Genomic DNA, 72,089 nt, shown 5'->3' on the forward strand with positions numbered 1-72,089 from the left:
AGCTGTAGCATCCTTAAGCTTTTTTTGCAGTTCCTCGACACCAGCAGCTTTCGCCTTGGCTTCATCAGCTTCGGACTTGGCTTTGCTAGCAGCGAGGTCCGCTTTCTTGCGAGCCGCCTCACTTTGCTCAAGTTTTCGAGAAAGTGCGTCGGCGCGTTCGTTAGCCTCTGCAAGTTTCTCTGTCGAGATATGAAAAAAAGAGAGAAGAAAGATCAAAAATCGCGACAAGCAAATGTGGAGTAAAAAATCAAGGAAAAACAGCAAGTACAAAAGTCGTTACCTTCGGCTCTATTAGCATATTCACGGTACCCAATAAATTGGGAACCGATGCGGAGAAGATCCTTGATCATAGGCTGTTCAACATGAACACAGAAAGAAAAACATCGGCATGAAAAAGAGAAAAGGTGTGAAAAAACAAAATAAGGAAAATATAGATGTCGACAAGCTTACATCATCTAGGAGCAGAGTCGACGAACTGCCCAACTGAGGGGCAGGTTCAATAATCTTTTCAACCCTTGCCCTTTTTGGTGAAGGAGCAAGGGGGCTTGATGGCGGAGTAGTGGTGACGACGTTTTGTTGAGGAGGCGAGGTTTCTTCTCCTTCAACTAGCGTGTCTGAGGCAAGTACAGTACGTGACGTGCTTGTGAGAGGAGCCACGTCAGTAGTTGGAACTTCTTCCTCGTCATCACTATTAATCAAAAAATCGGCAGCATAAAAAGCAAGACAAGATAAATATTTCGAGTACAAAAATAGAGAGAAATAAAGACAACTTACGAGCTGACGAGGGATTCAACATAAGGATCGTAAGCTGCCTTCGGATGAGAAGGAACAACTTCTTCAGCCTTAGAGGTGCCAGAATCTTCAACATCAGTCCTTTTCCTTTTGTTCTTTGGAGAAACAGCAGGAGGAAGGGATTGCGTCGATTCACTGGCTTCAGACTCAACTTCTTTTTCATGAGAAGCCGCAGATTTGTGAGAACCCGCGACTTCACTTTCACGAATAGAAGAACCTTGAGTATCTTCGGCAACGATGGCCTGTTCTTCGACTTCTCCACCCTCCGGAAGAGGAGGAAGGGAAGTCATAGTAGGATGGTTCTGTAAAAAATAGTGACCAGAAGGAAAATTAAAAGAGATGACAATATAATGAGATGCAGAGAAAGTGCAAAACAAGGTAAAAACTCGGCAAGACAAAATACCTCGGGGAGTGGATTGGCGGCGCTGTACGGTTCCACGCGACAAGAGGAAGGAATTGGGTCTTTACCCAGGCGAGAAAGTCTTCGAATCAACTTCTCCAAGTCCTTGGTGGAAAGATCACCAGAGATTCTGTTGGCATCATTTTTACCAGAATACGTCCAAAGGGGATTCTTGCGAGCCTGAAGAGGCTGCACTCTAATCCTAAGGAAGTAGGCAGTGATTTGAACACCAGACAGCTCTTTGCCTCGAGTGTTTTGAAGCTGACGAATACGAGACATGAGCGCCTCTGTCGCCTTTTTCTCTTCCTCGGAAGCTTCGGCATCCCAGGAGCGGCGGCGCTGAATTTTGGCACTTCCGTCGAAAGGAACTATGTTGTGCTCAACGGAGTTGGCGCTTTCTTCGTGAATGTAGAGCCACTTTTTGCGCCATCCTTGGACAGAATCAGGAAATTTGACGTCGAAATAGTCGACATCAGTACGAACACAGATAACAACGCCACCTATGTTATAAGTGACGTTGTGGGAGCCATTGCGGCGGAGGCAGAAAATGCGTTTCCACAGAGCCCAATTGGGAGGGATTCCGAGGAAGCATTCGCAAAGTGTGATGAAAATAGAAATGTGAAGGATGGAATTGGGGGTCAATTGGTGCAATTGAATCCCATAAACAAAAAGAAGACCGCGGAGGAAATCGTGGATTGGGGTCGAGAGGCCGCGGATGAGATGATCAACAAAACTAACCCGATACTCCATTGGAGGCTTGGGGTAGCTCTCTTCGCTAGGAAAGCGGATGGCGTCCTCCTTCTTCATGAGGCCAAGCCTCTTCAGCATGTTGGTGTCTTGGTTGGAGATTTTGGATCTCTCCCACTCAAGATCCTCGGCGGCCATCTTGGATTCCGGAGTGCTGTGGCGAGTCAGACGCGCGCGCGGTGGCATCAACGGCAATGACAGAGCAATGTGTGTGAGTGCGGAAGATCAGAGAAAGATTGGGCGCAGGAGAAGTTTTGCGAAGAGGAACAGGTGAGCGGCGCAAGCGAGGGGATGAACGGAGGTTGAAGAAAGGTTTATATAAGAATCGGGTGAAGCAGTGTGCCGTTGGATGAAGAAATCGTGTGGTGAGAATAGATCTTCTAGATACAAGGGCAAAAAGGTATTTTTACTGAGATAGGCGTTACTGTACGTGCGCCAGAAAAAGCGGAGGACGTGTGTCCCCCACTTGCACGACGTGTCAACGTGGTGGAAGCAATGGACCCACAGGGCAGAAAAATCACGACTATTCGAGAAGGATGAAGTAAATTTGGTTAAGGGAAGCATGTCGACAAGAAAAGTTAAAGAAGATTGGCGACAGGAAGAATTATTCAATACTTCGGGAGCCTTTGATCAAAAACAAGTTTTTCCCCACATGCTCGGGGGCTACTTCGACAAAAAGTAAAATTTCGACTATGACAATATAGAAATTGCGGAGCCTACAACCAAGTACAAGTTCTTGGCTGTAGCCTCGGGGGCTACTCCCATCGGGAGCGCTGTTCGCGCACCCGAGAGATAAAAAAAAAGAGAAAAGAAGAAAAAGATCATATTGGGAAATAATGACAATATAGCGACAAGGTGGACTAAAATGTTGAGCCTACAACCAAGCACAAGTTCTTGGCTGTAGCCTCGGGGGCTACTCCCATCGGGAACGCTGTTCGCGTGCCCGATGAAATTAATAAAGGAAAAATAGAAAAGCAAGAGAGTATATTTCGAGTTATAGTTAACTCTACATATACTCCCATCGGGAGAGCAGTATAAGACATATTTGACTCGATAAAATGTGCCATTCCAACAGCCGGAAAAGCACTCGACAATATATTCTCAGAACGCCGAAGTTGCGATCAATTTCTGAATGCCGCAAATTTGCGAAGGTAAGACCCCAGATCCGTTCTGCTGGGCGTGGCATCGCCGAAGACTGCGCTATGCTACTTTTATCCGTATCAACAGATACGAAGAAAAATCCTAACGGACGCGTTAGGTACCCGATAAATTTGACTGGGACTCGACAGAATGGTAAGACCTTAAGCGGCACCTGTCGAAGTTTACACCAGTATCCCGAGATCATGTCCAGGGACGTGATTTTGAAGTAGGTTTTTGCGGATTGCCACTAGAGCAGTTAACTAGTACCTGATCCGTCAGATGAACTAGCCCCAACTACCAGTATCCCTGTACAATATAGAATTTTATGTGAAGAAATATAAAAAAGTTAAAGCTTTCGAGTAAACATAAACAGTGGAGATTTTCCCTGACTCTACGATTCAAGCAAAATCTCGGGGGCTACTGACATAGGCATCCCAAATGGGCCTGCCGAATATAGTACCCGGGGTTTATTGAAGGCCCACTACCCGAAGAATAAGAAGATTCGAGAGCCCAAGATGTATTTAAGGAAAAGATAGAGTTGTAATAGGAAGTGTTATTTGTAATCTAGCGGGATGAGTTAGAAACCGTCCCGGACTCTGTAAACTTGTATAGCACGAATCCCTCGGCTCCACCTCCTATATAAAGGGGGAGTCGAGGGACGAAGAATCAATCGAATCATTGTCTGCGAACCCTAGTTTTCATATTCGTCGAGTACTTTTCGGCTGAAACCTTCGAGATCTACTTACCCTCTACTTCCAACTAAACCCTAGCCTACAATCCATAGGCATTGACAAGTTGATACCTTGTCACGCGGTCATGTAAAGTTAGTCCGAGCCGCTTCATCCCACTATGCCACAAAGATGCAAAGTACTCAAACTAAAGACAACAAGAGCATCAACGCCCACAAAACCATTGTGTTCTACTCGTGCAACCATCTATGCATAGACACGGCTCTGATACCACTTTAGAGATTCATTGCATAGAAAACAAAAAAATTCCTACCGCGAGAACGCAATCCAAGCCAAGATGCAATCTAGAAGACGGTAGCAACGAGGGGATGATCGAGACTCACCCTTGAAAATTTCCAAAGCCTATAAGAGTAGGCTCTTATTGCTGCGGTAGACGATCACTTGCCGCTTGCAAAAGCGCGTAGAAGATCTTGATCACGGTGCCACAATCGGCCAGCACCTCCGTACTCGGTCACACGTTCGGTGTTGATGAAGATGATGTCCTTCTCCCCGTTCCAGCGGGCAGCGGAAGTAGTAGATCCTCCTCGGAATCCCGGCAGCACGACGGCGTGGTGGCGGTGGTGGTGGAGATCTCCGACAGAGCTTCGCCTAAGCTATGTGGGAGAGAGAAGTAGGAGGGAACCGCTAGGGTTTGGGAGAGGGGCGCCGGCTAGGGCAGCCTTGAGGGGTGCGGCCATGGTGGTGTTGTGGTGGCCGGCCAGCCCCTCTCCTGCCCTCTTTATATAGGTGGAAGCCCCAAGGTTTAGGTCAAAGTGTCCGAATAAGACCCCAACAAAAACCTTCCAAGTAACCAAACCTAGGGGGAGTGGGACTCCCCCCTTTCCTTGGTGGGGTGGCCGGCCACCATGGTGGGGAGTCCACTTGGGACTCCTCCTCCCTTAGGCTGGCCAGCCAAGGTGGGTGGAGTCCCTCTGGGACTCCACCTTCCATCCTTATTTCTTTCGGACTCTTCTAGAACCTTCTAGAACCTTCCAGAGAAAATACCGGATTATTTTCAAACCTAGAAAATGACTTCCTGTATATGAATCTTATTCTCCGGACCATTCCGGAACTCCTCGTGATGTCCTGGATCCCATCCGAGACTCCGAACAAAACTTCGAACTCCATTCCATATTCCATATCTACTTAAACGACATCAAACCTTAAGTGTGTCACCCTACGGTTCGCGAACTATGTAGACATGGTTGAGACTTCTCTCCGACCAATAACCAATAGCGGGATCTGGAGATCCATAATGGCTCCCACATATTCAACAATGACTTAGTGATCGAATGAACCATTCACATATGATACCAATTCCCTTTGTCACGCGATATTTTACTTGTCCGAGGTTTGATCATCGGTATCACTCTATACCTTGTTCAACCTCGTCTCCTGACAAGTACTCTTTACTCGTACCATGGTATGTGGTCTCTTATGAACTTATTCATATGCTTGCAAGACATTAGACGACATTCCACCGAGAGGGCCCAGAGTATATCTATCCGTCATCGGGATGGACAAATCCTTTGTTGATCCATATGCCTCAACTCATACTTTCCGGATACTTAATCCCACCTTTATAACCACCCATTTACGTAGTGGCGTTTGATGTAATCAAAGTACCTTTCCGGTATAAGTGATTTACATGATCTCATGGTCGAAAGGACTATGTAACTATGTATCGAAAGCTTATAGCAAGTAACTTAATGACGTGATCTTATGCTACATTTAATTGGGTGTGTCCATTACATCATTCATATAATGACATAACCTTGTTATTAATAACATCCAATGTTCATGATCACGAAACCATGATCATCTATTAATCAACAAGCTAGTTATACAAGAGGCTTACTAGGGACTCCTTGTTGTTCACATAACACACATGTATCAATGTTTCAGTTAATACAATTATAGCATGGTATGTAAACATTATCATAAACACAAAGATATATAATAACCATTTATTATTGCCTCTTGGGCATATCTCCAACAGTCTCAACATAGCCGGTCCCAAGCCCGGGTAAAGGAGGAGGGTTGTGATAGGCGAGGCGAGCCAACGTAAAAACCCAGCCACTCTTATGGAGATGAAACCCAAAGGAACCTCGTTGGGGCGTAACCCTCTTAGCGACGCGCCACATCGGAACCCGGGTGTGGTGTGAAATGGGCAAGGGCCAGGCCGTCACCCCCTTGGTGGCGCGCCGTATCTTGATCTGGATATGGTGATAAGTGAGCAAGGGTTGGGTCGCCGCATCCTTAGTGGCGCGCTGCACCGACGCCCCGGTGTAGTGAAAAATGAGCAAGGGTCTCCTCATTTGACTCGACGAGTGCGGAGGGTAAGGAAGTTAGCCGAGCCTAGGAGGATACGCTTAGGTAGCTGGAACGTAGGGTCCCTGATGGGTAAGTTACGGGAGTTATTTGATACAACGGTGAGGAGGCGTGTTGATGTCCTATGTGTCCAAGACACCAAATGGAAGGGACAGAAGGCGAAGGAGGTGGAGGATACCGGTTTCAAGTTGTGGTACACGGGGACAACTTCAAACAAAAATGGAATAGGCATCTTGGTCAATAAGAGCCTCAGGGATGGAGTTGTGGACGTCAAGAGGCAAGGGGACCGAATGATCCTTGTCAAGCTGGTTGTTGGGGACTTAGTCCTCAATGTTATCAGCGCGTATGCCCCACAAGTAGGCCACAATGAGAGCACCAAGAGGGAGTTCTGGGAAGGCCTGGAGGACTTGGTTAGGAGGGTACCTATTGGTGAGAAGCTCTTCATAGGAGGAGACCTCAATGGCCATGTGGGTACATCTAACACATGTTTTGAAAGGGTGCATGGGGGCTTTGGCTATGGCATCAGGAACCAAGAAGGAGAAGATGTCCTGAGCTTCGCTCTAGCCTATGACATGGTCGTAGCTAACACCCTCTTTAGGAAGAGAGAATCCCATCTAGTGACGTTCAGTAGTGGTCTACACTCTAGCCAGATTGATTTTGTCCTCTCTAGAAGAGAAGACAGACGCGCCTGCATTGATTGTAAGGTGATACCTGGAGAGAGTGTTGTCCCTCAACATAAGCTGGTGGTTGCTGACTTTCGTTTTAGGATCCGTGTCCAGCGGGGTAAGCGCGCCAAAGTCGCTAGAACAAAGTGGTGGAAGCTCAAGGGTGAGGCATCCCAGGCTTTCAGGGAGAGGGTTATTAAGGAGGGCCCTTGGGAGGAAGGAGGCGATGTAAACATGATGTGGACGAGTATGGCGATATGCTTGCGGAAGGTCGCTGTAGAGGAGTTTGGGGTGAGTAAGGGAAGTAGAAGGGAAGCTAAGGATACCTGGTGGTGGAACGATGAGGTCCAGAAGGTTATTAGGGAGAAAAAGGACTGTTTCAGATGCCTATATCTGGACAGGAGTGCAGCTAACATGGAGAAGTAGAAGGTGGCGAAGAAGGCTGCAAAGCGGGCGGTGAGTGAAGCAAGGGGTCGGGCGTATGAGGACCTCTACCAACGTTTAAACACGAAGGAAGGCGAAAGGGACATCTATAAGATGGCCAAGTTTAGGGAGAGGAAGACGAGGGATGTCAACGAAGTCAAATGCATCAAGGACGGAGATGATCAGCTTCTTGTGAAGGATGAGGCGATCAAGCGTAGATGGCGGGAGTACTTTGACAACCTTTACAATGGAGAGGCTGAGAGCTCTACCATTGAGCTAGACGACTCCTTTGATGATACCAGCATGTGCTTTGTGCGACGTATCCAGGAGTCTGAGGTTAAGGAGGCATTAAGGAGGATGAAAGGCGGCAAGGCGATGGGTCCTGATGGTATCCCCATCGAGGCGTGGAGAGGCCTTGGAGACGTAGCGATAGTATGGCTAACTAAGCTTTTCAATCTCATTTTTCGGTCAAACAAGATGCCCGAAGAATGGAGGCGGAGTATTTTAGTACCAATCTTCAAGAACAAGGGGGATGTTCAAAGTTGTACTAATTACCGTGGAATCAAGCTGATGAGCCATAATATGAAGCTATGAGAGAGAGAGTCATTGAGCACTGCATAAGAAGGTTGACAAGCGTGACCAAAAACCAATTTGGTTTCATGCCTGGGAGGTCTACCATGGAAGCCATCTTCTTGGTACGACAGCTGATGGAGAGATACAGGGAGCAAAAGAAGGACCTTCATATAGTGTTCATTGGTTTGGAGAAGGCCTATGATAAGATACCTCGGAATGTCATGTGGTGGGCCTTGGAGAAACACAAAGTCCCAATAAAGTACATTACCCTCATCAAGGATATGTATGATAATGTTGTGACAAGTGTTCGAACAAGCGATGGCGACACTGATGACTTTCCAATTAGAATAGGGCTACACCAAGGGTCAGCTTTGAGCCCTTATCTTTTTGATTTGGTGATGGATGAGGTCACAAGGGATATACAAGGAGACATCCCATGGTGTATGCTCTTTGCGGATGATGTGGTGCTAGTCGATGATAGCCGAACGGGGGTTAATAGAAAGTTAGAGTTGTGGAGGCGAACTCCCGAATCGAAAGGTTTTAGGCTTAGTAGAACTAAAACTGAATACATGAGGTGCAGTTTCAGTTCTACTAGGCACGAGGAGGGAGAGGTTAGCCTTGATGGGCAGGTGGTATCGGAGAGACACACTTTTCGATATTTGGGGTCCATGTTGCAGAAGGATGGCGATATCGATGAAGATGTGGGCCACCGAATCAAGACTGGTTGGATGAAGTGGCGCCAAGCTTCTGGCGTACTCTGTGACAAGAGAGTGCAACAAAAGCTAAAAGGCAGGTTTTATAGGACAGCTATCCGACCTGCGATGTGGTATGGCGCTGAGTGTTGGCCAACGAAGAGACGACATATCCAACAGTTAAGTGTAGCAGAGATGCGCATGTTGAGATGGATATGTGGCCACACAAGAAAGGATCGGGTACGGAACGACGATATACGTGAGAGAGTTGGAGTAGCACCGATTGAAGAGAAGCTGGTCCAACATCGTCTCAGATGGTTTGGCATATCCAACGGAGGTCTCCGGAAGCGCCAGTGCATAGCGGACGGATAAAGCGTGATGAGAATGTTAAGAGGGGTCGTGATAGACCAAACTTGACGTGGGATGAGTCCGTTAAGAGAGACCTGAAGGTTTGGAATATCGACAAAGATTTAGCCATGGATAGGGGTGCGTGGAAGTTAGCTATCCACGTTCCGGAACCATGACTTGGCTTCGAGATCTTATGGGTTTCAACTCTAGCCTACCCCAACTTGTTTGGGACTGAAAGGCTTGGTTGTTGTTGTTTGTTGTTGTATCGATGCCTTTACATTCATGTGTTTACTCAGTTGGGTCTTCGAATGTAGCATAGATAAGTTAGCACGTTCAATTTCTGACATGGCATCATCTCCCCCCACATACGTACCCACCCGGGAAAATCACATATATTAGTTTTTGTTTGCCGCTCGTTTTTCCGTGTTGTTCCAAGTCATCATAAGCATCATGCATTTTTTGTTCGTAAAATTATTTTATTAAAACATTATTTTATCGCCCAACAATATTCTCTCCTTTTCATCCCAAAACTAAATATATATTTTTCTAGTATTTTTCTGGTATGAAAAGTATTCTAAACTGGTTTATTACTAAACAGGAAAAATAAGATAAAAGAAAACAGTTTTAAATAAAAAAAAGGGGAAACCAGCCAGCCAACCGGCCAGGCCATGTTACCCAGCCGGCGGCCCAACTTCCGGCCAAGGCCCACCCCGGCCAAAAACCCTAGGAGCCTCCCTGGCCATCTTCTATTCCCACCCCCCGCCGCCGCCCCTAGCCATTTTGCAAAAACCCCCTCTTCCCTTTTCTTTTTTTTCCTCAGGTCCTCCCACCATCTCTCACACACTCTCTCCTCCCGCACGCGTTCTGGCCCGACCCCGAGCCCCGCTCGCTTCCTCGCGCCCGAGCGCAGCCGCGCGCGACGCCATCGCCTCCACGAGCTCAAGCCGCAACGCCACCCCGGCCGCCTCTGCTCCTCTCCATCCTCCCGCACCGGCTGCCGCCACGAGCCCCGCGCTGCTGCTCTTCTGCATCGACCGCGCGTCCCCGCCTCGTGCTCTGCTTCCCGCGGCGGCTGCGCATCCACGCGCCCTCTTCCCGGCTCCGGCCGCCGCCCCGCAGTACAGCAACACCGACGCCGGCGCCCTCCTCTGCTTCTTCTCCAGCCGGAGGTGCCCCTGCTACCCCATCGTCCCGCACGACGCGGGCCACCGCGCGCACCTCGACCCCGCACCTCCTCCTCCACCGCGGAACGTGTTGCAGCCAACCCTGAGCTCGCGAACGCCTCCTGCTTCGCCTCCATCCTCTCCAAGTTCTGCCCCGGCCTCCATCCTCGTCGACCAGGGAAGCCGTCGCCAGTGTACCCTTGCAGCGCCTCGCCCTCACCTTGATGCTGCTTGTCATTGTTGGCCTCCACACGCGTGTGCACGCCAGTAGCAACTTTGTATGTGCTTGCCCGTCTGCTGTTCGACCATATGCCTGGCAGGACGTGGTCTCCTCGCTCCCATCTTTTTGCTGACCAACCAATATATTTTCTGCCCGTGTAGAGCCCTTGGCTCATCGCGCCGATGAACGACGGCAAACGACAAGATCTCCTTCACGGATACTAAGATTGACCCAGCTTCATCATCCTCCCCTTCTGTCAACACCCGGATTTTTAAGTCCAAATGCCTATTATACCGTACATCGCAATCATAGGAATAATGTTTTTGCGAGACATAATAGTAAGTAGCATAGAGTTATCATTTATTACAACACATATTGTCTTACAACCATAGATCACATGATCCAATATTACACGAATATATTGTTCAACAACACAAATAGTAGCGGAAGCGAAATAGTAGTGGACTATCTATTCCACAGGCAACGCTTGACGTTAGAAGACGATCCTAGTTATCGTAGACGTCCTGTTGTCCGTCATCCTGATACTGGTGCTTTCCTTCATAGTCTGACATTTGAATAGCCAGGGCAAAGCCATGAGTACTTTTAAAGTACTCGCAAACTAACTCTATGATAAATACTCATTAAGTGTAACAAGGGGTACTAAGCTCTAGGTTTATTTGCATAAAGCCAAGTTTTAGTTTGATAAACATTTAGTAAAGCCTTATCATGTGCTAGACTAACTCAAGTGGGAACATTAGTGTCATTCCCACAACTCATTATGGTTCACCATAATATCACCTTTCAATTCACCATTCATTTCTAGGATCAAAACATTTTAATGATAACGGAGATAGTATGGCCTTTCCAATCGTCCGTAACCGTGGACACGGCTATTCGAATAGGTTTAACACTCTGCAGAGGTTGTACTCTTGTGCCACAACTTTTGATTACATCCGTCGAGGATAACCCCGAATCATCGTAACACAGTACGCGGATCATCAATCGAAACCTTTCACTTATATATGCTATTATGAGCACCTCTCCCCATGAGCTTGGCCTCCCGGTGGAAACCGCAGTTAACCCCGGGAACTGCACAGGGCTTGGGCCGTACATTCACCTCATTTCAACATCATTCCACACTTAACGGAGGCAGCCGCAGCGTAACCCATATGATGTTTGTTCAGAGGGAACCCATACTAAAATACACAAGTTTCTAGTTAAGCCCTACCCATAATCAGGTATTGTGGGGGTACTTGTATAATTGGAAGGGTATCGCATTCAAACCCAATTATCAATTTTATCAAAAATCACCATCTTCTCTTGTTCAAATCCACCTCCACTTTAATTTCTTTCAAAGTCATTTCACTTCACCATGTTCCCATCTAGAGTAGTCAATTTTAATTGATTAGCACTAGCAACTAAATGAGGGGTGCTATCTAGCTTTGAGTTGTGCTAATCTAACTTCAAGTATTGTTCTACTCTAGACCAAGTGAATCATAAATCAACAAGTACTTTGAAATAAATAAGCAAAAGTAAATGTAGGTAAAAACATGGGATAGGTAATACATAAAAGTAAAGTGTGATGGTGCCTTTGCTCTTATAGAGCTAAGCACTTGTGTTTAGCAAGGGTTAGCTTGCCTTGAGCTGGGTAGTTATCGAAGTTCTCTTCTTCTTCCTGAGAGTAGGCCTCCTCCTCTTGGTATTCTTCGTTACTAGCGTCTATATACGAATACGAGGTATAAATACTAAACCAAGCTCACATACCAAACTAGAAACACTCAAAAGAGTTCACACACTAATCCTATCATCAATCAAACATGGCATGGTGGATTATTGGATTAGTCTTTATTTAAAGAAAATAGTTTCCTCTCATTATTCCTATTTCTTAAATTTGGTATGTAGATCCTTAGGGGAATTCATTTCTTCTCATTACATCTTATTAAGATTTAATCTCTTCATATAATAATAAGGTATGAAATATAGGTTGACCCAAAGTCAACATTTCATATCTATTATATGTGAGTATAATTTAATTGAAGTGCTACACTTCACATAGTTTTAATACTTAACATTTAAATGAATTAAAATCTCTAAGTAATAATTCTCAAGGGTTCATTAGCCTAAGTCATTCCCCCTGGTTATATTACTTAGGATCAAGATTTAAATGAGAGGTAGCTCTCATATTAGTTGTTGAGTTTGAATTCCAATTTCAATTGCTTTAGAATGGACTACATAGCCATTTTATTTGATCTAGTCCATGATCATACAAATAACATGTCTATATTATTGCATAATCAATTAGAGGACATCATTTGTGATTTATTAGAATTGGAATCAATTCAAAATCTATTCTGGTTAAATTTTAAATAAAGTTTGAATGTTCAAAAGTCCCTGTCTTGTCTTTTTTATCAAATTAAATCTACTATGAATTTGGAGGTGGGGCCAGTGGCATTTGTTAGATAATTTCATGGGCTTTCCAACGGTATAAAGTTTGCTAAATTTGGTTTGGCAGATTTCAAAATATTCAAATTTTACTAAACCATCAGCAGGACATTTTGAATAAAGATTAAATCCGAATTTGAATTGATGGGCTAGGCGGGAAAGCTAAACGGGCCGAAACAGATTTAAATCTCACTTCGCAGCCCAACTAGCAACTGGTGCGGGTGGGCTGCCCTGACGAGGTGGGGGCCACCTGTCAGCGGCTCTTTAAACGCCGAAGCGGTACGCGCGCGTTAGGCCGTAGGATTAGAACAGAAATCAACGGTGCTGGAGCATCGTCGTCTCCGACGAGCGACGGCTCACTGGCGGCGAGCCTAGGGGGTGGGAGAGCCTACCAGGCCGTTGCAGGAGTCTGGCAGTGTGCGCGGAGAAGTGGAAGTAGATGAGGAAGAGCTTGGGGCAGCGGCGGCGCTCGGGGAGGCTCCAATCGAAGCAGAGCTTCCGCGGGCTCCGGCGGCTTCGAGCTCTCGATTCGAGCAGCTCCGGCGAGGTGGTGTTAAATTGAGGTGGGGAGAGTGATCAGTGAGGAGAGGAGAGCAAGGTGTGTGAAGAGATGGAGGGCTGAGGTGCTCTATTTATAGCGGGAGGGAGTGGCCGTGAGGTGCTGCAAGGTCGTGTCGACGGCGTGGCCTCTCCGTCGATCGAAAGGGCAAGGCGAGGACAGCATCTTGTAGGCGTCGTCCTGGCGATGCTCGAGGAGTAGCTGGCGCAGCGAAAGGGTGAAAGGATGGCTCGGGCGCGTGCGATGAGTGCGGCAGTACCCGCGGTACTTCGCCGGCGAGGACTGATGACCCACAAGTATAGGGGGTGTATCGTAGTATTTTTGATAAGTAAGAATGTCGATCCCAACGAGGAGCAGAAGGTGTTGACAAGCAGTTTCGATGAAGGATTCACTGTAAATGCTCACAGACAAGTATTCAGGGGGTTTTGATGTAACAGTTGAATAAAGTACGAGTAAGTAAAGTGCGAGAGTAACAATTGCAGCGAGTGGCCCAATCCTTTTTAACACAAAGGACAAGCCGGTTTGTTTACTTATAATGACCAAACGTTCTCGAGGACACACGGGATTTTAGTCTAGTGCTTTCGCTACATACGGCTAAATAATCTTCATTGTTATGATAAGTGTTGTGTGGGTGAACCTATGCTAATGTACCGCCCTTCCTAGGACTAATACATACTTGTGATTATACCCCTTGCAAGCATCCGCAACTACAAGAAAGTAATTAAGAATAAATCTAACCACAGCCTTAAACTCTGAGATCCTGCGATCCCTCCTGCATCGATATACCAACGGGGGTTTAGGTTTCTGTCACTCCGGCAACCCCGCAATTAGCAAACGAATACAAGATGCATTCCCCTAGGCCCATAAATGGTGAAGTGTCATGTAGTCGACGTTCACATGACACCACTAGAAGAATAACACCACAACTTAAATATCACACCATTGAATATTACTCAACCATAGTTCACTACTAACATTTAGACTTCACCCATGTCCTCAAGAACTAAACGAACTACTCACGAGACATCACACGGAACATGATCAGAGGTGATATGATGATGAATAACAATCTGAACATAAACTTGGTTCAATGGTTTCACTCAATAGCATCAACAACAAGTAGAAATCGACACGGAGAGTTTCCCCTATCAAACAATCAAGATCAAACCCAAATTGCTACGGCGGTGACGGTGTCCAGCGGTGATGACGGCGGTGATGATGGTGGAGATGATGATGATGGTGATGGCGATGATGTCCAGCTCGATGACGGTGACGATGGCGTCGATTTCCCCATCCCGGAGGGAATTTCCCCGGCGGATTCCTGCCCGCCGGAGAGCTCTTTTCTCCCTGGTGTTCTCCGCCCCGCAGAGGCGGCTGTAACTCTTCGCGAGGTACCCTCTGTGGCTTAGGTTTTCGGGACGAAGGATTTCGCGAAGAAAAGGAGGCGAAAGGGGTCGTGGGCCCCCCAAACCACATGGCGGCGCGGCCAGGGCATGGGCCGCGCCGCCCTAGGGTGTGGGCCCACCCTGGGTCCTCCTGGCCCCTCCTTCTGGCTTCCTTCGTCATCTTGAAAAATAGGATTTTTGGTATAATTTCCTTCCACAGTTGATCTTCCGAAATATTGCGTTCTGACGGTGCTGACGGTGCTTGATCCTCCAATAATGATGAAACATGCAAAATAGATGAAATAACATAAGTATTGTGTCCCAATATGAAATATATCAATGAATAACAGCAAATTATGATATAAAATAGTGATGCAAATTGGACGTATCAACTCCCCCAAGCTTAGACTTCGCTTGTCCCCAAGCGAAACTGAACTCGATAGACAGGACCACATGTTTATGGAGTGAAGAGTCGATAAATAAAATACGGACAAGAAGCATCATATCCATTCACACAGGACATTATAGTAAACAACCTCTCATAACTCAACTTGAAACAAGTATAAGGTAATCACAAGTAAAGGTGCATAAGAAATCATAATTGGTGATGGCAAACTTCGTTCTTGGTCAGAGAACAATTAACAGATTATATTTATCTCATTGAGCAGCGCTCTCATGTTAAAGTTTATAAGGCACAACTTGCATACTCAATCATAATGGTCTCTTCATGATCATTGATAACTTGCAAAGGTATATTCATTCAGATAAAACTTGTACTAAACAAGGAAGAATAAAAGACATGATGAAGCAAATCACAATATAATGGTTTGATCACAACTACTCAAATGCTTGCTTGAGATGGAGGGAAATAGGTTTACTGACTCAACATAAAGTAAAAGACAGGCCCTTCGCAGAGGGAAGCAGGGATTAAATCATGTGCTAGGGCTTTTTCAGTTTTGCAATCATATAAAGAGAATAAAAGTAACATTTTGAGAGGTGTTTGTTGTTGTCAACGACTGGTAGCGGGTACTCTAACCCCCTTGCCAAACAACCTCCAAAGAGCGGCTCCCATATTATTTTCATTTTGTGTGGCACTCCTTCCAACCTTTCTTTCACAAACCATGGCTAACCGAATCCTCGGGTGCCTGCCAACAATCTCATACCATGAAGGAGTGCCTTTTTATTTTAGCTTTATGATGATGATGACACTCCCCCCAACCTTTGCTTACACAAGCCATGGCTAACCGAATCCTTCGGGTGCCGTCCATCAATCACATACCATGGAGGAGTGTCTATTTAGTTTAATTAATTTGGGACTGGGAATCCCATTGCCAGCTCTTTTTGCAAAATTATTGGATAAGCGGATGAAGCCACTAGTCCATTGGTGGAAGTTGCCCAACAAGATTGAAAGATAAAACACCACATACTTCCTCATGAGCTATGAAACATTGACACAAATAAGAGATACTAAGTTTTGAATTGTTTAAAGGTAGCACATGAAGTATTTACTTGGAATGGCAGAAATTACCATGTAGTAGGTAGGTATGGTGGACACAAATGGCATAGGTTTGGGTTAAGGTTTGGACGCACGAGAAGTATTCCCTCTCAGTACAGGTCTTTGGCTAGCAAGGTTAATTAGCAAGCATAAGAGTCGAGGGAAACAAACAAATATACATGTGATAGAAACAATCATGCATCTTCCTTGTAAGCACAAACAATCTTAACTTCAGAATAATAAGCTATGAGCTAACAAGAAAGACAATGAAACATCTACATGTATTTCTCTTTTCTACTTAAACCTCAAAGTGTTGTTGCTATTGACCAATGCTAAGTTTGCCAAAACCAAATAGATTTATTTAATGCTCCCAAAGTGATACCAATACTAACAACAAGGTAAATCATATAGTAGAGATTGCAAACTAAAATAAGATGTGCAATATGTAAATGATAAGACTTCTCATTAATATTCCATAACGATAACTCACACCAAGGGATACATAGATAACCAACTAAAGAGAGATACTTCCAACTGCAACCCATCTTATATGATAACTTCCCTACTCATGATATGACACTACTTGATAAATAAAAGTAAAAGGTAGTGATAATGTGATACCGCGGCACTCCCCCAAGCTTGGAACAAACCAAGGGGATGCCAATACCGATGATGAATTACTCCTTTGGTGATGGTGGTGATGAATTCCTGACAAGCTTCTCAATAAGCTCCTGAAGCTCGTCAATCCTGTATATGAGATTGCGAATCATCTCTGAATTGTGCTCGACGCGGTTAAAGAGTCTGTCTGACGGCGAGTCCCAGCTCTTGGAGTTATTTCCCCACTCTTCAGCCTCAGGCTCCTTCTCTCCTGCAGTGTTAGAGCGATCTATATCCCACTGGCTAGGCAATGCTGCCTTGGGAGTCCCTTCAATTTGATTATTGAAAATTAGATTGTGGAAGGGGTGATGAGTGCCTGATGGAGATGTTTTCGGAGCTAGGTAATGACGTGGAACCCCTCCTCCAGTGCGAATTCTTGCGCTCTTGTTTGCACTAAAAGGGTTGTCCACCACCTTGATTCTTGCGATAGTAGCACGCGGGTGTGCGCGCGAATCTTCCTCCACCTCTTCTTCATCCTCTTCCTTGACGTCCTTGTCTTCCTCTTTCCACCCAAGATCTCGATCTTCTTCATCCGGAAACTCCTTGCCCTTGTTCTTGGAGACCATGGTGCTTCTAAACTAAAAACAGATCCTGGCAGAAACAGCTCGAAACAAAACACGTCGAGAAAACGATATACGGACCTCCAGGGGTCCGGGGGATTATATAGCAAAATTTTTCGCGACACAAGGAAAGTACCAGATCGAACCAGAGTCGGAAAGGGGCGACGGGGCGGCCAAACCATAGGTCGGCGCGGGCCCAGGCTTGGCCGCGCCGGCCTATGGTGGCGCCCCCTCGTGCGTCCTTTCCACTCCGTTTCGAACTCGTAATTTTTCATATTTTCCAAAAACAGCAAAAATATTGTTCAGAAAGTAAATTGCGTACTTTTCATTACCAGTACTGTTACCTATTCAAAGTCGAGTTCTGGCGGACTGTCAATTTGCCCTTTGATGAAAGCTTCCGGTGTTTCCACTTGAATAATATCAACATCAACATTATAGGAATCACCTGAGATATGATGCTTGAGTCTTTGTCCATTCACCACTTGCGTGGCATTGCCTTGGAGAGAGCTAATTTTGATTGCTCCTGAACGATACACCTCCTCGACAACATACGGTCCTTCCCATTTCGAGAGTAATTTCCCTGCAAAGAATCTGAGACGAGACCGATACAATAGGACTTTATCCCCAATATTAAATTCTCTTTTGATAATCCTCCTATCATGCCATTTTTTAACTTTCTCTTTAAAGAGTTTAGCATTTTCATAAGCTTCACTTCTCCATTCATCTAGAGAACTTAATTGCAACAACCTCTTATCACCGGCAAGTTTTGGATCTTTATTTAATTCTCTAACAGCCCAATAAGCTTTGTGCTCTAGTTCTAAAGGTAAATGACAAGCTTTCCCATAAACCATTTTATAAGGTGACATTCCCATGGGATTTTTGTAAGCAGTTCTATAAGCCCATAGTGCATCCTTCAATTTACTAGCCCAATTCTTTCTAGTTTTATTAACGGTCTTTCCCAAAATAGATTTAATCTCTCTATTTGATAATTCTACTTGACCACTAGTTTGAGGATGATAAGCGGAAGCAATTCTATGATTAATACCATACTTAGCAAGAGTTTTTCTAAAACCTCCATGAATAAAATGAGAACCTCCATCAGTCATAATATATCTAGGTACTCCAAATCTAGGAAAAATAATATCTAAAAGCATTCTTAAAGAGGTCTCACCATCAGCACTTTTTGTAGGTATAGCTTCCACCCATTTAGTAACATAATCAACAGCAACAAGTATGTGAGTGTTACCTTCCGAAGACGGAAAAGGTCCCATGAAGTCAAATCCCCAACAATCAAACGGTTCAATAACAAGAGTATAATTCATAGGCATTTCATTGCGTCTGGAGATATTACCAACCCGTTGGCATTCATCGCAAGATAAAATAAACTTTCTCGCATCCTTGAAGAGAGTTGGCCAATAAAAACCTGATTGTAGAACCTTTTGCGCGGTTCTTTCTCCCAAGATGATGTCCTCCATAAGCACTACCATGACATTTACTCAATATCTCCTGTTGTTCATATTCGGGAACACATCTTCGCATAATACCATCCACTCCTTCTTTATATAAGTGTGGGTCATCCCAGAAATAATGCCTCAAGTCATAAAAGAATTTCCTCCTTTGCTGGGCTGAAAAGGTTGGAGGCAAGTACTTGGAAACAATAAAGTTAGCATAATCAGCATACCAAGGACTGTCTCGCGAGCTCACCTTTATTACAGCCAATTGTTCATTTGGAAAACTATCATTAACAGGAACAAGATCATAAGCAATGTTTTCCAATCTAGACAAATTATCAGCAACAGGATTATCAGCACCTTTCCTATCTACAATATGTAAATCAAATTCTTGCAAAAGAAGTACCCATCTAATAAGCCTCGGCTTAGCATCTTTCTTTGTCATTAGGTATCTAATTGCAGCATGATCAGTATGAATAGTAACTTTTGAATCAACAATATAAGATCTAAATTTATCACAAGCAAAGACTACAGCTAATAATTCCTTTTCAGTTGTAGCATAATTTCTTTGAGCAGCATCAAGAGTTTTACTAGCATAATGAATAACATTCAGTTTTTTATCTACTCGTCATTCAAGAACAAATACTACAAAGAAAATCACTAGCATCACACATAATCTCAAAGGGTAAGTTCCAATCAGGAGGTTCAACTATAGGAGCAGTTGTTAAGCCTTTCTTAAGAGTTTCAAAAGCTTCCTTACAATCATCATCAAAAACAAATGGTACATCTTTTTGAAGAAGATTAGTAAGAGGCTTTGAAATCTTGGAGAAATCTTTAATAAATCTCCTATAAAACCCAAAGATGACCAAGAACACTACGAATACCTTTAACGTCCCTTGGATAGGGCATCTTCTCAATTGCTTCAACTTTAGCTCTATCAACTTCAATACCTCTCTCAGAAATTTTATGTCCCAATACAATTCCTTCATTAACCATAAAGTGGCATTTCTCCCAATTAAGAACAAGGTTAGTTTCTTCACATCTCTGCAAAACTTTATCAAGGTTTCGCAAGCAACTATCAAAAGAATTCCCATAGACGGAAAAATCATCCATGAATACCTCTACAATACTTTCACAAAAACCATGAAAAATAGCAGACATGCATCTTTGAAAAGTAGCAGGAGCATTACATAAACCAAAAGGCATGCGTCTATAAGCATAAGTTCCATAGGGACAAGTAAAAGTGGTTTTCTCTTGATCTTTAGCTTTAACAGCAATTTGTGAGAACCCAGAATAACCATCAAGAAAGCAAAAATGAGTATTTTTAGACAATCTTTCTAGGATTTGATCAATAAATGGTAAAGGGTAATGATATTTCTTAGTAACTTTATTAACTTTTCAAAAATCAATGCACATTCTATACCCTACAACTACTCTTTGAGGGATGAGCTCATCATTATCATTAGGCACAACAGTCATTCCTCCTTTCTTGGGAACGCAATGCACAGGACTAACCCATCTACTATCAGCAATAGGATATATAATACCAGCTTCAAGAAGTTGTAATACCTCATTCCTTACCACTTCCTTCATCTTCGGAATTAGACGACGCTGATGTTCAACAACAGGCTTTGCATCATCTTCCATATTAATAGCATGTTGGCAAATAGAAGGAGAAATCCCTTTCAAATCATCAAGAGTGTAGCCAATAGCTCCTCGGTGCTTCTTCAATATTTCCAATAACCTTTCTTCCTCAATCTCTGAAAGCTTAGAACTAATAATAACAGGATATGTTTTCTTATCATCAATATGAGCATATTTAAGGTTATCAGGCAAAGGCTTTAAATCAAAAACAGGATCTTCCTTTGGTGGCGGTGTTGTACCCAGATCTTCCACCGGTAAATCATGCTTGAGAATAGGTTGGCGAAGAAAAATTTCCTCAAGCTCATCTCTTTCTTTCCTAAAAACTTCACTCTCGCTATCCTCCAAATGTTGCTGCAAAGGATTGTTAGGAACAAGAACGATAGATGCACACTGTTCCATTTTAAAATCATTACTAGGCAAATCAGCTTTATAAGGAGTTTTGGTAAATTTAGAGAAGTTAAACTCATAAGATTCACCAGCAAATTTAGTCAAAATTTTCTCTTTCTTGCAATCTATAATAGCTCCACAAGTATTTAGAAAAGGTCTACCAAAAATAATAGGACAATAATCACTAGCAATGAGAACCAAGTACCAAAAAGTCAGGATATTTAATCTTACCGCATAAAACTTCCACATCTCGAACAATACCAATTGGAGAAATAGTTTCTCTATTAGCCAGCTGAATAACCACATCAATATCTTCAAGTTCACAAGAATCAATTTCGTGCATAATCTCCGTGTAAAGCTCATAAGGAATAGCACTAACACTTGCACCAATATCACATAATCCATAATAGCAATGATCACCAATTCTAACAGATAGCATAGGAACACTAGCTTGTTTGGGTTTATTAGGATGTGAAACAATATTAGAAGCATCTTCACAGAAAATAATATGACCATCCTCCACATTTTCAGTCACAAGATCTTTAACTATTGCAACAAAGAGGTTCAACTTTTATTTGTTCTTCGTGTTCTACAGGTTTCTTTTCACTTTTATGAACCGCACTATTTATAACAGAGTACTCCTTCATTTTAGCAGGGAAAGGAGTTTTTTCAATATAAGCTTCAGGAATAACATGATCAGCAGTTTCAACTACAACGCATTTATTAATAGATGAATCAATTTTATCTTTATACGGTTCATGATACTTATCAAAATTCTTCTTTGGCAATTCATAATGAGAGGCAAAAGCTTTATAAAGATTTGCAGCAACTTGAGAATCAAGACCATATGTAGCACTCATATTACGAAATTTATCAAGATCCATAAAAGCTTCAATGCATTTATAATCATAAATTATACCTGATTCTCTATCCTTGTCGTTCTCCCAACCTTCGCATTTTCTTGGATCCGATCAAGAAGGTCCCTTTTAAACTCTTCTTTGTTGCGTGTAAATGATCCAGAACAAGAAGTATCCAGCAAGGTCTTGTCTTGAAAAGAAAGTCTTGCATAGAAATTATCAATAATAACATTACCAGGAAGCTCATGAATGGGGCATTTGAGCATTAAAGACTTCAATCTCCCCCAAGCTTGGGCAATACTCTCTCCATCATGAGGCCAAAAATTATATATGCGATTCCGATCCTTATGAATTTCACTTGGAGGATAGAACTTAGAATAAAACCGGGGCACAATATCATTCCATTCAAGAGAATCCCCATTATCCAGTAATTTATACCAATGCGCCGCTTTACCAGACAGCGATAAAGAGAATAGTTTCTTCCTCACTTCATCCATAGCAATACCTGCACATTTGAATAAACCGCATAATTCATGCAAAAACAGTAAATGATCACCGGGATGGACAGTTCCATCCCCTTCATAGCGGTTATCCATAACACGTTCAATAATTTTCATAGGTATTTTATATGGTATTACTTCCTCACCTGGCGCCTCATCCACTACCGTTGCAGTAGTAGTAGATTTCCCAAATAAAAATTGAAGAGAAGATCTCTCCATAATGACTTATAGCAAAGCAGTGAAATAAAATCAGCACAACAGGAAAGGTTTTCCTTACCAATTCCACTTACCAATAGCGCTTCACTCCCCGGCAACGGCGCCAGAAAATAGTCTTGATGACCCACAAGTATAGGGGGTGTATCGTAGTATTTTCGATAAGTAAGAATGTCGATCCCAACGAGGAGCAGAAGGTGTTGACAAGCAGTTTCGATGAAGGATTCACTGTAAATGCTCACAGACAAGTATTCAGGGGGTTTTGATGTAACAGTTGAATAAAGTACGAGTAAGTAAAGTGCGAGAGTAACAATTGCAGCGAGTGGCCCAATCCTTTTTAACACAAAGGACAAGCCAGTTTGTTTACTTATAATGACCAAACGTTCTCGAGGACACACGGGATTTTAGTCTAGTGCTTTCGCTACATACGGCTAAATAATCTTCATTGTTATGATAAGTGTTGTGTGGGTGAACCTATGCTAATGTACCGCCCTTCCTAGGACTAATACATACTTGTGATTATACCCCTTGCAAGCATCCGCAACTACAAGAAAGTAATTAAGAATAAATCTAACCACAGCCTTAAACTCTGAGATCCTGCGATCCTTCCTGCATCGATATACCAACGGGGGTTTAGGTTTCTGTCACTCCGGCAACCCCGCAATTAGAAAACGAATACAAGATGCATTCCCCTAGGCCCATAAATGGTGAAGTGTCATGTAGTCGACGTTCACATGACACCACTAGAAGAATAACACCACAACTTAAATATCACACCATTGAATATTACTCAACCATAGTTCACTACTAACATTTAGACTTCACCCATGTCCTCAAGAACTAAACGAACTACTCACGAGACATCATACGGAACATGATCAGAGGTGATATGATGATGAATAACAATCTGAACATAAACTTGGTTCAATGGTTTCACTCAATAGCATCAACAACAAGTAGAAATCGATACCGGGAGAGTTTCCCCTATCAAACAATCAAGATCAAACCCAAATTGCTACGGCGGTGACGGTGTCCAGCGGTGATGACGGCGGTGATGATGGTGGAGATGATGATGATGGTGATGGCGATGATGTCCAGCTCGATGACGGTGACGATGGCGTCGATTTCCCCCTCCCGGAGGGAATTTCCCCGGCGGATTCCTGCCCGCCGGAGAGCTCTTTTCTCCCTGGTGTTCTCCGCCCCGCAGAGGCGGCTGTAACTCTTCGCGAGGTACCCTCTGTGGCTTAGGTTTTCGGGACGAAGGATTTCGCGTAGAAAAGGAGGCGAAAGGGGTCGTGGGCCCCCCAAACCACATGGCAGCGCGGCCAGGGCATGGGCCACGCCGCCCTAGGGTGTGGGCCCACCCTGGGTCCTCCTGGCCCCTCCTTCTGGCTTCCTTCGTCATCTTGAAAAATAGGATTTTTGGTATAATTTCCTTCCACAGTTGATCTTCCGAAATATTGCGTTCTGACGGTGCTTTTTCCAGCAGAATCCTGGCTCCGGTGCTTGATCCTCCAATAATGATGAAACATGCAAAATAGATGAAATAACATAAGTATTGTGTCCCAATATGAAATATATCAATGAATAACAGCAAATTATGATATAAAATAGTGATGCAAATTGGACGTATCAAGGACGACGGTGACTAGGCGGCCGCAGTCGATCGATCATGTCCAGTGGCTAGAGGGCACAGAGGCGGTGCTCGACGCAGTGGTAGGCTTTGCAGGGGAGGCGTAGGCTGCTCGAGCGCGCGACGTACCGGCGTGTCCAAGGCGCGCTCACCGCGTCGACTGGCACGCTCTGGCACGGTTTGGACGCGTGTGTTCAGGCCAATGCCGAGCCTTGGCGAGCATGGGCTGTGTACCGTGATGTTCCTTATGTTGCAGAGATGCTCCAGGACAAGGTGGTGCTGAGAGAGAGAGGCTAGAGAGAGAGGTGCCAAAGGTGGCCGGCATGGCCATGGCATGCTTAGTTTAGGGTTTCTTTTCCCCCTTCTCTCACTTTAATCGACCAAGGCAGGTACTGGGATGATGCAGGGGATGTAGGAGAGTGTAATGATCACAGGTTAAAGGGGTTTAGGGAAGAAACCAGAGGGTAATAGAGTGTAACACCAATTTGGATTAATGCCTGCCAAGTGTTCGACACAATGGCCGCATGAACAAAACTTTTGAAATTTGAAATTCTTTTTGGTGGATCTTAAACATATTAATTATGGGTTAGAATGGTGGTGGTGGGGTTCAATTTGGAGTTGTTTTGCAAAATGGCAAAAGTGACATGATCTTCACTTTATTTCAGCATCCCTACTTGTCACCTTTATACTGGTCAACCTAGTCAACTCTAGCCATGGTGGTCAACATCAAAGTTACTCACCTTGACATGGTCTTGGATGACATGGCTTTGGTTGACCAAGTTTAGCTCAAGAAATGAGAAAACCAGAGGGGTAAAGTAGTGAAGAAATTATTTTGGTGACAAGTGACCATTATCATATGTATGTAAGAATTTTGATTTCCTTGTGTTTGATTCTTGATCCAATGATGCAATTGTGTTAGTTTATCATATTGAAGTATTTTACAAGCAAGGGAGCAAGCAATTATGGCCTAGGGTGAGGATTTGCAATTTGGCATATTGTGTATGTAAGGGAAATATGGGTTTTTCCCATTTTCTCCAATTCTCCTCAATTTAGGGTTTGATGATCTTTGTTAGGGTTCAATTAGTAATTGTTAATCATACTAACACTCATCATGGCAATTGCACAAAAGAAATTCACTCAAATGCATGAACCTATATGTGACACTATATGCATAGAAAAAGTTTTTGTTAATTGCAAAATTTTGACTTTGGGGAAATTGTCTTTCTTGTTTATTATGGTTGAAACTTGGGATGTTACACCTTCGAACCCGAGGACATTGGTGACTATGCCACTTCATTTCTTTCCGGAGATCTTCCTCAGATGTGCAATGTGAGACCCCGACCAAAACTAACCCTATTTTATAAATATGGAACCTATCTATCTCCTTATATCAAAATCACGTTGCATCGCACCACATATCTTGTGGGTTCGGGTAAATAGAGATTCACCTAAATAACTAATTATGGAATTGTGCGGAAATTATTTATTGTGTCCCGGTTCCATTTAAAATTGCGTAGCTCACCCATGCCATGTCTTTACGATGCTAATCAACATTTAATATGCGGGATAGATAAACAACTCAAACCTAATAATTGTTTGATCGGGGTTCCGATCCCGCTTAATATGGATAAGTTGCATCGCATCATGTTTGCCATGCCATGCATATCGTATCATGATCATGTCGATTCTTTTGCCGTAGTAGTAAGATGTACATCCGTTGGTTGTTGTAGCGATTTGCTTCTTTCCGGATAGGATCGCGAAGTGGTGTTGTGAGATACGACAAGTCCTCCGGATGTTCCTCGGTAATCTTTAACAGGCAAGCATTTCATAAACTCCTGTCTCTGCAGGAGTCGTTCCCCTATTTTATTTTGCCTTCTCCCTTATGCTAGCCTTGAGTTGTGTTCTTGTCATGTGTCCTATCCACTTGTTACCTCAAGCAGCCCATATTGCCACCACCACTCTCCTACAGCTGTTGTATGGTTATCGGGTCTGCCTTGCGAGTCGTAGTGCATGCTAGTGTTCTTTATATCTCGTTACCGTTATCGTTATCTTATCGTGTTATCTGTTGGAAAATCATGACACATGGTTTATGGATATACTGTTGGAGATACACATGCTTTACTTAATTGTTAACAACTAAAATTGTAAGCAGAGGCATCTGTGAGCCCCTTTGCGAAAGCATCGAAACTTTGACTCGCTAATGTCCTCTAAGACCCGAGTTCTTGTTATCTGTTTCGAGATTGAGCGCTCTACCCGTACGTGGGGGAGTGGGACCCCCATCACCCACTACCTTTCCTCGAGTCTGTTTATTGGGAGCCACAACCTTGGTTTTATTTGGCCATATGCACGATGCACGATTTACTTCCTGTTGCCTTCGGGTGTTTATATTATGTACTGTACTCATCTCGTGGAACGATTAGCGACAGTAGGTTGTTCACACTTAGCTTAGCCGTTGACACAAACCTCTGGGTCCGTATCAGAGTATGGCCGCACTTCGTCACGGGTAGCTTAGTGGGGTGTCTCCCCTTAAACTTTCTCTTGCATTGGGAACAGTCTTGTTATCAGACTCCACCTGTAGGGTTCGAGGATGCGTATGGTTACATTTGGGCAACCCCTGTAGGGTGTACATCTTATCGATAAGCCGTGTCCGCGGTTATGGATGACTTGGAATTGTATAGTTTGATCATATAACAACTTACACCTTTATTTGATGTTAATAATTTGCTAATAACTTGCGTAGTAAATTAGCATTACTACAAAGGTTACCTAATAAAACTTTTTCACCGTGTGAGTGCCTTTGTAAGTACTTCCTTGCGAGAGGGGAACACATTGGTCGGGTTATGTTTGCAGAGTATAGAACTACTAGCTTATGCGCTCTCTCATCTTCTCTGATTAGACGAATGTTGTAGAGTGTCTCTATAGGTTTTTAGTGCTTGCGCGCTGCCGCTTAACCCCACCATATTGCCTATGATGTTCCTCTTGTGTCCTCTAAGTTGACGAATGCTTATACGCCTTGAAGTCTTGTTAAGTACGAACCCGTACTTATTGCTGCTTCTTTGGGACATAACCGGGCAGGTATGAAGTTATGTTCGATGAAGACGATGTTAGCAAGGTTACCTTTCCGGCTTGGCCTAGGCAGGATTATGGACGCCATCGTTTATCTTCAGGACTCTTAGTCCAATTTGTATCTTGTTCGTACTCGGACGTATTTGATCTTCTGTATGATTTGGATCTTTGTATTGTATATTTGTATCTTGACTCGTTGGAGTCGTTGTTGAAATATATGTTTTTTGTGGGCTCTATTGTAATCCTGTTGTAATATTACCGCTCGTGTTAATTCCTCTGGCATCACGTGTGTGATTCGTCACGCACGTCGTGTTAGAGGGCGTCTTAGAATCGATATCATGCGGATTTTAGCGGGATCGCTGGAATCCTCATGGTACCGGTTCCGGGACGTCACAACATACTATAGCTGAGGACCAATTCAGACGAACTCACCGCCGAAATGAAAACACACATTCAAACTATCACGAAGATCCATGATTTCCTTCGCACAAGAACCACCTACATTAAAAACGAGAAAATAAATGAAAGTCTCACTCCAAAATGGTTTCTAAATTCTAACTACCAAAAAGAACAAGATTAACATCAATTTTCTAGGCGCATAAAACTCCCAACAAACCCCACTTTTACCAATCTACACATCCTACAATCTAGCAATGTGGCAGATGATGAAAACTATACTGTACATGAAAAGATGGGGTGCCTAATGGTTACCTGTGTCCTCTCTTCAATTGTAAACGTCTCCGCTGCCGACGAGTTGCGGGTCACCGCCGCCGTGACTCAGGTAGAGCGGGTACTTGCAGAACCTCCTAGAGACTTCGATGACGGATGTTTGGCGTGGGCAAAGACGTAATCCTCCCTGATCATCTTCCCGTTGCCACCATCACTCGCCGGTCGCTATGGCTATTACGTCTAAGGCGGACGGAAGGGAGCAGAAAGGAACTGAATCTTCGTGCTAAGTGGGAGACGTGAAATTTAGGAGATGAGGGTTCGAATATCAAGGATTTAAAGGTGAGGTTTCGATTCAGACATGGCCTACAAACTCAAGGTTTGTTGCAGACTTTTGCCTATGCAATATTCCTTTGCACCTATTCTGTTATGCGTCTACCTGACATTCACCCGCACGTACACGCGCAAATCCTATACACCGCCTTCAGCGGCACGGAGCGCTCGCATAGTCTGAAGGTGTTTGGCTCCTGGGCCGAGCCTATTTTAATCGAAGCATGTTCCTTTAGCTATAGTTTTTCTGGTATGGCTACTCAGGGTACTAGGTAAGACTAGTCATAGTGGGGAGTAACGTATAGTAATGTTATGCATATGACACCACTCTAAGTTACTATCTTCATAATGCATAGTAACATAGATGTAGTATCATGCATGAGTGTATTAATTAGATTGTAGACTCATTCTATTTTGAAAAGTTTGATGTTATGGTGTTATCACCAGAATTTGACCGGATCAGAGGTGGGCCGTGATTAAGATGGGCTTGAAGAATATACACGGAAAATATACATGAATCGGCCTTGTACAAGGAGTTTGGGCTAGATTGCCCGTGTATCTGTAAATATAGTAGGATACGTGTCGGTTAGGTTTAAAGGAGTTTAACTCGTGCACGGTTGGGATTATTCCCACGTTAGAAAGTCTACGGACTATAAATATGTATCTAGGGTTATTGAGAAAGAGGACAACCACGTTCACAATAAACCAATCTAGGCGCATCGCCACCCCTTGTTTCGAAGGTTTCTTCCGGGTAAGCATCATGCTGCCTAGATCGCATCTCGCGATCTAGGCAGTATCAAGTTTATTCGTTGTTCATGCGTTGCTCGTGCTGAAGCCTTGTTGATGGCGAGCAACGTAGTTATCGTAGATGTGTTAGGGTTAGCATTGTTTTGCCTTTATACATGTTTTTATCCATGCTATCCCTAGACATCTAGCCACCCTTGTACCGATCTGAGGTGCAAGGGTGGCACCTTGCTTAGTCATTATTTAGTAGATCCGATCCGTTACGATTGCTCCTTGTTCTTCAAGGATTAGTTTAATATCTACATAGTTAGGCCTTGCAAACGAGTTAAAGGATCCAGTAGTACGTAGGATGTAGTTTGCTAGCCCTAGAGAAGATGTTCCGGGAATCAACTCCATGTTGGTTTTTAGGCCTTATCTAGGGCTGGTTTATTATCATCTTGCGTGGCTGCCAGGCTCAATTACGTGTAGGACGTTCCGATTATGTGGTGAAAACCCTAAATCATCGTAGGTCGTTTTAGCTTTATATTGATCAAGCAGGACCACCATGTTTTCGTAGACCTCATACGAATCATGGGTGGATCGGCTCCTTGAGCCGATTCACAGGACAACCTGAGAGCCGATCGAGGCTCGTATTTAATGTTTACGTGTATGCCATGCAGGAAACTAAGCGAAGCAATCCATCACCTTCCTGACCAGGTATAGGTCAGGTGGCACGCCCTTGCACCAGCATCGGACGTGCGTGCCGGAACTTTGCGGGCCGTCGCTCGAGGGACCAGGGCCAACCGCAGTTCTGGGAGCCTCCCGGCTCTACGTGTTGCCCGTCGCTACTCGCCGGTGGGTTTTGGACGCCAACACATTCTGGCACGCCCGGTGGGACAGTCTTCGACATCAACTGCATCGCCATCTGCATCTGAGATGGCGGAAGATCCAGTCACGTACGAAGATCTGACTGAGGAGCTCAAGAAGAAGTATGACGATGTCAAAGCTATCTTCGAAGCCGACCTCATCGGCTCTTTCCAGAGGACCCGCTCACACGGCATCAGGTGGAAAGGGTTCTCACCTGAAGGCGCGCTCGATGGAGTGGATCTGTCTACCCCTTCAGAAGAACGCACCAGGTCTCTGCGTCAGGAGGTTAATCACATGGTAGCTCATTCGCTACACTACCATTCTGAGAGCCTGGTGAACGCCTTGGAGCGTGTCGCGCTTCGCGTGGTCCAGGAAATCATGAAGCATCAGTACTCTCCATCAGGACCTGCTCTAGGGACTCACCAAGGAGAGATACCACTCCAGACCCGACCACCGCTGCCGTTCGCGTTGGCAGCACCAGAAGTGCCGAGTTCACCGGCATTCATCGTCTACAAGATCGGTGGCGATCCTAGTGATTACCAGTTCTTGTATGAGGCGCCTAAGGAGATCCCGCACGGATACACGTGCACATATGTGCTAGACTGCAGTAACTGGGCACTCACGAACCAGACTGCAACAGCAGGGATTTCTGGAACAGCAGGAGGGGCTTCTGGATCAGATCTTGAGAAGCAGGCGTGGCTAGCCAAGTATGCCACTCCAACAAACCTTCAAAGCTCAACTCCTGCAGCTAGCTTAGATCTTGAGAAGCAAGCGTGTCTAGCTAAGTATGCGACTCCAGCGAATCTTCAAAGCTCGACTCATGTAGCTAGCACCGCGGATCAGATCAGTGCAATCTTGAGAGACCAGTTCGGCATGGTGCCGAAAAGGAGGGCAATCGGCTATTTCAAGCCGTACCCCAACGAGTACGATTTGATCCCACTACCACCCAAGTATCGGCTCCCTGAATTCTCCAAGTTTAGCGGGTCAGATGGCTCCAGTTCAATCGAGCATGTGAGCCGATATTTGGCGCAGTTGGGCATGATCTCAGCATCGGACCCATTACGTGTGAGGTTCTTCGCACAGTCCCTCACAGGATCGGCTTTCGGGTGGTATACCTCGCTGCCACCAGATTCAATCCGGACTTGGAAGCACCTGGAAGAGCAGTTCCACATGCAGTATCACTTAGAGGCTTCCGAGGCTGGCATTGCCGATCTAGCCCAAGTACGACAGAAGCGCGGAGAAACAGTGTCAGAATACATCCAGCGCTTCAGGACCCTCAGGAACCGATGCTATTCGGCTCGTTTGACTGAAAAAGAAGCAGTCGAGCTGGCGGTGGTGGGTCTTGCATCGCCGATCAAGGATATGGCTTCCCAAGCAGAGTACGCTTCACTGGCGCATATGGTTCAGAAACTGTCATTATATGAACAACGCCACCCAGAGTTGTACCAGGACAAGTTCAAGCGCGCAGTAGTCCTGGTTGAGACAGAGGAAGGTGAAGGCTCTGCTGGAGATCAAGAGGTGGCAGTGGCTGAATGGGCTCGGGGGGCAAGCCCCGTGTCCTGCAAGTGGGTTAAGCCACAAGGTCCTCCAAGAGGGTTTGACTTCGACGTAAGCAAAGCTGAGCAGACTTTTGACCTCTTACTCAAGGAGAAGCAGCTAAAGTTACCCGAAGGCCATAAAATCCCTACGGCGCAAGAGCTGAACGGAAAGCCATATTGCAAGTGGCATAACACGTTCACCCATACTACCAACGACTGCAGGGTGTGGCGTCAGCAGATTCAAATGGCGATAGAACAAGGGCATCTAATTTTCAGCCAGTACGCCATGAAAGTTGACACGCACCCCTTCCCTGCCGTTAACATGGTGGAGTATGCCTACCCCGGGAGGTGCCAGCCAGGTTTCTCATTCAGCATTAACATGGTCGGGCCTGTGCACCACCCTGGTAAGGATAGAGACGAGGGCAGCCGCTCTCGTGGCAAGGACAAAGAGGAGGCCGTTCCATGCGACCGGCCCCGACATGATGGCAAGCGCTACATCACAGAGGGAGAAGTGAAGAATGTACGATATCAGCGACCTCTCTCTGATCATCTCCTCAACAAATATGAGCGCCAGTACGACCAACGCCGGCGATACAACGACGACGACGAAAGAGATCGTCGGTTTAGCGTAGACAACAGGAGATATCATTGGCATGATCGAGATGACGAAAGATATGAGCGCCATGCTAAGGAAAAGTCAAGAGAGCAGGACGACGTGGACATGCACTGGGACTGTCCTTTCTTCAAGCATTGCTGGGATTCAGGGATGAGCCGATTGCCTACAATCGGCAACTGCCCAGAGTGTAGACAGAAGAAGAGGGACGCAGGAGACATGTCATTGTTCAAGCGTCTAGGGCCTCTCCCATCTCGGAACAAGCGAGCTGAGTCCTCTCGGGTGGAAGATCTCGAGGAGTTAGAAGACGAAGAAGAAGAAGAAGATAAATACCACCGTCCAAGGTGGTGCCCTGATGGACTCCGCCCCTCCCAAAAACGTAGGGTTCAGCGACTACGTTGCTTGGAGGAAGCCGAAAGGTTATACCTGCACACGTTGAGGAAAGCGCGGCCTGATCTAGCCGCGAAAATTCAGCGAACTCTGGACGAGGAGGGTCGACCACAGAAGAAAGAGTGGTGCCCCAAACAAAAGAAAGCCGATGATGAGACATCGGCTGGCACAAACATGGTGTTCATCCTTCCGGCGGAGTTTTGTGCTCCTGGAACAGAGGAGGCACCTGTGGCACAACTTGACTGCGGCCCACGGCCAGTTATCTTTGAGAAGCCACGGGAAAGAAGTTACAGACACCTGAAGGCCCTGTACTTACGAGGTTATATCAATGGGCAGCCTGTCAACAAGATGCTGGTTGACACCGGAGCGGCAGTCAACATCATGCCATACTCCATGCTACGTCGCCTAGGACGCTCTAGCTCGGATCTGATCAAGACCAATGTCACATTGAGCGATTTCAATGGCCAAGCATGAGAAGCGCAAGGTGTTCTGAACGTGGATCTGACCGTACGAAGGAAGACCATCCCTACGACATTCTTCATCGTCGATAGCAAGAGCACCTACGCTGTCCTGCTAGGGAGAGATTGGATCCACGCCAACTGCTGCATTCCATCCACGATGCATCAATGCTTAATACAGTGGGATGGAGATGAAGTAGAGATCGTCCACGCAGATGACTCAGCCGAGATCTCAACGGCTGGCATGAATGTTTGGGAGACGGCAGGCCAAGAGCCACTCTCCGGCATCACTTTGGACGACTGTGAGCGCATCGACATGACAAAAAACGGGGTGAGGCTGGTCTTATCCACCGGCCTGACCGTGTAACAAGAGCAAAGGCTATGGACGTACGTGGCAAGGCCGATCCCTGCGATCGGCCCCAAAAAATAAAACGTGATGATCTTGTCTCAAGCATGTCACGTAATCGTAGTGAAGCACGAACAAGATGTAAACCTTCATTGAGCAATGCAATCAAAATGGGGGCCGATTCCAGCAATCGGCCCATATTGTCCTCGCCATACGTTTTGCCTGTGTTCAGTGTCGATCTAACCGGTGACGGAAAGCTAGGGTATGGGTTTACATCGGCTGATGAGCTAGAAGAGGTTGACATTGGTCCTGGGGATAAGCCACGACCAACTTTTATCAGCAAAAAGTTAGATCCACATCTCAGGAGCCAGATGATAGCTCTGTTAAAAGAATACCCAGATTGCTTTGCATGGGATTACACAGAGATGCCTGGGTTAGACAGGAGCATCATTGAGCATCGGCTCCCTCTCAAAAAGGGATTTCGGCCATTCCAACAACGAGCACGTCAGATGAAGGCCGAAATTCTGGAAGAAGTCAAGAAGGAGATCGAGAAAATGTTGGCCGCCGGGTTCATCAGGCCATGCAGGTATGCTGAATGGATCTCCAGTATCGTACCTGTAGAGAAAAAAGGACGGCCGGTGGCGTGTGGCCATAGATTTCCGAGATCTCAACAGAGCCACTCCAAAGGATGAATATCCAATGCCTGTGGCAGAAACATTGATCAATGCAGCTGCTGGCCACAAGGTGTTAAGTTTCATGGATGGCAATGCCGGCTACAACCAAATCTTCATGGCTCCAGAAGATATACACAAGACCGCATTCAGAGTACCAGGATCAGTGGGCTTGTTTGAATATGTGGTCATGACTTTTGGGTTGAAGAATGCCGGTGCAACATACCAAATAGCCATGAATTACATTTTTCATGATCTGATCGGCAAGTTGGTAGAAATTTACATCGATGACGTGGTGGTCAAGTCTGTCTCCATGGAAGGACACTTGGATGATTTGCGACGCATCCTAGACCGAACTCGAAAATTTGGGCTGAGAATGAATCCAAAGAAGTGTGCCTTTGGTGTGACGGCCGGTCAGTTCCTAGGTTTTCTGGTTCATGAACGAGGAATCGAGATCGGCCTGAAAAGTCAGGAGGCAGTACGTACCATGCAGCCACCTACCACGAAGAAGGAACTCCAACGTCTTATCGGCAAGATCAACTTCGTCCGACGGTTCATCTCTAATCTGTCAGGACGAATTGAGCCGTTCATGGCGTTGGAGAAGATTAAAACTGATGACGGGTTTCACTGGGGGGCAGAACAACAACGAGCGTTTGACGAGATTAAGCGGTATCTAACAACGCCGCCTGTGCTAGTTCCACCTCAGCAAGACAGGACGTTCTATATCTACTTATCAGTAGCTGACACGTCCATCGCTTCAGTGGTGGTGCAACTCTACGAGGGTGTTGAAAAGGTCGTTTTCTACCTCAGTAGAAGGATGCTGGATGCAGAGACAAGGTATCCTGAGGTCAAGAAGTTATGCCTCTGCCTATTCTTCACTTGCACCAAGCTTCATCATATCCTTTTGACGGCAGAAATTATCATCATATGCAAGTCAGACGTTGTCAAGCACATGCTGTCGGCCTCTGTTTTGAAAGGCTGACTTGGTAAGTGGATGTTTGCGTTATCGGAGTTTGATCTCCGGTATCAGCCTGCGAAAGCAGTCAAGGGACAAGCGTTGACCGATCTTATAGCTGAACGGATCAATACTAATATAGCAGCACTATCTGTACATGCATGGGCTATGTTCTTCGATGGATCGGCTTGTGACGATGGTTGTGGCATCGGCATTTTGCTCGTGTCGCCTCGGGGGGCAACATATTCCTTCTCCATCAGGCTATCTACCCCTTGCACCAACAATGTCGCTGAATATGAGGCAATACGCAAGGGATGGAGTTGCTTTTGGAAGCCGGGGCAGAAGCGGTGGAACTTTTTGGAGACTCGAAGTTGGTGATCTCCCAGCTCACGGACGAATACAAGTGCGAGAGTGAGTCACTCTTCCCATATTGGATGGAATGCCGCGAGCTGATGGCACAATTTCGGTACATCAACTTCAATTGGGTCCCAAGATCTCAAAATACCGAGGCCAACGATCTCGCACAGATGGCGTCAGGCTACAAGGACATACCAGACGGGTCAGAAGTTCAGGTGCAGTTCCTGGAACAGGATGACTGGAGAGCCGATATCTTCAATTACTTGAAGGATTCGGCTCGGGGGGCACCTAAACGGATAAGGTACAAGGCCATGAAATATGTCCTTATAGGAGATGACATGTTCTACAGGACGTTGGAAGGGTTACTACTCAAATGCCTGGGACCAACTGAGTCTAATCGGCTCTTACATGAGGTGCATGAAGGCGCCTGTGGAACTCACCAATCGGCTCATAAGATGAAGTGGCTGATCAGGCGATCAGGGTTTTATTGGCCCACCATGCTTGAGGACTGCTTCAAGTACTACAAGGGATGCCAAGCGTGTTAGATGTTCGGGAAGATTCAGATGGTACCCGCATCAGCAATGAACCCCATCATCAAGCCTTGGCCATTTCGAGGTTGGGGCATGGATATGATCGGTAAAATTCATCCTGCATCGAGCAAAGGCCACGAGTGGATTCTGGCCATTACAGATTACTTCACTAAATGGGTGGAGGCCGTCCCTATGAAGAAGGTAAAATCAGAAGATGTTATCAAATTTGTGAAAGAACACGTCATCCATAGATTCGGGATTCCCCAAACCATCACGACCGATGGAGGTTCGGTCTTTATTTCTAAAGAATTCAGAAAGTTCTGCGATGACATGGGGATTAAGCTGATCCAATCATCTCCCTACTATGCTCAAGCCAACGGGCAAGCTGAAGCATCCAATCAGAGCCTGATCAAGCTGATTAAGAGGAAAAATGACGAGAACCCTAGGGTTTGGCATGAAACATTGTCAGAAGCTTTGTGGGCCTATCGCATGTCATGCCATGGAGCTATAAAGACTTCACCATATCAGCTGGTCTATGGGCAGGAAGCCGTATTGCCTTGGGAAATTACGGCTGGATCGAGACGTGTCACGTTTCAGAATGATCTAACAGCTGAAGAATATGCAGCCCTGATGAGTGATACTATTGAGGATGCAACGGAACTCAGACTTTGGTCGTTGGAAAAGATTAAAGAGAACAAAGCCAAGGTAGCTCGCGCATACAATAAGAAGGTGAGACCAAAGGAGTTTCAGGTTGGTGATCTGGTATGGGAAGCTGTGTTGCCATTAGGAACTAAGGATAAAGCATATGGCAAATGGTCTCCTAATTGGCACGGTCCGTACAAAGTCGATCAGGTATTGAAGGGCAATGCATACATGCTTGAGCAGCTGGACGGTGTTAAATTCCCAGTAGCCGTTAATGGTCAACACCTCAAGAAATATTTCCCAAGCATGTGGGACGATGGACAGTGAAACATGGGGGCTGATGTATAAAATCGACCAGTAAAAAAAAATTTATATGCAAAACATAGCCGATGCACGGACATCGACTGCAGAATAATGAAAAAGCCGATGCATAGCCATCGACTCTAGAGGAACAAGCTCGATTGAGCAATTAATAGATCAAGTTCAGGCGAGACCGTGGTATTTGGGATGATTCTCCCATTGGATTCGCTGAGAAATTGGAGCTAATTTTATTCTCTCAAACGAAGGTGGCAGATGACTGTGTAAATAAGCAGCTGATTTGCCTTAATGGCGTTTCATGGTGAAGGCCGATGTCCTGCCATCAGCTCTTTGCGCGTTGACTTACTCTGGCAATCGGCAAATTTAACGAGAAGTAAGATCGGCAGAGGAATACTTTCTTCATTAATAAAGGGGATTTCTTACAAAGAAGAGCCGATTGCTCGAGGGAGGAAGAACAAAAGAAAGGTCTATTGACCAATCTGCTACTACTACTAGACCTATACTAGTAGATGCTACCCTACGGGCCGTCGCTGCCCTCGTCGTCGCCATCGGAGCTCTCGTCGGCGCTGCTGCCGGCGGGCTCCTCGTCGCTGCTCCCATAACCCTCTATGGGAGCCTCCTCCTCGTCGTCGTCGTCGTCATCCGACCCGGCGCGGAAGCGCTTCGCCGGCGGATAGTCCTCGAGGGAGTCGTCGTCGTCTTCTTCTTCCTCCTCGTCGGAGGAAGTGTAGCCGTCCCAGGAGAACGAGTCGTCCTCGCTCTCCGCCTCCAGTTCCCCATCGGCAAGGAACTGGAGGTCCTTGTCTCCGCTGGTCAGGGACTTATCGTCCTCAGACCAGACAGAGGAGTTGTGCTCCTCCTGGTCCCATTCTTCGGGGGCGCGCTAGTTGTGCGCCGCCGTCAGAACATACTCTGGTGTGGGCTCGCGGGAGGAGGAGGACGAGGAAGAGAAGGATTGGGAAGAAAGATCTGACGAGGTGGAGGAGGAGGAAGAGGACGACATGGCTACAGGAGAGGGGGGATTTCTGGTGCCGATGGCTAGAACAGAGCAAGGGGATGAAGAGGCGAACTGTTCGGCGCGGTTAAATAAAAGGGGATATAGTGGATTTAATGCCACAGCAGTTTCCGAGGAAGTGGTGCCAAAAGAAAAAAAAAACAACTGTCAAATCACGCGGAGAAGTTGAGAAGGCAAGGCATCATGATGAAGGATACTGCGGCGGTTTTGCCCTGCCACGACGTGACCCAACGAAGAAAAGGCAGAGTGGTTTTGGAATTATCATTTCCAAAACCAGGGGGGCATGTGTTATCACCAGAATTTGACCGGATCAGAGGTGGGCCGTGAATAAGATGGGCTTGAAGAATATACACGGAAAATATACATGAATCGGCCTTGTACAAGGAGTTTGGGCTAGATTTCCCGTGTATCTGTAAATATAGTAGGATACGTGTCGGTTAGGTTTAAAGGAGTTTAGCTCGTGCACGGTTGGGATTATTCCCACGTTAGAAAGTCTACGGACTATAAATATGTATCTAGGGTTATTGAGAAAGAGGACAACCACGTTCACAATAAACCAATCTAGGCGCATCGCCACCCCTTGTTTCGAGGGTTTCTTCCGGGTAAGCATCATGCTGCCTAGATCGCATCTCGCGATCTAGGCAGTATCAAGTTTATTCGTTGTTCATGCGTTGCTCGTGCTGAAGCCTTGTTGATGGCGAGCAACGTAGTTATCGTAGATGTGTTAGGGTTAGCATTGTTTTGCCTTTATACATGTTTTTATCCATGCTATCCCTAGACATCTAGCCACCCTTGTACCGATCTGAGGTGCAGGGGTGGCACCTTGCTTAGTCATTATTTAGTAGATCCGATCCGTTACGATTGCTCCTTGTTCTTCAAGGATTAGTTTAATATCTACATAGTTAGGCCTTGCAAACGAGTTGAAGGATCCAGTAGTACGTAGGGTGTAGTTTGCTAGACCTAGAGAAGATGTTCCGGGAATCAACTCCATGTTGGTTTTTAGGCCTTATCTAGGGCTGGTTTATTATCATCTTGCGTGGCTGCCAGGCTCAATTACGTGTAGGACGTTCCGATTATGTGGTGAAAACCCTAATTCGTCGTAGGTCGTTTTAGCTTTATATTGATCAAGTAGGACCACCATGTTTTCGTAGACCTCATACGAATCATGGGTGGATCGGGTCCTTGAGCCGATTCACAGGACAACCTGAGAGCCGATCGAGGCTCGTATTTAATGTTTACGTGTATGCCATGCAGGAAACTAAGCGAAGCAATCCATCACCTTCCTGACCAGGTATAGGTCAGGTGGCACGCCCTTGCACCAGCATCGGACGTGCGTGCCGGAGCTTTGCGGGCCGTCGCTCGAGGGACCAGGACCAACCGCAGTTCTGGGAGCCTCCCGGCTCTACGTGTTGCCCGTCGCTACTCGCCAATGGGTTTTGGACGCCAACATATGGTAACATAGCTAGTTACCACAATCATCTTTTTTTTTCATTTAATATCATGTCATGTTATCAATTTGTCTAGTTCGCAATTAATGCATATAGGTCTATGTTACTATCTTTGTTACTTCCACTATGAGTAGTCCCTAGAGTGACGGCTCCGTAATTCCCGCGGGCGTTTTCTGTGGCGATCTCGGGGCAGTTCCTAGGTCTAGCTGTCGTCCTCTTTGTCGCCGATTGTGATCCGATCTAGCCTCCGTCTCCAGCCACCTCTCGCGTGAGGGTTGACGTTCGATTCCCATCTCCTAACCCACCAAACAAGCCTTTCGCACGTTGCTAGGGCGCGCGATTGATACGTCTCCAACGTATCGATAATTTCTTATGTTCCATGCTTGTTTTATGACAATACCTACATGTTTTATACACATTTTATGTCATATTTATGCATTTTCCGGAACTAACCTATTGACGAGATGCCGAAGCGTCAGTTCCTGTTTTCTGCTGTTTTTGGTTTCAGAAATCCTAGTAAGGAAATATTCTCGGAATTGGACGAAATCAACGCCCAGAACCTTATTTTCCCGGAAGCTTCCAGAGAGCCAGAGTGGGACCAGAGGGGAGCCCTGGGGGCCCCACACATGGTGGCGGCACGGCCCAAGGGGGGGCGCGCCCCCCTAGTGTGAGGAGGCCCCGTGGCCCCTCCTACTCCGACTCTTCGCCTATAAGAAGCCTCATGACCTAAAAACTACGGATGAATAAGCCACGGTACGAGAAACCTTCCAGAGCCACCGCCATCGCGAAGCCAAGATTCGGGGGACAGGAGTCTCTGTTCCGGCACGCCGCCGGGACGGGGAAGTGCCCCCGGAAGGCATCTCCATCATCACCACCGCCATCTTCATCACCGCTGCTGTCTCCCATGAGGAGGGAGTAGTTCTCCCTCGAGGCTAAGGGCTGTACCGGTAGCTATGTGGTTCATCTCTCTCTCCCATGTACTTCAATACAATGATCTCATGAGCTGCCTTACATGATTGAGATTCATATGATGAGCTTTGTATCACTATTAATCTATGTGCTACTCTAGTGATGTTATTAAAGTACTCTATTCCTCCTCCATGATGTAATGGTGATAGTGTGTGCATCATGTAGTACTTGGCGTAGTTTATGATTGTAATCTCTTGTAGATTATGGAGTTAACTATTACTATGATGGTATTGATGTGATCTATTCCTCCTTTCATAGCCTGATGGTGACAGTGTGTGTCAACACCCGGATTTTCAAGTCCGGATGCCTATTATGTCATACATCGCAATCCCAGGAATATTGTTGTTGCGAGGCATAATAGTTAAGTATCACAGTCATCATTCATTACAAACCATAAGTCTAACAAATTTGGAATCACATGATCCATATTACACGAATAGTTGATCTATCGATCAACGAACAAACACAAGTTCATAGTTCAACATAGCGGAAGCGTAAGATACAAGGACTCTCTAGTCCACAGGCCAACGCTTGACGTCGGAAGGCGCTTAGTTGTCGTAGGCGTCCTGCTGGTCGTCTCCTTGTTTATCTTCATACTCTGGCCATTTGAATAGCCAGGGACAAAGCCGTGAGTACGTTGAGTACTCGCAAACTAATACTAATGTAAGTGCTAGACATTCTAGTAGGGTTGCTAAGCTCTAGTTTATTTGCATAAAGCTAGTTTTAGTTCACAAAGATTGAGAAAAGCTTGTTCAAGTGCTAACTAACTCAAGTGGGAACATTAGTGTCATTCCCACCATTCAAGTGGTGATTTAAATTCAATTCACCACAAGTCATTTCACCATCATCCTTTTCAACATCATTTTCAAAGATATGACATCGGAAACTGTATGGCCTTTCCAACCGTCCGTAACCGTGGACGCGGCTATTCGAATAGGTTTACACTCTGCAGAGGTTGCACACTTGTGCCACAACATTTGATTTCATCCGTCGGGATTACCCCGAATCATCGTAACACAGTACGCGGATCATCAACCATAACCTTTCACTTACAAGAGCTAGTATGAGCACCTCTCCCCATGAGCTTGGCCTCCCAGTGAAGACCAACTGTCAACCTGGAAACTGCACAGGGCTTGGCCGTACAATTCACCTTAATTTCACATCATTTCTCAACAACGGAGGCAGCCTCAAGCGTAACCCCTATGACGTGTGTTCAGAGGGAACCCATACTAAGACGCATAAACTTCCAGTTAAGCCCTACCCATAATCAGGTATTGTGGGGGTACTTAATAATTGGAAAGGTATCGCATTCAAACCAACATCATTGTTTATCAAAAATCACCATCTTCTCTTGTTCACATTCACCTTCAAAAATCATTCAATGGAATGCATCTTCATTCCAAGGTTTCAAATTCATTTCAAATTCACATTGTTCCCATCTAGAGTAGTCAAGTTTTATTTCATTAGCACTAGCTCTAAATCATGAGGGGTGATACCTTGCTTTGCTTGGAAGAGACTAACTCATTACTCTAGTAACCAACTTGTACTTTGACCAAAGTTAACTATAAAAGTAACTCATTTAGAAAACAAGTAAAACTTGTAAAGTAAAAACTTGGGATAGGTTCATGTAAGAAAAGATAAGAATCATGGTGCCTTGCCCCAAGGGGCTTTGCACTTTGCAAGAATATTAGCTTGCCTTGGTAGTTCTCAAACTGTTCCTCCTCCTCCTCTTGGTAGCAACCTTCTTCTTCGGCGTACTCTCCGGTGCTACTGTCTAAATTTGAATACGAGTATAATTACTCACTAATTCAATGGCTATTCCATACATCACATATAACACACAAACTACTCTATGCACACAAATAAATTAACTAGGGTGCATGGGTTGTGGGGTTTAAATAGAATTCACTTCTTTGTATTTCATATGTAAATGATAGTTTCCATAGGGTTCTTGAGAAATAATTTCCTCTCATTGAAATCTTCTTCAGATTTAATTTCTCAAACAATCATGTATGAACTCATATTGACCTAAGTCAAATGTTCATCATCATCATTTGTGAAAATGATTTAAATGAGGTAGATCACCTCATACTATTTAAATAACACTACATTTGATTTAAATCTCAAGGAATTCATATAAGAGAGTTTGGGACCAGGGGTCCAAACATCCCATGAATTCATGTGAGACAAGTTTAAATGAAGTATAAGACTTCACAAAATTTACTTTAATAGTTTTGGACAATATCAACTAGTTAAACTAGCCATAATATCCATTCATTAAACTATGGCATGATCATACAAAGTGACCACACCATTTTATTGCAGAAACAATTAGTGTAAGTCAAATGTGAGCTATTAGAGTTGGAATTAACTTAATATCTATTTTGATTGATTTTTAAGAATTATTTGAATAGGGAAAAGTCTCTGTCTTGTTATTTTTATCACATTAATTCTACAAAGAATCTGGCCATGGGACCAGTGGCATTGGTTAGATAATTTCTCTAGCTTTCCAACCATATAAAGTTCATCCAATTTGGTTTAGCCAATTTAATTCTATTACATTTCAAAGTGGCAGAAGTATTCAAAACTATTTGAATTAATTAAATCCAGTTTGAATTAAAGGGCCGGCGGGAAAAGCTAGTTGGGCTCAAAGGTTTAAAAACGGCCCAAGGCCAGCCCAGCCACGGTCCAGTGCCGCGCGGGCTGCCTGACAGAGGGTCCCGCCTGTCAGCGAGTGTTAAACGCCGAAGCGGTACATGCGAGTCTGAGGCGTTGGATTAGAACGCGATCAAACGGCTGTGGTTCATCGTCCCGCCGGCGAGAGGGGAGTTCACCGGCGGCTTAGGTAGGGAGTCGGAGAGCTCACCATGGCTCCAGCTAGGGTTGGCAAGGTGCGCGATGAAGGTGTGGACGACGGCGAGTCGTCTGGTAGCAGCGGCTCGTCCTGGGGTGGCTCCAATCGACGGCGGCGTCCACCAGGTACTGGCGGCTCCGATCTCCAAATTGGAGCTGCTCCGGCGACGATTGAGTGGGTGGAGTGGTGGTGGCGAAGTAGTGAGAGGTGGGGAGTGAGCTGGTGTGGTTGGTTTGGTCCAGGGAACCTCCTATTTATAGAATCGCATGAGGGTTGCGGGGCAGTGAGGTGGTCGACATGGGCGCGGCGTCTCCGGCGGCTGGTCGAGCTAGGCGAGGCTATGGCGATGCTCTACGGGTCCAGGCGGTGCTACTGGCAGCGACAGCGTGGTCGGGGAGCGTCGGAATCGCTCGCATTGCTTCCGTGTCTGTGGCGCCCGCGGCGGAGCAGGGTCTCCTTCTCCGGTGGTGGTGGGCACGGGTCGCGGTCTTGGCCGTGTCTGGCGGCGTCCAGGTGTCGAGTGCGTGCTCAAGGCGTTGAGAGCAGGGCCAGGGAGTGAGCGAGGTGGTGGCGCGGCGCGTGTACTGGGCGTGTCCGCGTCGTGCATGCGTGCGACGTGAGCGGCATCCAGGGCGTGTGCTGGCGCGCGTCGTCCGGCGTCTGGTCGCCGTTCCTTCGACCATGGCGGTGCTAGGGCTTGCTAGGGGACGCGTTGGCGCACGGTGGCTGTAGGATAACGTTGCATAGAAAACAAAAATTTTCCTACGGCGAACACGCAATCCAAGCCAAGATGCAATCTAGAAGACGGTAGCAACGAGGGGGTATCGAGTCTCACCCTTGAAGAGATTCCAAAGCCTACAAGATGAGGCTCTTGTTGCTGCGGTAGACGATCACTTGCCGCTTGCAAAAGCGCGTAGAAGATCTTGATCACGATCGGTTCCGGCGCCACGAACGGGCAGCACCTCCGTACTCGGTCACACGTTCGGTTGTTGATGAAGACGACGTCCACCTCCCCGTTCCAGCGGGCAGCGGAAGTAGTAGCTCCTCTTGAATCCGACAGCACGACGGCGTGGTGTCGGTGGCGGTGTAGAAGTCCGGCGGAGCTTCGCTAAGCTACGCGGGCAATATGAAGTGGAGGAGCAAAGCTAGGGTTTGGGAGGGGGTGGCCGGCCACTCAAGGGGGGCGGCCAAGCTATGGTCTTGGGGTGGCCGGCCCCCTCCCTTGGCCCCTCATTATATAGGTGGATCCCAAGTGTTGGTGTCCAAGTCTTCGAATAAGACCCGAAACCAAAACCTTCCATAGGAGGGGGGAAACCTAGCCCAACTAGGACTCCCACCCAAAGGTGGGATTCCCACCTCCCATGTGGGGGGTGGCCGGCCCCCTATGGTGGAGTCCACTTGGGACTCCACCCCCACTAGGGCTGGCCGGCCATGGAGGTGGAGTCCCTTGTGGACTCCACCTTCCTTGGTGGTTTCTTCCGGACTTTTCTAGAACCTTCTAGAACCTTCCATAGAACCTTCCGCGACATTTTATTTCACATAAAATGACATCCTATATATGAATCTTATTCTCCGGACCATTCCGGAACTCCTCGTGATGTCTGGGATCTCATCCGGGACTCCGAACAAATATTCGAACTCCATTCCATAATTCAAGTACTACCATTTCAACATCCAACTTTAAGTGTGTCACCCTACGGTTCGAGAACTATGTGGACATGGTTGAGTACTCACTCCGACCAATAACCAATAGCGGGATCCTGGAGATCCATAATGGCTCCCACATATTCAACGATGACTTTAGTGATCGAATGAACCATACACATATATTACCAATTCCCTTTGTCTCACGATATTTTACTTGTCCGAGGTTTGATCTTCGGTATCACTCTATACCTTGTTCAACCTCGTCTCTGACAAGTACTCTTTACTCGCACCGTGGTATGTGGTCTCTTATGAACTCATTCATATGCTTGCAAGACATTAGACGACATTCCACCGAGAGGGCCCGGAGTATATCTATCCGTCATCGGGATGGACAAATCCCACTGTTGATCCATATGCCTCAACTCATACTTTCCGGATACTTAATCCCACCTTTATAGCCACCCATTTACGCAGTGGTGGTTGGTGTAATCAAAGTACCTTTCCGGTATAAGTGATTTACATGATCTCATGGTCATAAGGACTAGGTAACTATGTATCGAAAGCTTATAGCAAATAACTTAATGACGAGATCTTATGCTACGCTTAATTGGGTGTGTCCATTACATCATTCACACAATGACATAACCTTGTTATTAATAACATCCAATGTTCATGATTATGAAACTAATCATCTATTAATCAACAAGCTAGTTTAAGAGGCATACTAGGGACTTCTTGTTTGTCTACATATCACACATGTACTAATGTTTCTAAGTTAATACAATTCTAGCATGATATATAAACATTTATCATAAACATAAAGATATAAATAATAACCACTTTATTATTGCCTCTAGGGCATATCTCCTTCAGTGTCCCACTTGCACTAGAGTCAATAATCTAGATTACTTTGTAATATACCTAACACCCATGGCATTCGGTGTTGGTCATGCTTTGCCCTAGGGAGAGCTTTAGTCAACGGATCTGCTACATTCGGATCTGTGTGTACTTTGCAAATCTTTACTTCTCCATCTTCGATGTACTCGCGAATCGAGTGGTAACGCAGCTTGATATGCTTCAGCCTCTTGTGTGACCTTGGCTCTTGTGCATTGGCGATGGCACCCATGTTATCACAAGAAATGATTAATGGGTCCAATGCACTAGGAACCACACCGAGCTCTACAATGAACCTCTTCATCCATACCGCTTCCGATGAAGCCTCCGAAGCCGCTATGTACTCTGATTCCGTTGAAGACTTCGCCACCGTGCAATCGCTTTCGAGCTTGCCCAGCTTATCGCAGCACCATTCAATATAAACACGTACCCAGACTGTGACTTAGAGTCATCAGGATCAGTGTTCCAACTTGCATCGGTGTAACTGCTTACAACGAGCTCTTGGTCACCTCCATAACAAAGAAACATATCCTTAGTTCTTTTCAAGTACTTCAGGATATTCTTGACCGCTGTCCAGTTGTTCCATTCCTGGATCACTTTGATATCTGCTAGTCAAACTAACGGCATGTGCTATATCCGGTCTAGTACATAGCATGGCATACATGATAGATCCCACTGCCGAGGCATAGGGGATGTTACACATCCTTTCTCTTTCTTCTCGTAGCCGGGTCCTTGAGTTTTACTCAATACCTTGCCTGGTAACATAGGTAAGAACCCTTTCTTACTTTTGTCCATTCTAAACTTCTTTAGAATCTTGTCCAGATATGTACTCTGTGATAGCCCTATTAGGCGTCTTGATCTATCTCTATAAATCTTGATGCCTAATATATACGATGCTTCACCAAGGTCTTTCATTGAAAAACTATTATTCAAATAACCCTTAACACTGCTTAATAGTTCTATATCATTCCCGATCAATAATATGTCATCTACATATAATATCAGGAATGCTACAGAGCTCCCACTCACTTTCTTGTAAATACAGGCCTCTCCATGACACTGTATAAACCCGAAGTCTTTGATCACCTTATCAAAGCGTCGGTTCCAACTTCTTGATGCTTGCTTCAGTCCATAGATTGAACGCTGAAGTTTGCATACTTTGTCAGCATTTTTAGGATCGACAAAACCTTTGGGTTGTACCATATACAACTCTTCCTCAATGTCTCCATTAAGGAACGCCGTTTTGACATCCATCTGCCAAATCTCATAATCGAAAAATGCAGCTATTGCTAACAAAATCCTCACAGATTTTAGCTTCGCTACAGGTGAGAAAGTCTCATCGTAGTCAACTCCTTGAATTTGTCGGAAACCCTTTGCGACAAGTCGAGCTTTATAGACAGTAATATTACCATCAGCATCTGTTTTTCTCTTGAAGATCCATTTATTCTCGACAGCCTTTCGGCTATCAGGTAAATCTACTAAAGTCCATACTTTGTTATCATACATGGATCCCATTTCGGATTTCATGGCTTCTTGCCATTTGTTGGAATCTGGGCTCATCATCGCTTCTTCATACGTCGCAGGGTCCTCATCATTGTTATCTACAATCATGACATTTAGACAAGGATCATACCAATCAGGAGTGGCACGTTCCCTTGTCGATCCGCGAGGTTCAAGTAGTTTCCTCGTTCGAAGTTTCATGATCATTATCATTAGCTTCCTCTGTTGCCGGTGTAGGCGGTACAGGTACAACTTCCGGCATCGCGCTACTCTGATCAACAAGTATAGATTCATCAATCTCATCGAAGTTCTACTTTTCTTCCAATCACTTCTTTAGTGAGAAATTCTTTCTCAAGAAAGGTTCCGTTCTTAGCAACAAAGATTTTGCCTTCGGATCTGTGATAGAAAGTGTACCCTATAGTTTCCTTAGGGTATCCTATGAAGACGCATTTCTCCGCTTTGGGTTCCAGCTTGTCCGGTTGTAACTTCTTTACATAGGCTTCGCAACCCCAAACTTTCAGGAACGACAGCTTAGGTTTCTTATTAAACCATAATTCATACGGTGTCGTTTCTACGGATTTTGATGGTGCTCTATTTAAAGTGAATGCGGCTGTCTCTAATGCATAACTCCAAAATGATAACGGCAAATCAAGAAGAGACATCATACTACGAACCATATCTAAGAGAGTTCGATTACGACGTTCGGACACACCGTTTCGTTGAGGTGTTCCCGGCGGTGTCAATTGTGAAAGTATTCCGCATTTCTTTAAATGCATGCCAAACTCATAACTCAGATATTCTCCTCCACGATCAGATCGTAGAAATTTGATCTTCTTGTTACGTTGATTTTCTACTTCACTTTGAAATTCCTTAAACTTCTCGAAAGTTTCGGATTTATGTTTCATGAAATAGATATACCCATATATACTCAGATCATCTGTGAAGGTTAGAACATAACGATAACCACCGCGCGATGCTACGCTCATTGGTCCACATACATCGGGATGTATGATTTCTAATAAGTCGTAGGCTCGCTCCATCATACCAGAAAATGGAGTCTTTGTCATTTTTCCCATTAGACATGCTTCGCATCTATCAAGTGACTCAAAGTCAAGTGATTCAAGTAATCCATCAAGATGGAGTTTCTTCATGCGTTTCACTCCAATATGACCAAGACGACAAGTGCCACATATAAGTAGAATTATCATTAAGTTTAATTCGCTTAGCATCAATGTTATGTATGTGCGTATCACTACTATCGAGATCTAATGAAATAAGCCATTCTTTTGTGGTGCTCGACCATAAAAGATATTATTCATAAAAATAGAACAACCATTATTCTCAGACTTGAATGAATAACCGTCTTGCATTAAACAAGATCCAGATATAATGTTCATGCTCAACGTAGGTACATAATAGCAATTATTTAGGCTTAAAACTAATCCCGAAGGTAGATGTAGAGGAAGTGTGCCGACTGCGATCACATTGACCTTGGATCCATTTCCAACGCGCATCGTCACTTCATCTTTCAGCGAGTTGTCGTTTATTCTTTAGTTCTGTTTCGAGTTACAAATATGAGCAACCTAACCAAGATCAAATACCTGTACTAGAACGAGAACTAGTGAGATAAACATCTATAACATGTATATCAGATATACCTTCTTTCTTCTTCTTGACAAGGCCGCTCTTCAGATCTGCCAAATACTTGGAGCAATTACGCTTCCCGGTGTCCCTTCTCCTTGCGATAATAGCACTCAGCATCAGGCTTAGGGCCGTTCTTAGGTTTCATAGGAGGCGTGGCAGCTTTCTTGCCACCCTTCTTGAATTTTCCCTTAGACTTGCCCTGTTTCTTGAAACTGGTGGTCTTGTTGACCATCAACACTTGGTGCTCTTTCTTGATCTCAATCTCAGCAGCTTTTAGCATGCCAAAGAGTTCAGTAACTCCTTGTTCATGTTACGCATATTGTAGTTCATCACAAAGTTCTTGTAACTTGGTGGCGATGATTGAAGGACACGATTAATCCCGATCTGTTAGGAATCACTATTCCCAAGTCATCGAGTTTCTTCGCATGCCCGGTCATGGCGAGCATGTGCTCACTAACGGAGCTGCCTTCTTCCATCATACAAATGAAGAAATGTTTCGATGCTTCATAGCATTCCACTGCCGCATGAGTCTCGAATATAGCTTTCAGCTCATTCATCAACTCATGAGGATCATGGTGCTCAAAACGTTTTTGAAGATCGGATTCCGTGACCGCACAGGATGGCACACCGAACTTGAGAGTACCGAGTTTTCCGATTCGCGTAAACAGCTTTTACTTCATCGGATTCATCTTCAGGAGGGTCACCTAGCGGTGCATCAAGCACAAATTGCAGATTTCCGCCAGAGAGGAAGATCCTCACATGACGGAACGATCGGTGAAGTTGCTACCGTTGCTCTTAAGTTTCTCTTTCTCTAGGAACCGATTAAAATTGATTGGGGACGCCATCTCTACAACATATATTTGCAATAGTTTAGACTAAGTTTATGACAAATTGAGTTCAAATTTTAATTCAACATAATTAAAAACCTAAGTGAACTCCCACTCAAAACAATATCCCTCGCATTGTCTTAGTGATCACACGAACCAAATCCACCGCACCTAAACCCGATCATCACGAGAAAAGGTGTGATTTCAATGGCGAACACTCAAAGTGTTCATCATATCAACCATATGATTCATGCTCTACCTTTCGGTATCACGTGTTCCGAGACCATGTCTGTACATGCTAGGCTCGTCAAGGCCACCTTAGTATCCGCATGTGCAAAACTGTCTTGCACCCGTCATATGTACTTATTGAATCTATCACACCCGATCATCACGAGGTGCTTGAAACGACAAGACTTGGCAACGGTGCTACTAAGGATGAACACTTTATTATCTTGAGATTTTAGTGAGGGATCATCTTATAATGCTACCGTCGCGATCTAAGCAAAATAAGATGCATAAAAAGGATTAACATCACATGCAGTTCATATGTGATATGATATGGCCCTTTTGTTCTTGCGCCTTTGATCTTCATCTCCAAAGCACGGATATGATCTCCATCATCTTCGGGCATGATCTCCATCATCGTCGGCGTAGCGTCAAGGTCAATGGCGCCGTCTTCATGATTGTCCTCCATGTAGCAACTATTACAACTACTTTGAAATACTACTCAACATGAAAATTAAAGACAACCATAAGGCTCCTGCCGGTTGCCACAATACAATAATGATCATCTCATACATATTCATCATCACATTATGGCCATATCACATCACCAAACCCTGCAAAAACAAGTTAGACGTCTCTAATTTGGTTTGCATATTTTACGTGGTTTAGGGTTTTCGAGAGAGATCTAATCTACCTACGAACATGAACCACAACGTTGATACTAATGTTTTCAATAGAAGAGTAAATTGAATCTTTACTATAGTAGGAGAGACAGACACCCGCAAAGCCTCTTATGCAATACAAGTTGCATGTCGAACGAGGAACAAGTCTCATGAACGCGGTCATGTAAAGTTAGTCCGAGCCGCTTCATCCCACTATGCCATAAAGATGCAAAGTACTCAAACTAAAGATAACAAGAGCATCAACGCCCACAAACCATTGTGTTCTACTCGTGCAACCATCTATGCATAGACACGGCTCGATACCACTTTGTAGGATAACGTTGCATAGAAAACAAAAATTTTCCTACGGCGAACACGCAATCCAAGCCAAGATGCAATCTAGAAGACGGTAGCAACGAGGGGGTATCGAGTCTCACCCTTGAAGAGATTCCAAAGCCTACAAGATGAGGCTCTTGTTGCTGCGGTAGACGATCACTTGCCGCTTGCAAAAGCGCGTAGAAGATCTTGATCACGATCGGTTCCGGCGCCACGAACGGGCAGCACCTCCGTACTCGGTCACACGTTCGGTTGTTGATGAAGACGACGTCCACCTCCCCGTTCCAGCGGGCAGCGGAAGTAGTAGCTCCTCTTGAATCCGACAGCACGACGGCGTGGTGTCGGTGGCGGTGTAGAAGTCCGGCGGAGCTTCGCTAAGCTACGCGGGCAATATGAAGTGGAGGAGCAAAGCTAGGGTTTGGGAGGGGGTGGCCGGCCACTCAAGGGGGGCGGCCAAGCTATGGTCTTGGGGTGGCCGGCCCCCTCCCTTGGCCCCTCATTATATAGGTGGATCCCAAGTGTTGGTGTCCAAGTCTTCGAATAAGACCCGAAACCAAAACCTTCCATAGGAGGGGAAACCTAGCCCAACTAGGACTCCCACCCAAAGGTGGGATTCCCACCTCCCATGTGGGGGGTGGCCGGCCCCCTATGGTGGAGTCCACTTGGGACTCCACCCCCACTAGGGCTGGCCGGCCATGGACTTCCTTGGTGGTTTCTTCCGGACTTTTCTAGAACCTTCTAGAACCTTCCATAGAACCTTCCGCGACATTTTATTTCACATAAAATGACATCCTATATATGAATCTTATTCTCCGGACCATTCCGGAACTCCTCGTGATGTCTGGGATCTCATCCGGGACTCCGAACAAATATTCGAACTCCATTCCATAATTCAAGTACTACCATTTCAACATCCAACTTTAAGTGTGTCACCCTACGGTTCGAGAACTATGTGGACATGGTTGAGTACTCACTCCGACCAATAACCAATAGCGGGATCTGGAGATCCATAATGGCTCCCACATATTCAACGATGACTTTAGTGATCGAATGAACCATACACATATATTACCAATTCCCTTTGTCTCGCGATATTTTACTTGTCCGAGGTTTGATCTTCGGTATCACTCTATACCTTGTTCAACCTCGTCTCCTGACAAGTACTCTTTACTCGTACCGTGGTATGTGGTCTCTTATGAACTCATTCATATGCTTGCAAGACATTAGACGACATTCCACCGAGAGGGCCCAGAGTATATCTATCCGTCATCGGGATGGACAAATCCCACTGTTGATCCATATGCCTCAACTCATACTTTCCGGATACTTAATCCCACCTTTATAGCCACCCATTTACGCAGTGGTGTTTGGTGTAATCAAAGTACCTTTCCGGTATAAGTGATTTACATGATCTCATGGTCATAAGGACTAGGTAACTATGTATCGAAAGCTTATAGCAAATAACTTAATGACGAGATCTTATGCTACGCTTAATTGGGTGTGTCCATTACATCATTCACACAATGACATAACCTTGTTATTAATAACATCCAATGTTCATGATTATGAAACTAATCATCTATTAATCAACAAGCTAGTTTAAGAGGCATACTAGGGACTTCTTGTTTGTCTACATATCACACATGTACTAATGTTTCGGTTAATACAATTCTAGCATGATATATAAACATTTATCATAAACATAAAGATATAAATAATAACCACTTTATTATTGCCTCTAGGGCATATCTCCTTCAGTGGCGAGGTGGTCCTGGCAGAGGAGCAAGCTGAGAAGAGGGAGGTCGACGAGCTCGGGGACATGGCCGGCATGGCCATGCCCTAGCTTGCTCTCTCTCTCTCTTAGCCTCACTATGCCTCAATTAAGGTTTAAGGGGACCAGGGAGCACAATGTGATAGGTTAGGTTAGTTTAGGTGAGGTAGATTCACTATTTGCAACTATTGCAAATAGTGCCCGAATTTGGAAAATGCAAAAATAACCAAATTTGAAATAATTCAAATGGTGAAAGTTTTTGAAATGTGAGTGTTGATATAAGTTGTAAATGACCAGAGAGGTTTCGAGGTGGTGGTGGAAAAATTAGAATTCAAAAGTTGGCCAAAATGGCTAAGTGTAGATTGTTGCATATGTGAGAAAGTTGGAACTTTGGAGGAGCCTTGCTCATGATCAAAGATGAATTTGGCATGATGATCTTCACCAAAGTTGTTCACCTTGATGTTGACTTTGAAATGGTGCAAAGAGTTAGCAAGAGTTGGTTTGGGAAAAATGAATGGCAAGGGCTCAAAGTGGTGATCAGACTAGAATTGTCAAAATTGACCATTATCATATGTGAGTTGGATTTGTGTTTGAATTTCATTTGAATTGTGAATCTTTGATTCCAAAAGTTGTAGTAAGTGTTTAATAACATTACTCAACTAATGGTGAAGACCAAATAGGTCTAGGGTCAAAATTTATAAAAATGCCATAGGGCATATGTGAGGGTTTTTAGGGTTTTGCATTTTATGGAATTTCTTCCTCTTTGATTTATTTGGTTGGTGATCTTCATATGATCACATTAGGGTTTTAGAGCATATCAAATACAAGTAAAAGCAATCATCATGGCATATCACTCAAATGCACAAGTCCTATGCATGGTACTATATGCAAATAGAAAAGTTTTTGTTGGTTTGAAATTTTGCTTTCTGGAATTCTCTAACTTTCTTTTTATTGAAATTTGGGGTGTTACAAACCCTTCCCCCTTACAAAAGATCTCGTCCCGAGATCAAAAAGAAAGTTAGGTACTAAAGAGATCTGGGTACTCCTTCTTCATGAAGTCTTCGCGTTCCCATGTGGCTTCATCCTCGGTATGATTGCTCCATTGGATCTTCAGAAACTTGATGCTTCGGGTGCGGGTGGTTCGGTAAGCTTCTTCCAGGATGCGAATCGGCACTTCGCGGTAAGTCAGATCCTGGTTGATATCCACCAATCGGTGATCGATGTTCTTGAACACTTCGGTCTTCTCCGGGACTTCAAGGCACTTCCGGAGAAGTGAGATGTGAAACACGTCGTGCACAGCCGACATCTCTTCAGGCAACTCCAGCTGATAAGATACTTCACCTCGGCGGCTGAGGACTTTGAAAGGTCCGACATAGCGGGGTGCAAGCTTTCCTTTCAGTTGGAACCTTTGCATTCCTTTCAAGGGGGATACCTTGAGATAGACGAAGTCTCCGATCTCAAAGGTCATCTCCCGACGTCTCTTGTCGGCGTAGCTCTTCTGTCTTGATTGCACCGTCTTGAGGTACTCGCGGATCTTGTGGACTTTCTCTTCGGCTTCACGAAGAACATCTGGGCCAAAAACTTGGCTCTCTCCGACTTCTGACCAGTTCAGGGGGGTACGGCACTTCCTTCCGTACAAGGCTTCAAAGGGGGCCATCTGTAGGCTGGCTTGATAGCTATTGTTGTAGGAGAATTCTGCGTAAGGTAGGCAGTCTTCCCACTTGGATCCGTATTCCAGTACGCATGCTCTAAGCATGTCTTCCAAGATTCGGTTTACTCTCTCAGTCTGTCCGTCGGTCTGAGGGTGATAGGCGGTGCTGAAATTTAGGCGAGTGCCTAGTCCTTCATGCACTTTCTGCCAGAACCTTGAGGTGAACTGTGATCCTCTATCTGACACGATCGATTTGGGGGTTCCGTGCAGAGCGACTATTCTGGAGATGTAAAGTTCAGCTAGCTTTGGGCCTTGATAGGTGGTTTTGACGACGATGAAATGGGCGACTTTGGTCAATCTATTGACAACTACCCATATTGAATCATTGCCTTTGCTGGATTTGGGGAGTCCGGTGATAAAGTCCATTCCTACGGAGTCCCATTTCCATTCCGGAATCTGGAGGGGTTGTAACAGTCCGGTGGGTCGTTGATGTTCTGCCTTGACTCTCTGACAGATGTCACACTTAGCGATATAGCTACCGATCTCTCTCTTCATTCCGTGCCACCAAAATTGTTCTTTTAGGTCTTGGTACATCTTGGTACCTCCGGGGTGGATTGAATAAAGGGTGTCATGGGCTTCTTGCAGGATGACTTGTTTCAAGTCAGATTCCGATGGTACGCAGAGACGTTCTTTGTACCAAAGAACTCCAGCTTCGTCTACGGTGAATCCGGGGGCTTTTCCTGCGGCTATCTACTTCTTTATTCCGTCAATGCTGGCGTTGTCCTTCTAGGCTTCCTTGATCTGACTAACCAAGGTGGGTTGCAGTTCTATGCTGGCTAGGAATCCCTCACTAACAAGTTCAAGTCTGAACTGTTCAAACTCTTGATGCAAGCTGGGCTGTTCGGTTGCGAGCATGGAGTTCAACTGGCACGGCAGTCGACTCAAAGTATCCGCTACCACATTGGCCTTGCCGGGGTGGTAGTGAATCTCCATGTCATAATCCTTGATCAGTTCGATCCATCGGCATTGTCTCATGTTCAACTCTTTCTAGGTGAATATATATTTGAGGCTTTCGTGGTCGGAGTAGATCTCGCATCGATTACCCATGAGGTAATGACGCCAAACTTTCAAGGCTAAGACCACGGCTGCAAGCTCGAGGTCATGGGTTGGGTAGTTCTGTTCATGTTGCTTGAGTTGTCTTGAAAGGTAGGACACAACCTTGCCTTCTTGCATAAGCACGCATCCAAGTCCAGTCTTGGAGGCGTCGCAATATACGTCAAAGGGCTTTGCGATATCTGGCATGATCAGGATTGGGGCTGTTGTCAGTCTACTCTTGAGCTGTTGAAAGCTCTCTTCGCATTTGTCGGTCCACTCAAACTTTCTGTCCTTTTTCAGCAGTTGGGCCATTGGTCGAGCGATGCTCGAAAAACCTTCTACAAATCTGCGGTAGTATCCGGCTAATCCAAGAAAAGCGCGGACCTCGGTTTGTGTGGTTGGGGCTTGCCATTCCATAACAGTTTTGATTTTGGCGGGATCTACGGCAATTCCTCCTGCAGACAAGATGTGTCCCAGGAATCCAACTTCTTCCAGCCAAAATTCACATTTGCTGAACTTGGCATACAACTTGTGCTGTCTAAGGGTTTCTAGGACAATCTCCAAATGCTGTTCATGTTCCTCTTCGGACTTGGAGTAGACGAGGATGTCGTCGATGAATACAACGCCAAACTTGTCCAAAAAGTTCATGAAGATCTTATTCATGAGATTCATAAAATAAGCGGGGGCATTGGTCAGTCCAAACGACATGACGTTGTACTCATACAACCCATATCTGGTGGTAAAGGCAGTTTTTGGAATGTCGGTGGCTCGGATCTTTAGTTGGTGGTATCCAGTCCTAAGATCTATCTTGGAGAAAACTCTGGATCCGGTGAGTTGATCAAACAAGTCTTCTATCTTGGGTAGGGGGTATTTGTTTTTGATGGTGACATCGTTAAGCTTACGGTAGTCCGTGCATAAACGATTTGCACCATCTTTCTTGTCGACAAACAAGACGGGGGATCTCCAGGGGGATGCACTTGGTCTAATCAAACCTTTGTCCAACATGTCATCTATTTGCTTCTTCAGTTCCACGAGCTCGGTTGCGTTCATGCTGTAGGCTCGCTGGGCTATGGGTCCAGTTCCGGGGAGTAACTCGATGATAAACTCGATATCCCGATCCGGGGGCATACCGGGTAGATCATCCGGAAACACATCAGGGTAGCGACAAACGACCCTGATTTGATCCAGAGTTGGCTTGGATACACTTTGGTTGCAGGTGAATTTCCTGGGTAGTTTTTCAGAGACGTGCTCAACTACGATACCTGTGCTGCTAGTCATGGTTATGGCTTTCTTGGCACAGTCTATCAATCCATTGTGCTTGGACATCCAGTCCATTCCTAGGATAACTTCCAAACCTTTGGTTCCAAGTATGATTAGATTTGCAAAGAAATCTACATCATGGATTTTGATTGGCACATTTTTGCAAAATTTTCTAGCTTTGGTGGTTGATCCGGGGATTTGAACTATCATAACATGCTTCAAACTGAGAGGTTGAATTTTACTTGTTGATGCAAAGTCTTCGGTGACAAAGGAATGAGATGCTCCAGAATCAAACAACACTACGCGAGGGATGTGGTTGACAGAAAACATACCCAGTACAACATCTGGTGCTTCCTGGGCTTCTTCGGCGTTCATGTGGTAGAGGCGGCCGTTGCGGTTGTTGGGGTTGTTGGGGGCGAACTTCTTGCCGGTGGAGACACGGCGTTGCTGCTGAGCAGGTGCAGCGGTGTTGCCGGCGAGCTTGGCAAGATGCTTGGGACACTCGTTGGAGTAGTGCCCCACTACACCACACTCATAACAAGTGATAGTGGTCTTGTCCTGCTTGTTCGCAACGGGCACGGCATTGCTTCCGGTTCTGGGGGCGGTGTTGGTGTTGGTGTTGTTGTTGTTAGGGGCTCGGGGTGGAGCGCGGTTGTAGTTGTTGTTGTTGTTGTTGTTGTAGTTGTTGTTGTTGTAGCCTCCTGACTTGGAGTTTCCTCCACTCCGGTTCTGATAACCGGGGCGAGAGTTCTGCATCTGTGGCTTGTTGTTTCTCGGAGTGAAACCTCCGCTTGAGCTAGGGCGAAACTTCTGGGGGTGGCTTGATCCACTCTGATTCGTCATGCGGCGCTTGCGGTTCTGATAACCGGGGCGAGAGTTCTGCATCTGTGGCTTGTTGTTTCTCGGAGTGAAACCTCCGCTTGAGCTAGGGCGAAACTTCTGGGGGTGGCTTGATCCACTCTGATTCGTCATGCGGCGCTTGCGGTTCTCATTGGCTTGGTTTAACTTGCCCTCCATCTGGATGGCGGAGTCAACAAGGGCTTCGAGGTCGGCGAAGGGGATGTTGACGAGGACAGTCTGCATCTCATCATGCAGTCCGTTCAGGAATCTCTCCTTCCTCTTCTCAACGGTGTCGGTCTCATCAGGGGCATACCTTGACAAACTGAGAAACTTGTCACGGTATTCAACCACCGTCATGCGACCTTGTTTCAGTTCACGGAATTCATCCCTCATCTTCTTGATAAGACCCGGGGGTACATGGTACTTGCTGAACTTGAGTTTGAAATCCTCCCAAGTCATGAATTGACCTCCGTTCATGGCACGGGTGCTTGTCCACCAAGCGCGGGCTGGTCCAGCGAGATAGTGAGTGGCGAACAAGACTTTCTCGTTGGCTTCCACTCCGGCTACCTCCAGATTGTTCTCCATAGTCTGGAGCCAATCATCGGCGTCGAGGGGCTCCTCGGTCTTGCTAAACACCGGAGGGTTGGTGTTTTGGAAGTTCTTGAGCTTGGATCCGGGGTGGTCATGATTTCCATGGCCTTGGTTGGCGATGTTCTGCAAGGCGGTGAGGTTGGCTTGGCGTTCGGCTCTTTCGGTTTCCCGGTCTGCAAGCATGGTTTGCAGTAGTTGCAGCATCGCGTCGTTGGTGCGATTTGGAGGGGCCATCTGAAGATGTAGAAGATTATGAGATAAGAGGGAACAATCTATGGTTCATTTTGGTGAAGTTTGAAAAACATTTGAAAATTTGTAATCTTTTCATGACAAACATAACATTCATTCATTCATGCAACACATAGTACAAACTACACACATACGTTGAGTACTCGCAAACTAATACTAATGTAAGTGCTAGACATTCTAGTAGGGTTGCTAAGCTCTAGTTTATTTGCATAAAGCTAGTTTTAGTTCACAAAGATTGAGAAAAGCTTGTTCAAGTGCTAACTAACTCAAGTGGGAACATTAGTGTCATTCCCACCATTCAAGTGGTGATTTCAATTCAATTCACCACAAGTCATTTCACCATCATCCTTTTCAACATCATTTTCAAAGATATGACATCGGAAACTGTATGGCCTTTCCAACCGTCTGTAACCGTGGACGCGGCTATTCGAATAGGTTTACACTCTGCAGAGGTTGCACACTTGTGCCACAACATTTGATTTCATCCGTCGGGATTACCCCGAATCATCGTAACACAGTACGCGGATCATCAACCATAACCTTTCACTTACAAGTCCTAGTATGAGCACCTCTCTCCATGAGATTGGCCTCCCAGTGAAGACCAACTGTCAACCTGGGAACTGCACAGGGCTTGGCCGTACAATTCACCTCAATTTCACATCATTTCTCAACAACGGAGGCAGCCTCAAGCGTAACCCCTATGACGTGTGTTCAGAGGGAACCCATACTAAGACGCATAAACTTCCAGTTAAGCCCTACCCATAATCAGGTATTGTGGGGTACTTAATAATTGGAAAGGTATCGCATTCAAACCAACATCATTGTTTATCAAAAATCACCATCTTCTCTTGTTCACATTCACCTTCAAAAATCATTCAATGGAATGCATCTTCATTCCAAGGTTTCAAATTCATTTCAAATTCACATTGTTCCCATCTAGAGTAGTCAAGTTTTATTTCATTAGCACTAGCTCTAAATCATGAGGGGTGCTACCTTGCTTTGCTTGATAGAGACTAACTCATTACTCTAGTAACCAACTTGTACTTTGACCAAAGTTAACTATAAAAGTAACTCATTTAAAAAACAAGTAAAACTTGTAAAGTAAAAACTTGGGATAGGTTCATGTAAGAAAAGATAAGAATCATGGTGCCTTGCCCCAAGGGGCTTTGCACTTTGCAAGAATATTAGCTTGCCTTGGTAGTTCTCAAACTGTTCCTCCTCCTCCTCTTGGTAGCAACCTTCTTCTTCGGCGTACTCTCCGGTGCTACCGTCTAAATTTGAATACGAGTATAATCTTCTATTATATTATTAAAACAACAAACACTCTATGGCTAAGATTTTGCGAAAAGGTAACATACGGTCAAGATTCAGATTTAATGATTTGCTTCCGCGTAAGAAACGATTCGGCAAGAAAATACTTAACCTAGGCTAACCCCATCTTTCACGGGAGATATACATCTTAGATCGGGGTCCTGTACTCTGGCGGCTCTTGGCAGCTTCGCATCTCAGCCCCGCCGCGCGCCGTACATCCGGCCCCTACCAACGTATACAAGTGCTGGGGACCGGCGGACCTGCACCGCCACATCCGGCAACAGCTAAAATCGCGCTTAAGCCAAGGAGAATCCTAATGGGAAACCGGCGAGGTTCTACCATGGCGGCTGCAATGGACAAGGACTTTGGCAGTTCTACACCAAGTAAGATTACCTTTTAACATCCAAAAAGTCCATATTATTTTGCAGCCACTAGATTGCACTCTGCATAAATTCAGGAATTAGTAGTGGGACCGTCGATCTGATCTGGTAACATCTGCATGTAACAACTCTGCATGACTACAAGATCATGATACGATGTCCAAGATAACAATTTTCACCATTAAGTGCACACTTACTCGGGAGAATAAATCTGATAGCGAGATATAGACTCTGACGAGATGGTAGATGGTAGACTGAGAACTGAGTTCTAGCTCAGTGGCAAGGCAAGCGAGTGCGCAGCCAGCCCACCCGGTTTCGAATCCCCATCCGTGATAATTTCGCAGGAGGAGCGAATAAACCGGGTTATCATCCATCCGCGGGGAGAGTTTCATCCTACCTAACAACGTATAGCCAAGGGAGGGATCATTCCCCCGTTGGTCAACGTAGATGGTAGACTGAAGCCTAGGTGAAATATGATGATTAACTGGGTTTATAATAGAGAAAAAGAAGCAGACGAAGAAACAGTTCAGTTGCATGTTTGGAAAGAGCAGGTTGGACACCTAATTGTTCAGAAGGACACTGATCTTCAGTTCTGAAGTCTGCACATGTCTTTCCATCTTTCATATCTATGTTTTTTTATGCAATTTCATCTCTATATTTTTTAACGGCACTTGCAATTTGGAACAGCGTAGCAAGACGTACCACGTGATACAGTCGGAAATTAGGCCCTCGGTGGAGGTAGAGTTCAGGGAACGAGTTGTGAGTTTGTTACCGTCGATGTGACAGAGCATGCACTCTGATCTGAGGCACCGAGAGATATATTATGGCGACCAGTGCTTTAACAAATTGCTTCCGCTACAAGGCGTCGTTAAATTCTAGGTAAGCACAATACACCACTCCTTGCATCTGAGGTTTGATGGCATTGTACACGGTAAAATGACTTGAGGATATGGTCAATGGATATAACAAAGCTGGACCAGGGTGACCAAGAGGGCAAGAGGTAAGGACCAAGCTGGGTACTAAATTCGTAAGTGCTCTTTGTCATCCTCATGAAGATAAATTTATCATTGATAGGAGTATTGGAGATTTCCTAAATATTTATTCTGCAATGATTTAGGTGTAAGGAAGTCACTGCCTAAAGTATACTAAAAACGATGAGCAGATTAATCAAGTCATGTACTCAGACGTTTATACTGAAGAAACCAATCTGCCGCCGCCAACTCCGCAGCTGCGCACGGCTCTACTGCATGTTTAGCTGCCATTTTCGGCACTGCCCACGTCTCCTTTTCCTCTCTGTCCCTGGCCGCTGCGCCGTGGTATGAACTTGAGGGTGAGCATCGCTCAGAATTGAAGCAGTGTGGACGATGATAGATCGGGCTCTGTTGAATAAAGCTCTCTGTTTCACCGCAACAAAAAAAGAAAACCACATGGACGCGCCAGGCAGTCAATAGTACCAATCGGCAACCTACAATGCACCCAGCGGCCGGCTGCAACGAGATGAAGTTTAGGCCTCAAGAAGCAGTACCACAAGCACTCTTGATGTCATGGACGTGGAGGCCATCTAGGATACACCAATCACGGGCAGGAGCCCTTCTAGAGGAGGAACTGTCATCTTCCGGAAGTTGTTGCGCAAGGACCTGCCTGAGTGCACTTTCTCAGCCCAGCAAATCTCGATCAATATGCACCCATATGTTGAGGTATGTAATCATCTGACATGCACAATAAAATTTATAATGCACATAGAAATTTCCATCATGCAAGACTAGGTCGCAGGAGAATTTTTGGAGCTTCCATATGATTCATTCGGGAGATTCACTTCCGCCAAAGATATGCTCACTCATTCTCCTAGAAAAAATATACTGTTATATGTTTTTGTAATGGGATCTGTACCTCCAGTTTTCTTTCAGCCAATGATACGGTAGGATATTTGTATCCCCTATCCTGGGAAGCACATATTATGCTCTGATTTGATGGCTAAACTCTTGATAGTGCTGTTTGCAGAGATAGAGTGGTATACATTCAAAAGGTCATGAAGATATCTGATCTTGACCAAAGCAGTATAATTATTGAGTTAATATCTGATTTATTTTTGAAATAAACTTTCTTCCTGCAAGGTGGGATGTGAGCTGAAGAACAATCATTCAGAAGATGTGTCAAAAGGTAATATGTTTTCACCATTCGGTGCTCTCATTAGTTGAATATGGGGCTGAATTTGAATACTTGTACCAGATGGTTGAGTGAAGCGTAGGACATAGTAATTTATAACTGGTCTCTGAAACATGATGTTCATGGTAAATGTGTAATTAAATGTTCTGTTAATGTTTTGTAAGTTATATTTTGAAAGGTACTTAGTGTACATATAACATGTTCTGTTTATCATCTAAATATTTAAAAATGTTCTGTTTATTACAAAATAATGAGGCCATTAAATTTCATAGCTATCATATTTTTTTCTTGGGATACCGCAAAGAAAATTCATTTACTTGCAGATGGCTGAATGAAATATACTACAGAGCTTTTTGGCCAGCAAGCATAAAATCCCTGCTTCTCCCTCTTGCAATCAATGCTCAAAACAATATCTAAAGCTCCAAAAAGATATAGCTACTGATTAGCTTCAGTCATGTAAATCACTACTGTCATTGTTTATATGTTTACTAGATGACCCGTTGCGCTATCGCGCAAGTGCAAATAAAAGAGTATTAATATGCCAATGAATGTTCACATATAGGACGGTAATTTAATAAATAATTTATTTCAGTGCTTAAATCTATATTTTTGGTGATTGCTCATGTCTTTAGTTGCTATATGAGCATCAAATGTGGCATTTATTTCTTATCCATCTAAATTTTACAGAATTATACATGATGTTTCATACCAAAATAGTTGTATGATGATCCTTCATGTATTGGTCATTTAAAGTTTATGCGGAGAGTATTTACGGTTCTATTAGATTCGCCTTCCATTTTTGCCATGAGATTTTGTTTTCCCATTTTCTGCTATTGTCCATTGATATTAAATATTTCACAATTTCTATAACTTGTCAGGCTTTACCATAACCACATTGGTAAGCAACATATGGCATAATCCCGTCGTAGTTACGGTCAATTTTTTTTTGGATGACCTTGGGTTTGGGTACTCTAGGGATTTGACAGTAAGAACATGTTAAAAAACTCCACGAGCTTCACACACGAGTTGGCGTGCCCCTACACTTTTTCTGTTGCACGTTATGAAGTTTTGTCAGAAATAAGCCAAAATAAACAATGACTAAACTGAAATAAACAATAAATTTCCGTAGCCAGAAAATCGTGCATCTTCCTCAAACCACGCAGGGAAATATTCATTTGAGAGCACAAAACTCAGCATTGATTCAAGATGGAAAACTGTGCATCTTCCTCAAATCACGCCTGTGATAAACAACCATGTCAAGATGTACCTGCCATTTTGATTCAAGATGTACGTACATCCCACTGCCAAAACCAAAATCTCAGCCAAAAATGGACCCGTAGTCGATAATTACAAGTGGAAGAGTAACAACCATGTGTCGGCAGGTTGTTACCTAAAATCGAAGAGTAAGAACCCCATGTCAGCTGGATTAAATCTGCAGTACATATTGCACTAAAGTTATGATAATATATATGACTTTATGCCAAAAAGAGGGAGGCTAGGTTCAAGGGGAAAAGTGAGGGCCCAGCTAGGACAAAATGCACCGGTTGATGTACGATTGATGTAGGATTGATGGTTCATGAAAATATTAGGGTAACAAAAATTCAGTGAAGATGGGAGCTTAAGTATATTTCTAATAGTCAAATCTCATACATATAAAAGCTCTAGAAAAATCTGCCATAGCACTTTCAGTAAACTGACACAATTGTTGCTACCTTGTAGCCTTGACGAAAGAAGAGAACGGGGTCAGCCGAAAAGTGTTTACTTATGGATGAACCAAAAAGTACTATCTTCAGTTTCCATCAAAAACTCAAAATCTTAACAGACGACATAGAACTAAGCAAAGTGACAAAGCAATTGTGTGCCCCCAAAATAAGAAGGCACTAATAATACCTAGCAGAAGGAGACCAAGAAACATCCACAAGTACAAGACATGCTCCAGAATGTAAAATCTGGTAGCAGTAGCAGGAAATTTGAGTTCTACAACAGGAATAAATGCCATGCTTAGTAACTGTACACCGAAGGTACTTCCCAGTAGGTTCATACCAGAATGGTTGGTAATGGATAGGTGGGTAAAATGGACTTTTCCGCTTCATAGTTGATCCGTCTCCCATTCTCTCGCCAAAAAGTTGAAAAGAATGAATATATTCCTTATAGCAGATAAAAATACGAGCAAAGCTTGTGAGGGGTACTTTAAGGAACTGGGGGTAACTTTAAGGAACTTGAAACTCTATAAAATAAAATGAAGGGTTGTACTGAATCTCTAGAAATAAATAGGCCACTTGTCTTGCTAATTTTCTCCCGGGATAGCACATATCTTGCTTTAGGCTGCTAGTTCAACAAGGTACTATGCATAGATTAATAATTCTAATCACCATATAATGTAGGTATTGATAAACTGAACACTTAGTCATGTACATTTTCTTTTAGAGTAAATAATGAATTAAAAGAACTTGTGATCAGACCAGATTTTTGAACAATGTGTGTTTCAGCTCATGGCTCTCGTATTTTGTTGGACTTTATCCAGCTAATATATAACATTGACATATTACATTAGCTATATGACTAATTTTGTTCGATGTTATCTGGTAGTTCCTATTACACAAAATTACTAACCACTGGTAAAATTGGCATTAAATGAATATCACCGTAGATGTCGATTAACGTAGTTTTCCTATGTTTATCCTAACAAACTTTTCATCAAATGACTTCCGCTCCTGGGATAATACAGAGAAACCTTACTAAGATAACTGAAACAAAGGTAAGCTCATCAAATCACCAACATCAAACTATAGTAAATATAACATCCAGGCACTGGAACCTAACAAGATAACAAATATTATGTCTGAAATACATCTACTATTCAAGCTGCAGAGCGGTAAACATATATTTGTAACACTGTAATTTTCTCCCTCTTGGCAGATCACAAGAAGAATTGTAAAATACACCAAAATTCACGCACAGAAAGCAACGACACAAAAGCTACAAAATAGATACGAATTCAGTGATAGCTAACCATATGGCGTGTGACATTCAACGAGTGGTGGAAAAGAACTTACCTCCATGGTTGATGGGTATTAAGTTCTTTTCTACAATTCGTTCTCCTCCATGTCTCAATGCCTCATTCCAGTTCTTGCACGAGACATGTTTTCTACAATTCGTTCTCCTCCATGTCTCAATGCCTCATTCCAGTTCTTGCACGAGACATGAGACTGAGAGTGCGGTGTTCTAGGGAAGCAAGCCGCCACCTCCTGGCCGTCCCTCCTCCTATGTGCATGCTGGATCTTGGTGGGCATGGGAGTGAGAGAGGATGAGTAATGTGGTAACACGAAACACTATGAAACAATGTCTAAGCACTGAAACAAAAGTTCAAGTGGAAAGTGGTGCATAAGAACAAAACAATCATAGCATACATGCAGCTCTCTTAGTTCAATTGAGCTTCTCCCTTGTACTCCCACCACACATCACTTTAATTTTACTCTTTCAACATACAATTTTTCCAATCCATTAAATCAATGCTAAAAACATGAGGGGAATCATGTCAAACATGGCCAGCAACAATTCTGTCCTCGTTACACAAGGAGGCAGTCAGGACCGCAGAGACGAGCCTGCGAGCATAACCAAACGGCAATCAAAACAAAACAGCAATAATATAGGCGGGATAAGTCAATAAACATACCTAAGTGGAGACAAACAATCTGACCTAGCCCATGACCCTAACAAAGACAAACTGGACCTGATATGACCAAATAAACAAATTACACCAGAGAATGACACAACAATTCGCCAAGAAATAGGAAATCAACCACACTGCACACTCACCTTGACCTCTAGCCTGACCAACCGACAGTGGTGGAAATTTAGCATTCATGCCTCTGCCCATCCCATGGCAACAAACGGCGAACACCAACCCAGGATCCAATCCTATAAAAGAGAGCTTGTTCACAGTCTATGATGTCTGGGACCATTTTCGTGTGCGACCGGTAGACAGAGGCAGGGGCGGGCGCTGGGCCGCGTCGCTCGTTCAGTCGTCGCTTGTATGGAGCGGTGAAAACCCTAGATTGGGATTGGTCCCTCCTCCTCCAATCCCTGCCTCCTCGCTCCTCCCCAATCCCTCATCTCTTCTCTTCCTCCCAAGCGGCCGAGCGGCCGCCTCTTGACAATGAGCTCCGATGGTGACGGCGAGCAGGGCAGGAATAGGCGGTCAGGGCGGCGGCGAGCAGGGAAGGATCCGTCGTGCCCACGACCAGCATGCTGATGGTCGTTGGGCAGTCATCATCCTCCACCAACTGCGGCCAACATCGTCCTCCTGTTGCGGTCACCATGATGTTGTCCGTCTGCGTGCTAAAGAACACCACGACCCAATGGCGGGCATCTCGTCCGGATTAGGCTCCTTCTCAATCATATAAAGTAATAACATGAGTAACACATCACGAAATTACGAATGCTCAAAGGCTTTATCAACAAAAAATGTTAAGTATGACTAAAAGCATAAAGAGCATAGTGCAGATTCTTTCAAAAAGAGATGTAATAAAATATATTAATGCCTATGCAAGCAATCCTACAAAACTATCGAATTAAAATTAAAACATGTGCACTGGCTTTATCTTGTAAAGTAGACCATCTGCACTAATACCTTAATGCACCCTTCTTAGCATACAGATGCAAGGTGACCATCTGCACTGAACACCTTAATGCAAGTTGGATATGACACCACTGAACACTATAATACACAACCCAAATGCAACTTTAGAAATGAAACAAATTGTATATTGATAATAGTGAAGTTCCCGCTTTTTAGAGAACCTTTTTACAAAGCTGTAATTCCAATAACCAAGGCCCAGCTACATCGCTGGCCATAACTGATAGTCGGCAACACTATCAAGCTGCAATAGGTGTTTGCGTGTAAACTACACAAGGCCAGCAGCGGGGCAAACTGAAAACCTTAGAGCATCATTATGATGACATAGTAGTAGTAGGTTAAGTCTGAGTTCAATCTTGCCGTGCTCCATGGTTTTCCTTTGCACAACCATCACTGATCCGACAACTTATACATGATCCAAGGAGTTGGTGGAAGAGCGGGTGGTGGCTGCTTCTTCTAGTGTGCCAGTGTTGTGTTGTAGCATCGCTTGAACCAACATTCAGTCCACCTACATAGAAGAGAATTTAAGGTTTGAGCACTTGCACTGAAATCCAATAGATGTAGCAGATTTCCAGTAGGTAACCGAATGGGAGCAAACAATTGCTTAGGGAACATAACATCATAAGCATGTAACCAAAAGAGCCAGTGTCTAAAACAATTACCCAGGAACAGCCTAGCCAATGTTCCAACAAAGACGACAATGACACTCCATGGAACCAAAAAAAAGCCCGTTGTTAATTATGTGCCAAATATTTGCTCCTCGGAAAAGAATAGGTTGCCTATAACATCCTGATATGATTAGTCAGCTTCTATCATCATATAATTATGGTCAATGTAGCAAATAAAAACTAAATACAAAGGACGCAATTATCATGTGTCAATCTCATGATCAGGCTGAACAATCATTTCACAGGGATATATATAAAACAAAAACAAGAACACATGCTGAATTAAAGAGTATTTTTGGTACAACAAAGTAAACACGAACTTAGCACAGAGCATAGAAAGCAGGAGAACACTAAACTATTCTCATTTAAGCATAACCAGGTCTCTCCTTCGCGCTACTCCCGCCGACATATAATCACCTCCTGCGAAGGCTTTAGAAACTAAACAGACATGATGGAGAACCTAAGAATGTCAGAATATGTGAAGAGGAGAAGATACACATAAAGAGGCTCACCTGCACCCGATTAAAACAGTGTGTTCGTCAGGCTGCCTCATCTCACCCGATACTGCTATCATCTCAATCTAAGTAAAAAGGAATCACAACCTGGGATAAAAAACGAACAAAACCATACACTAACATGTCATATCAAGATGAATCGGAGAGAGAAGAAAGTTTTTGATTGCCTACCTCATCGTTGTGTGATCACCGCCAGGAAGCTCTGCCATGAGCTAGAAGGATCTCCGCTTTATCGTTGTCTCCACCTCCATTCCTCCAAGTTGCACTGCTCTAAGCCAAGCGACCTCTGCACCCAAAAATCAGAAATGTGAGCAGATAAGCGTTATCTCAAGGAGACCAAATCCAATTGGCTAAAAATATATAGCAGCATGAGTCCTAGGCGTTTACAGCCTCTTCTCCAACCAATAATGTCGTGACCCGACAGCGGACAGACACATAAGGACCCATGAAAGGCAAAGAGAGCGCGTGAAGCACCCTAGGCACTGGTCTGCGCTAACCCAGCCAAAGAAATGTGATCGTCAGGCCATAAAACTAAGGAAAAACACTATTACCCCGTTATTAAAAAACAAAATATCATACTAAGAAACAAAGACAAAACCCAACCATGTCAAATGAGGAACTGCGAGCGACAAAATTGCAATTCCTATAGCAACAGAAGTTTGTATGGATTTCATCTTCCACCGCCAAGAAGTAGTTCTTTGTGGGTTTTATGTTCCCATTATCAGTTTAAGATTAAAACTTAAAGTACTATTTCAAACTCTGTTATAAAGTCAACAGTACCAGAGTATTGGTCTTGTCCATTGATATCTATATTCAAATTTATAGAATTCCATGATTGTATTACTCCCGTTTAATAAAAAATAGTATAATCCATTGAGGGCAATAAAGCTTCAGCAGGAAAAATATAGGTATCACGTGTTCTGGGTTGGAAGGAAAGGACAAGACATGTGCTGGTCCTAAGAGGCTAAGACATAAAAATGAGCACACGATAAGCAATTTTTTCAACCTAGGTAAGTTGAACAGGAGAAATAAAAGCTTTTCACTCTAACTTTGGCCTAGCTTCGTATATTCTCTTCCTTATTAAATATGGCAAACTCATGCTTACGTTGCAAAACAGTAACATAAGAACACATACACAGGCTTGACTCTATTCACGAGAAACGAATGTAGGTATCTCAACAGCTCAAATATAGCTTGTGATGTACCCAGACATTTCAATGCCAGAAGGTGGTGCTGCAGCTATGAGCATTAACACCTAAATGGGCTCAAATCAAATCCTGCAATGATTGCTTCCTATATTCAAAGAAACATATGATAGTCTAAAAAAAAGGATTTGGGCATCTTTCCATAAATTTGCTATCTGCAAGCAAATAGATAGAACATGAGGCATTTTCCATTGGACCAAACCATTACCATAACAAATATATATGAATCCTTTTCTGCCTTTTTGGACTAACATAAACTATCTTTATATATTAATGTATATATACAGCCAAGGCCTCCACTACTTTTTTTAGCTTGAACAAAGAAACCTATCCACAGGAATATTTTTTCTAGGATACACGTAATTAGTAATTACTCCAGTATTAGATGAATAAATTTAAGAACAGAAAAGATTATAAACAACACTAATCATGGTAATTGACACCATGCTTTCCACCGGAAGATTCAAAAAAGACTTGAAAGGCAATACTTAAGATAAAAATTATGGAAGGTCGGCACAACACATGATAACAATACAGTAAATGCAGTGCTTGCTCATGTTAGCTAATTCAGAAGTGGTTGTAGCTTCAGCAAGCAAAAACAAGTTAGCATGAACCCCTGAGCATCAGGAGGCACATCGCCGAGTGCCAAATATCATCACCGGCGGCTCATCGCTGTAACACGCCAAAGATGAGCCATCGCCTCCTTCTGTTTGACGGTGGTGAGGACAGATTGTGTGGAGCTTAGGAGACCAAAAAATCCATCACCAACCAGATTACTATGTCTCCAAATCCCCAACCGATAAGGAATAACTTTACACTACAGGTACCAAGAATCTGAATAAAATTATTTCCAATTCACTTGTGTGCTGATCTAAGATATAATGTTGTTCTATTGTTAAATTCAGAAAAAGATAGATATATAGTAATCAAGTAAGAATCAATTAAAGTTATTTGTTTTACACTCCTACAGTGACGCGCAGATGAAAGAATCAAGTAAGAATTTAAATCATAAGATTTAGCAATCACTGTAGGAGTAGGCTTCTTATCACATCAATGCTTGTTTGTAACTCGGTTCTCACCGTCAGGCAACAAGAATGTTTGGAGGCACCGGGCATCTTCCTATTCCTCTTTCATCTGCTCCTTGTGCCACATCTTCCGCTTCCACGAGCTACAGATCTTTGGGGAAGAAAGCCACTACTGTTTCTATGTTGACCAACAAATTTGGAGGGGGCAAGAATAAATGATCCTACTATGTATACAACCGAACATAAATATAAGTCAGGACGTCAGACAATGTAATGAAGACTGGAGCTATTTTTTAGACTTAAAGAATTTTAAAGTACAGTCTACTGTCTATTTAACCAACATTCCATAATACAGTAGCAGGCTATCCCCAAATATTGTTTTAAGTTTGCTCTTTTGTGCACAATATATCACAACACAGTTCAGGGGTAAGCAATGTGGCAAAATACAGAATACACATATAAGGAGATACCCAAATTCAGACATCAATCACTCGTAAAAAGTTAAGCTATAAACGAAACTCTATACGCAGTATGCATATCTATGAGACATTATAATAGAAACATTGTATGTATCCGAATGTTTGCATTCATATTTAATTAAAGCACCATTCCTCGTTTAGAAAGAAAAGTTAACCGCGCTTCCTAGTGTAAAAGCACAAGCTTCAACCCAACAGATGTCAAAATAGAATATCTAACCCCCATGAAAAACAAAGAACAAGAGAATTCACATGCAAAAACAATTACCCGACCTATTCTCCTTGAGGGTGCATATCTTCTAGATCATCCATGTCCTTTTCCTGAAGATAGAGCATCCATGTCCTTTTCCTGAAGATAGAGCATCCATGTCCTTTTCCTGAAGAAAAATCAGGCAAGGATACACTTTAAGCCAGTATAAATAAAATAAGTACAGAAAAAAGCAAGGATACTTCAATCTAGGGAATTTACAAAGCTATCTGATGCATGCTACAGATTTGCAGGAATTACTACTCTTTCATGTACTGGAATAAAAGAATCAGCATCACCTTCAGAATTTTTCTTGCCCATGTATTGATTCCTGAACCTCAACATATTATCCTGTAAGTTTTAGATAATCACCGGCTAGATAAAAATATGAGACAGAAAGCAAAGATGTAAGTTGCAACAAAGCCCTAACAATATCCTAACTGCTAGAACCGCTGCCACCAAATTTCAGACAAAACAGGGACACACAAGACACTTTTTTTACGACGAGATGTTATCTTACCAAGAAGCGCTGGATGTTGTCCATTTTGCTAACAGAAACATAAGCTGCAGAATCCATCATAACCTGATCATGTATCCTGCACATTTAACCGAATGGCTTGGGACGTTTTCTGGTGTGCTTGCTTTCCGTGGCCTCAACCTATAACCTGCATTTTAAAAGGCTGGGCTTCAGGGAATGAAAACTAAAATTACAGGAAAGTCCTACTCCATTGTACAATAGCAGAGAAATGCATATTTGAAAGTTGAATGTTTGTGCATGGACCACTTTATTATATGCATTGGGACAACAATAACAAAGCTAAAACACCTAATTAAGATGCCGAAACAAATAAGTACCAGGATGAAGGACAATCATGGAAAAGTTTTTTATTAAGTACACATCAATGTTTTCTTAATCTCCCTGTACTACTTCTATTCCAGTGTACTAATGTAATATTATAAATGAATTACAAAGATTAAATAAAGTCGGTAAAAGATTATATTCATATCAGAAGTTATAAGGCCATCAGGAAATTAGAAAATTAAACATTAGCAAACATGAGCACAGATTTCAGCCCAAAACATCAGGGAATTAAATTATGTGGGGAGCCTCCTTTAAGCAGAGTTGAATTATATAATTATATTTATGTTGTATCCTGACTTCAGGAGGAGGAGCCTCTTTCATGAATACCTGAATGAAACATAGTATTCTATTCTCATTTATTGCAGCCAATTGTAATTAGGAAATGCATCTGCATTCATGGTGAATGAATAAAAGGGAGGAGGGTAATCATGGTGTTGCAGCATCGGTGAGTTAAGTGTGCTGACACAATTAGTGATGTGTAGAATGATGAAATCAAATTTGTTTACCTACATGCTGTCATGCCAGACCTCCTTCCGCTTCTCCCCATGCCAGCCCTCAAGTTTACCTATATGAAATCAAAATTGTAGCATTTAGTCAATAGACAATATTTGTTATAACAGTTAGTTACTGAACCAGTGCTAA

General features: G+C 44.3%; 1 protein-coding gene and 1 long non-coding RNA gene across 2 annotated transcripts; both read right to left on the reverse strand.

Moving 5' to 3' along the window:
* Window positions 1-9,413: 9,413 nt before the first annotated feature.
* Window positions 9,414-25,403, reverse strand: LOC139833632 (uncharacterized). Its single transcript, XM_071823960.1, has 2 exons — window positions 25,265-25,403; window positions 9,414-10,472 (listed from the first exon to the last, which is right to left on the reverse strand). Exon 2 carries the CDS (start codon window positions 10,395-10,397, stop codon window positions 9,414-9,416), a length of 984 nt encoding a protein of 327 aa, XP_071680061.1. The 5' UTR covers window positions 10,398-10,472; window positions 25,265-25,403.
* A 39,772-nt stretch (window positions 25,404-65,175) lies between these two features.
* On the reverse strand, window positions 65,176-66,200 carry LOC127316773 (uncharacterized). The gene is made up of 2 exons (XR_007860629.1): window positions 65,630-66,200; window positions 65,176-65,543 (listed from the first exon to the last, which is right to left on the reverse strand). It is a non-coding gene; the product is annotated as an uncharacterized lncRNA (long non-coding RNA).
* Between the last annotated feature and the right edge of the window lie 5,889 nt (window positions 66,201-72,089).

Source organism: Lolium perenne, chromosome 7, assembly GCF_019359855.2.
Source record: "Lolium perenne isolate Kyuss_39 chromosome 7, Kyuss_2.0, whole genome shotgun sequence".
Classification (NCBI taxonomy): domain Eukaryota; kingdom Viridiplantae; phylum Streptophyta; class Magnoliopsida; order Poales; family Poaceae; genus Lolium; species Lolium perenne.

Coding starts and splice junctions, on each gene's coding strand:
- LOC139833632 (XM_071823960.1), bottom strand. CDS start 10,397: ATGAGCCAAGGGCTCTACACGGGCAGAAAATATATTGGTTGGTCAGCA.